The following is a 71,585-nucleotide window of genomic DNA, read 5'->3' on the forward strand; positions in this document are numbered from 1 at the left end:
GCCCGCCCGGGCAGCTCCCCAAGCGCCCCCCGGGAAGGTCCCGGCTCCTCCGAAAACGGCCGCTTGCCAGGAGGAGCCGCCGCGCTCTGGGAGGTTAATAGCGGCTGGCGACCAAGGCCTCGGGGAGACCGACCCCCCCCGCCCCGCACCCCGACCCTGCCTACACGCCCGCACTGCAGCCCGGAGCCGGGCCTCGGGGTGGGGACCTCCTTTCCGCGCTTCTCCTTCCTACCAGGGCCGAGCGAGAGACCTCCTCCGGGCCTCCAGGAAGAGGAGGCGGGTGGGGGGGATGGGGTGGCGGGAGACGGGCGGTCGCAGGCGGGACGCAGCGCTGAGTCCCCTGGCCCCGCGGGCCCCCTTCGCGGGGGAGACCCGGGCGCGCGTGGTGCCGGCGCCCTGAGCTCCAGGGCGCACTTCGTGAGCCGGGCCGCGCGAGCCCCTCGTAGACCCTTCATGTTTTTATTAATAATCTCGTATACTTCATTCTATTTATGATCCCCGCCCAGAGAAAAGAAAAGGCCAGTCTTGAAATCTCCTGGAATGTAATAACATTCATTAAAGTGACTCCTAATTACGAGATTTAATCAAGCGTGGTTGGCCCCGCGCAGGGCCTGGCTGGTGAGACTGACGATGACCGCGTTATTATTATTGCCGTTGTTGTTATTAGTCTCCTGCTCAGCCGCCAGGGTGACTGGCCACCTCCCCAGCTTGGGCCCAATCCCCGCAGAGGGATGTGGGGAGCCCCCCAAGATGGCGGTGGGGGAAACGACCAGAGTCTCGGGAACACGTGTGGCCCGGGCTTGCTGCCCTTCGCGGAGCCCAGCCCCAGGCCCTTGCCAGGCCTGGGCAACACCTCCGGGCGGAGGTGGCGTGTCCCCAAAGCCCTAGGCCCTCCGTGTCCCCGGGGGACGCCAGGACCGGTGTTCCGTGAAGGGAGAATCCTGGGGCCGGAGCCCCGGACTCGCCCCATTGGCTGTCCTGCCCCACCCCTCCTTCCAGGGCTGAGCCCCGCGCTTTGCCCGGAACAAAGAGTGGCCGAGATCTGCCTCCCTGGCCGCCTTTTCACCCCCTCAGCCTGGAAGGCGTCCCAGAGAAGCCCTCCCCCTCCCGCCCCATCACCCCCGCCCCAGTCTCCCCGGAGACCCGGGAGGGAAGAAGAGATGAGGGCCCCAGTGGGCCGCGCGCGCGGCGGGCCTGCGGCGCTTTCTCCTCTGCGGAGGGGCTCGGGATGGGAACGCGGGTGGGAGGGACCCTGACACCGCCCAGGGTCCTCCGTGGGCCGAGGGAGGGGGGGGTCACTGCGTGCGCGGACCGTCTGGAAGGATCGGGGCGGGCCGCCGCTCAGCCCCATCTGTCGAGCTGTGAAACTTGGCCGCGCGGCCCGAGCGCGCTGCCGGCGGAAGGGGCCTCCGACCGCCTTTCAGCCGGCGCGTTCGGGGTTCTCTCCTCCCGCCAAGTCCTTTGTCTGGAAGAGGACTGTCAGGCTCTGCGCCGGGGTTTGCCCTCCTCCTCCCCCAACCTCTACCCCCTCCGCTAACTTCCCTTTCTTCCTCCGCTTTTCTCTCCTCTTTGGATGGGTAATCACAGGCTCCAGCTGCCTAGCGAGCCGCGAGGAGTTGCTGCCGGGTTCCTGTGTCTGCGGCCCCTCCCGGCAGCAGACTGGCCGCTTCCCTCCAACTTCGCCAGGACCCCGGCCCCTGCCCTCTGGCGTCATTGAGTGGCCATGGCATGCGCGTCTGAGTTTTCCCTTCAGGCCACAACTTTCTCCTGAGGATTTTGACTCTCACACTCCCACCAACAAAATATGAATCTGGAAAGCTGGCGTTTCTTTAGATTCAGGCAGTAGGGGACACAGCAGAGTCACCCAGCCTTTGGCAGAATTTACTCCTGCCAAGGCTAATACCATTACTCTGTTACTGCGGGTAAGGTGCCCGGATAAACCATTTCCATTGTAACTCAGAGGCTGTCGTTTCAAGTCTCAGATTATGCCCTCCAGTGCCAAAACATCTGGGTGAAAACTGGACAGATTTCAATCTCGAGAATGAATGATGGACATGCTGGCTTCCAAACATCTATTTGTTTGGGACAAGACTGAAGCCTGCTAAGAAAGCATTGGGCTGAGCTTGCTTTCAGATGCCCCAGGGTTCAGGGTCCCTCACATCAGCTTGCAGACGGCTCAAGTTCCACATTTTTTCATGCAGATATTTATATAACAGCACTTCGCACTGAATGAAGTGCAGGGCAAGGAAAGGGCAGAGTTTTGTGACCAGGCAGCCCTGCATTCGACTGTGTTACTTACCAGCCCCAGAGTCCAATCATTCGTGTTTCAAGCAGAAAGAACACCTACCTAATAGGTTTCCTGTGAGGGGTTTTTGTGAGGAAATGAACAGAAAGCTCCTGGGACAGAACAGGGCTCGCTACTTGGGTGGTGGAACTCTCGCTCTGCACGGGAAAACTGTGCTCAGCTCACGTGGGTCCCGGCCAGCCCAGGGCCTGTTTTTGGTAAAGTGCCTACACATTCCTGGCTACTACCATCCCGTGTAGCATCTATATAGTTGTTAGGGGAAACGGGAAAGGGGGGAAACCGTGAAATAGGAGAGACGATATTCACATGGTTATAAAAAGTGCAACAGTGGTGGGAGCTGAAGGAGAACAGAACACAATCCCACCAGTAGAGACGCAGGACTGCAGTTAGCACTTTCTAGAATCATGAGCCCCCCTCTCTTTCGAAACACTGCTACGCGTGCACTTTGTAAGCACAGGGCTCGAAAACATAGACACCCATATTCATATCAGGATCTTTTCCCCAGGCTTTTCCAAAAAATGAGCAAGATACTGTGCTTTGGGTTTCGGTAGAAGCTCAATAGCTTTACCTGCCACTCCATTGTCCATTCCAATCGATAATTACCGCACTGAGCAGGGAGCCTCACGGCCACGAGACACAGCTGACTCAGAGCCTAGGCGGTGGGCACCCACCTGCACATGGAGGGCTGGGCTCGAGGCTGCGACCTGCAGCGTGTCCCGCCCGCGGCCCCGGCGGCATCACACCCGCCCCACCCACACGGCTCTTCCTCCGAAAGCCAGCCGGCCTCCTCGTGACATGATGAGCTATTTTGTCTAAATACTGAAGGGTCTAAGTACCGCTTTGAAATTAATTGCTGTTCCTATAGCTAAAAGCATAACAGGCTTTGATTACATGCTAACCAGGATGAAACGTAATCCTGAGGTAATTATGTGGAGATAATTTTATAATTATATCATTCAGCTGAAGAAGCAATGTGTTGTTAACCTCCCATTTTAACAAGTCTGATGATTTAAAATAAAAATGGTCCTAAATCTGGACCTTTTAAAAAACGTAGAGTTGCCGCTTTGTTTTCCCCACATCGAGAACGTGAATACCCCACGGAGAAAGGGGGAGACCCGGGGAAATCTCAGACAAAGGGGGCTGTCCGAGAGGAGAGCATTTCCCAGCGCTGACCTGCTCTCAAAGGCTCAGAAAGCCGATCTGCATTTCTATTCTGTCCGGCTTGTATGTGGAAGTAACACCCAACGTCCCTGACGGGCGACCCTTGGAGAGTGCCGGCTCTCTGAGACACTCTAGCAGGGTGTGAATAGAGCCGGGTGGGCTGGGGTGAAGGTCAAAACCCAGGCACGCCTGCAGGTGGTTCGTTTCCTCTCCCAAACACCAGCGTCCTCGGAGGGGCGCCCGCAGGACCTCGGTCCGGCCACGGATCCCCTCCCCCGCCCTCCCCTTCCAAGCCACCCGGGAGGCTCTGGTGGCCCTGGGGTTGAGGTATTAGGAGGTGCCCCACTGGGATACCAAGGCCTATTCTGCCGGCAGCCTGGCTTTCCCAGCAGTTCTGGGGAATTTGCGAAGGGCTGGAGGGCCAGAGTACCGCGTCTGGATGGAGAGTTAGACTGTCTGATTCCTTTGAGGTGATCAAAGGTCAGCCAGACACGTCCCCTTTGGGCATTGAGTGCGCCCTACAGTTTTTTTTTGGCGGTTGCACACTGCCTCAAAGTGGGCGATTCATGGGTGACACATCAGCTCACTCGCCGCCGTGAGGAAGGCGGCTTTTACGCAGCGGCAGGAGTGCGCCTTGTGGATTCCAAGCCCCAAGGAAACAAAACCAACGCGGCAGAGGATGGATGTAATACAAACCCGCCGGAGTCACAAGCCAAACAGCCCCAAACGCAACGCAGGGGCGTGACAATGGCCTTTGTGCCTGGCACCAAATGAGGGCGCTGGGCCCAGCACAGAGCGGGCCAGGACGGATGCACATTTCCATGCAGGTGAGAACGTCCCTGGGGCAACCCGAGGGCTGGGACTCGTTGCCTTTGCACCATGAGATTTGCAGACCCCTCCCTTCCCCCTACAGGGGTATTTCATTCACACCTTTTTTTTTTTTTAAATGCTTCCTAGTCAAACTTGAATATGCAATGAGGCACCAGAGCTTTGTGGCGGAAATATAATTAAACTGGTGAAAGATGTAAAAGATGAAGGATGAGGATGACATCAGGCCGATTTCACACTTGGCAGTCGGATAGCTGGGCCCAAGCCGTGCTCTTGCCACGCAAGGCAGATCAAAGTGCCCTGCCACTGCTAAAAAGGGGAAAGGGGACTTAAGTATGCTAATCCCCAGGACAAATATATTTTAATCTTGTTAGAATACAAGTTAATGCTGCAGCTCAGTGGCTGAACTTGGTCAGACTGTAGAGGTCCATTTTTATTTTAGCTATGAATGAGGTAGACCTCCTGGTTTATTCATAGGTAGTAAAAGTAATTTGCAAAACGAACCCCTCTTTGGGCTGCATCACCCCCATCCTGAGCTTTCTTTGCTGGGAGGGCAGGGAATTCCGGAGGCTCCCGGGATGGGATGATCCCTGACACCATTCAACTCTCCCCATCCCTCCCTCTGTCTGCAGAAGATCCTGATGGCCAAGAAAGGAACTCAGCTCATTTGGCAAAGAAACAGGGAAACTCTGAAATTAATTAAAAGATTCTCCAAAGCAATCTGTTTCCCTTTAGGCCTGAGGTTTGACAACCAAACCAATTCCTTTCTATCAGCCCTCTCACTTTAATTTTTACAATGTCAATTTTCATTACTATTAATTATTTGCCGAGCTCCAACTGTACATCCGGTATTGCCCTGATTAGCAAGAAGCTTGCAGGTTCGTGGCTGCCTAAGTTTCAGTTCCTGTTAGATGTGAATGTGTGAGTTGTGTAGGTACGCATGTGTAAGATGTTAGGTGCAGAGAGAAGAAGGAAGGGCGTCAGCCTGTAGGGCACCCCCCCCAGATAAAACCATTATGATAAAAATTTTAGATGATTGCAGGTATATCTGTATATCTGTGTGTGTGTTTGTGTGTGTGAGAGAGAGAGAGAGAAAGAGAGAGAGAGAGCTGGCGCTGGAGAGCTTACTGTAAGGTTACAGAAGGTTAAACTTCCCTGTAGAACCTGCTGGCCAGATATTGCTGATGGCAGCCATCTAAAAGGCAATTTCTGTCTTTCTGCTCTAGTGTGTGTTAGAATTCCCTCTGCCTCGGGCGTAAAACCTGACTCACACTAAAGCATGCATTGCACCCCTGCATTCCGAAGACCCTCCTCTGCCCTTCTGGATCCCAGCCGGCCCACTGTCCCCCAGGGGAGGCGACTGGCAGGCCGACTGGGGGAGGGGCAGCTGGCAGCAGCCTCCGCCCCCAAAACTGCCTCTGGTTTCCAGGACTTAGGAATGTCCATTTCTGCCACAATTCTCTCAAGTCCCCTTGAAGTTAGGAAGCAAGTTGCATGCATTGCAGTTACTGTAAACCCACAACTGGTACATGATGAGTTTCAGAATTCCAGGGAAGCGAGACTGAAAGAAGCACAGTGGCTGGTAGCCAGAGTGTCCCGAGGAGACCCTTCCTGGGAGACCCCTCCTCCTGTCTCTCTCAGCTCCTTGAGTGCGTGTACTTTGGCTGGTGGTTTCCTTAGAAGACATCCTAGCCCTTCCTTTGGGTTTCTTATTCCAGCAGTCAGGTTTCCCAGATATTTGGTCCATTGTGTCTTTCTGTCTTAAGTAATGACAGTATCTAGCGTTTGTTGAGTTCCCACGAAGGGCCAGGGCACCAGCTTCCTAGGCTGCCCCAAGCAAGCACTACAAACTGGGGGGCTTAAACCAGTAGGGATTTTTGTCTCAGTTCTGGAGACTGGAAGTCAGGAATCAAGGTGTCAGCAGGCTTGCTTCCTTCTGGGGCTCCAGGAGGGGATCTGTCCATCACCTCCTCCAGCTTCAGACCGTCAACCCCTGGTGTTCTTTGGCTTGTAGACGCGTCACTCCAATCTCTGTCTCTGTGCTCACATGGCCTTCTCCATGCATGCATGTCTGTGTCCAAATTCCCCCTTTTATAAGGACACCAGTTATATTGGATTTAGGGCCCACCCAAGTTCAGTATGACCTCATCTTCACTCCCATCTGCAAAGATGCTACTTCCAAATAAGGTCACATTCACAGGTTCATGAATGGACATGACTTTGGGGGGACGTTCTTCAGCCCAGTACAGCCAGTACTCCGCATGTAATGCGGATTCTCTTAAGCCATCTCCCAGTAAAGCCCCCGCAGTGGACTCTGCTATTCCCACCAAGGAAGGGTCGGGAGACTGAGCCGTGGAGCCCCCCTGGTGGCCAGCGTGAGTCACCTGCCCTCAGCTTCCTCTGCTGGTCTGTGGCATCCGTGACACGGCCTTCGACTTTAGCATCCATGCGACCCAGAGAGACACTGTCCCTCCCGTAGAATAATTTGCAGAAAGGCGCTTCGTCCCCCATGGGGGCTGCACAGAGCACGGTTATTCTGTTGCAAGTATTCCTTTCCCCTCGCGGCCTTGGTTTCCTCATCTGAGACCTGGCGAGAAGGAAGGAGAGAAGCCACCCTGCAGACTCTGGGGAGATCCCCACGAGCTGGCACCATGAGGGATACAGAATCACGCCTGGCACAGAGGAGATGCTGGATGCGTCGTCACTGGGGTCCTGATGGAGGCAGCGCTGGTGTCCCTGCAGGAGGCCCTGCAGTGCTGGGGTCCCCCTGGGCGCCCAGCGGGAGCCGAGCCTCTCTGGGTGCTTGGCACCTCTGTTAACGCAGAGCTGTGTTGCGGCTGATGCTTTTACTGTCTTGCTGACCCTGTGGGAGTGAGTCTAGTTCACGTGCAGCGGAGCAGTCGAGTCAGGACTGAGCCTCTCAAACTGGAAACGTGGGTGCGCTTGGTGAGACTGCAAGAGAGCAGCCCAGAAGACGGGAAAGAGGGGAACACAGGGCCGTCCTGCGACAAACTGAGTGCTGTGTGTTCTAGATTCTGTTATAGGTGGAGAAGAACAGAAGCTTGTTTGAGTGAAACACTTGGGGAAAAGTGTTAGATGGAGGCCTCTCGTCCTGCACTCTCTCAGAGGATTGGCCACCCATCAGCCGTGAAGGCAGGTGCGGGGGCCTCCCCGGTCCCGGCCTGCCCGGCTTCCATCCTCTGGCCACTTCAGGCCTGCAGAGCCCTGAGCCCGACCACCCACGGCAGCAGCCGGCAGCTTTCCCGAGCACCAGCCACGATTAGGGCACAGCAGTCCCGAGAGCGGAGTCCTATTACTGGGAAGCCACCAGTGAGGCACGGAGGGCATAGGTGACATCCCAAAGCCACTGCGTTGGCCATGGCAGGCCTGAGATTTACGGTCTAGCAGTAATTGCATTTTAAAGCGGGTCACCGGGCAGGTGGGGGCACAGCTGCCCCCGAGGAGTGACCTCCGGGGATGGACACCTGGCACCGGTGCACAGGACAAGCGCTGGGTAGGAGGGCTGTGGGGTGACACGGCGCTCCCGAAACATTCTGCGTCGCTCACGCATTTCCCAGCCTCCCTGGTAGGCAGGTCGGGGACAGCGGAGTAGCACTTCTTTTTTTTTTTTGCTTCACCGCGAGGCTTGTGGGATCTTAATTCCCCAACCAGGGATCGAACCCAGGGCCTCAGCACCTCAGCACTGAGAGTGCAAAGTCCTAACCACTGGACTGGCAGGGAATTCCCAAGCAGAGTAGCATTGACCAATGGTCTTGGGGCAAAGCGACCCACTTGGACCGCAGGTCCAAGGCTGGTGAGATGTGAGCTCCCCCATTCCTTTCCCACCTCTGCAGCTCTGGATGTCTTGGGTTAGAGAGTGACCTCACGGGGCAGTGAGCCCCCATCTGCCTGGACCCGAGAGTTAGGCTGACAAGACAGTGAGACATGCAGTTAATATTTCAGAGTGGCACAGGCCAGCGACCTAACAGGAACCCTGTGCATGACACCAGTGATGGCGGCCTGCCTCTCCTGACTCTGGTGCAAGCCCGGTCCTGAGAAGAGAGACAGTCTCCCTGCCCTTGAACTTTCACCTCTTGTTCTGCATCCTCATCCTTTCCCGCTTCTCCCTCTAGGAGCCTCGACCCAGAATGAGGAAGAAGATTGAAGTGCAAACACTGTGCCCACACAGCCCCTGGGATGATACAGGATGCATGTCCATTGTTATAACTACTTATGGTTTAATTCTGAAAGGGCAAGAGGGCCCATGTGGGCATTTAGCTGGAGGGCTGAGAAGGCAAAGCTAAGAATGAGGTTAAGGAACTTGTGATGTGTCTCTGGTACAGATGCTTATCTACGTTCAAAGCCAATGAGCCATGCCACACGCCCTACCACCTGAGGTTCTGATGTAGCACAATTTGGATATGCTGATATTAGCACCATTCTTGTAATTTCCTCAGTATAATAAATATTCAAGGCTCATGTGTTCACTATTCTTACACCCATCCCTCTTTTCGGGGTGATGCTTGTCCAACTCAAATAAATTTACATTTTCATCTCTACTAACTTAGTAAGAGAAAACTATATGTTTGAGTGGACTTGTGTGACCCCTCCAGCCCAGAATATAAAGTGTTTACACACTACTGAAGACCGAAAGCAGCGAAGGTCTTTTCCTTCTTGCTTTTCAGAGAGCATCCATTGACCTACATTTGTAATTTCATGTTATTTGCTAGTGCAGAGCTAGAAGAGTGGTGGAGAAAAGGCTGCCATGTACAGTTGAGCAGGTTGCTCACGGCACAAGGACAGCCCGCTGAGGTGGTTGAGTTAAAACCCAGCTTGTATTCTGTTTGCCAAGTTCTCTTTCCTGGCATAGAGCTGCATCCACCTCGAGGAAGGGGTACATTTTTCTAAATTGCAGGAAAGTGCCACCCATTCATCAAGGTTTGTACTCATGAATCTATGACTGCTCAGAGGGGGAGCCTTTCTCTAATTTGCACAAAGACATCAGTGGCAGCCCTGGTAGAAAAGGCTAGGAGACCTCAGAGAAAGAGGAGGTATAGGAGAGGCAATCTCTGCAGTGTCAAGACATGAGTGCCAGCACCTCATGTTTATTTCAACATAAACAAGACATAAACTCAGAAATAAAAGTCATAACAACAGAAAACACTGCCTAGGTCTGTTGATAGTTAGGGCTATTTTTCAGCAAATATTCACTCTTCCTCCCCATCTGCTTTGCATGGAGTTGAGCTGCTTCGATGATGAGCTTTGGACATGAAGTGTTTGCAGAGTGCTGGCTTACTTCAGAGCTTGGGCTCTCCCGGTGGCCTGGGCTCCAGACGAACCCATGTGATGCAGACCTGGACCACAGCACAGCCGCCCAGCTGAGCCCATCCCTGGGCAGCTGAACTGCCGCTGACCCGGGAGTCCAGGAGCAGAAGAATGCACTCTCCCTCCTGTGAGCCGCTGCGTCCTGCAGGGCTCTGTCCTGCAGGGCTCTGCAGCCGACGAAAATGGCCTCTTTCAAATTCCTTCCTTGCCCACATCTGAGATTTGGGGACTGATTTACGGAGGGTATTCGTTGATCACTCTGTCCCAGTGTTTATTTTAAATTCCATGCAAGGCTTATGCCTGATCTCTATTTAAATTCTTGGCCCTCGGTGATGTTGACACTATCATTCAGAACCGCCTGTGCATCTTACCATCTCCGTTGCCCACTACAAAATTCATCCATGCTGTTTAGCATGTTCCCTGCGGGGTGGCTAAAGCAGATGTGATCTCTCAGAACATCTGTCAAGATGTGACTGAGGCCGAACACGGCAGTGACTCCCATGTGCTAAGGCTGAGCCCCGGGGAGAACCCACTCTATAAAGCCCTTTTGTGTTTGGGGCGATGAGACCTTGATTTGACCCTTGTTATCTGTCCCAGCCTCACACTGAGCTTTGCTAATGTTGTTACCTAAGACACGAGCAGAAGATTCCCCAAAGTTGTGCACCTGCGTTAGAGTATCTGCACGTCCCTTCCCCTCTGCAACGTGGGCACCTCCGAAGGGCCAGCCCGGCTCCAGAGCCCCCAGGGAGTCGTCTGGGGCCACCGTTGTGCCTGCATCGCAGCCCAGCTTCTCCCCGACCGCGTGCCACGTCAACCTGGGAGCCGGACCTAGCCCACCCTGCTCAGCGCCACTGCCTGAGGACCCCCACCCGTGACAGCTTTCCAGGACAGTTCGGGTTTTCCGATTCCTAATTCAAGCCTCTCTCCAATACAAGAACACTGTCTCTCGGAAAACTTAAAAATACCCTAGAGAGGTAGAGGAAATACTGGAGTTTTCATGAGAGGACCTGATAGCCGTCTGCCCGCAGTGGGAAATGGGTGGCGGTGGGAGAGGGTGGCCGAAAGCAACCCAAGGGGTAAGCGGAGAAGCGTCAGTTCCTCACGTGCAGACCTCTGCTGGGCGTCTGGCCCATGTATACAGCCCACCTGTGCTCGCGCATAGCTGTGCACACCTGCATGTGTATGTGCGCCAGTCTGTTCTTGTGAGTGTGTGTGCTTGTGTGTGAGATGCACACGCATGTGATGTGTGCGCACGCCCATGTGTGAGTGTGCAGCCTGTGTGTGAGCCTTGTGAGTGTGCACGCTTGTGTGCAGCCCATGTGATTGTGTGTGTGCATGAGAGCCTGTGTGTGCACGCCCACATGTGGACGCAGGTGGCTGAGTGTGCACACTCACAAGTATACATGCATGTGCACACGTGTGTGTTAGGTGAGTCGGGTGCACGTGGGGGGCAGCTTCTGTCACTGTGTTTGATGCCAAATGCTAATTGCTGTGTGGATCTGAAATCAAGCCATGATGGAGTAAACTGGAGGACAGAGTTTTTTCCCACTGGCTTTTTGGGGGCTGATGGGGCATCTGCTCAGAGCGTTTGAGGTTAGATCCCCGCTGTCAGCAGGGTGTGGGGAGCTCCCTGTTTCTAGGACCAAAACCAGGGCTGGATGATCTTCAGCCAGCAGGGCTGTGGCTGGCGGTGTCGGGACGGATAACAGCAGCCAGCCATCCGAGGCAGGATCGTATCTTGGGAACACCCAGGACGCACTTGCGGGGCTGGTGCCCCTCTCGCGGGCTGGGAAGAGGACCCAGGTCCTGCAGTTGGATCAGCTGTCCTGCTCCCAGCTGAGCCCACAGGGCCTCCAACTCTGGGGAAAGAGAGAAGAAATCAAATCAGGACATGATCCTGAAAAATAGAAGAGGATCACTTTTTCCCCCCTTCCTATACAAATTCAAATTGTCTTTCTTGGTCTGGTTGATTCGCACCACCAGCAGGAGGCATTTTTTAAACATCCAAATGTGAGGGACACAACATGATGGCCACTGTCCTTTACTATCTGTTCACTGAGAAAGTCCACAAGGGGAAAACATGATGATGAATTAAGTAATGCCTTTAAATGCACTGATCATAACAGCATCTCAGATATTGTTATAAACATGAGACTTTTCATTTATCCAGTTGTCGGCATTGCTTAACATAAAATGGATTTACAGCTGTGTCAGGATGCTTTCAGTCACAAGGAACAGAAAAAAACAAGTTGACCTGGCTTAGACAAGCCCCAAAATCCAGCAGTAGGATGGTTTCAGGTAAGGCTTGACCAAGGCTCACCAATGTCACTAGGGCTGGTTTCCTCAGTCTCTCCCTTTGCCTTCCAAGGTGTTGGCTTCATCCTAAGACTTCCTCCCTGTATGGATACAAGTTGGCTTCTGGCCCAAATGGGGGTCTCAAGCTTCCTGGTTCAAACCCAGAAGAAAAGGAACTCCCACCCCTGGGTCCCATCCTTGGAGAGAGGGAGGGTCCTTCCTAGAGGCTCCCAGTGGACACTTCTTGATGCCTCACTGGCTCAAATTGGGTCATGTGCTTTTCCTGAGCCAAGGACCAGGTGATGCGGTGACTGACTTGCTCAATCAGGGCCCTCCCCGGACCTGGGGGTGGGTCAACCCCTTCCAGGGGTGGACGCAGGAGGGGCCCTTCAGAGGAGGGGGTCCCAGGCAGGGTCTGTAGACGGCCACAGTCCTAGCCTTTCCAGGTCCCTTTGTCCCCCTCCCCTCTCTCCACCCAACCCTGGCCCAGACCTGCTGGCTTAGTGCTGAATTAGAACTTGTCGGCTATTCTTCTCGGGACATGCTAGTGTCCAGATAATCCCTCCAGGGTTTCTGGTCTCCACTCACCCCACCGTGTCCATCGAGAGCCCCATGCGGGGTCAGGACACCCGTTTTCACCACAAAGCATGATGCGTCCTGCTACGAGACACGCTGAGGTGTGCACTGGGGCACCACTCGCCTCGGCACTGCGCTGGCCCCACAGCGACTTTCAGGGTCTCCTGTGTCCTTTGCTCCAGCCACCGGCTCCTTCTTGAGCTGTGACCCACGGCATCACTTCCCTTGTCGCTGGTTCCCTGGGGCCCCATTTTCATCGCAGGAGAGCAAAGTCTGTTTGCATCTGGGCTCCAGGTCACCATGGCTACCACCTGCATTTGGGCACAGGTGTGATGGAAGCTAGCTGACCTGTGAGGGTCACCTGACCAGAGCTCCTCCCCTGGTGACCCACCGGGCTCTCCTTGGCTTTAGGAAGCCAGCAGTTCCTTAACTGTCCCCTGTGGCCGGCTGTCCCTTTCAAGCAGCACATCTGGTGTTCTTCAGAAATCCCCTCCCACCCTGGCTCTGATGCTTTCCCTGCAGGCTGGTCCAGCCTCTACGGAAGGCCCCTCCCCGCCTCACTGGCTCACAGCCCAAGACCCTACTGGGGTTGTCTGTCTTCTAAGGTCACAATTACTCTGAGAATTTGAGAGACCCTCCAGAACTCTGACTTGATTCGTTGGCCCCCAGGCCTACCAGGGACTCACCTCCCACATCCCCGAGAGGCCTTCCCAGGCCGCTCACTGCTCCGGTGAAGTTGCGGGGAGCCCTAAACAGGGGATCGAGGAGCGGGGTCTTCTGAGGCTATCGGTCACACACCGGGTCCTGTGACCCAAAGACCCTCGCTGCTGGGGTTCCAGGCCTGCAGGAGGGGATGTGCTGCTCTGTGCGCCCCCATCACTGAGGCACGGGGAGGACCGGGAGTTATCGCCACTCGGCAAAGGGTGCTGGGTGACCTCTGCACAATTAATTTCTTGGCTGTCGCTGTGAATTCCCAGGGGGTGTGTTCACACATCAGAGAGAACAGGAGCGCGATTGTCTGAAGTTTGACAGCCTGAGCAGAGGAGGAGCAGGGGACCCGGGGTAACTGGGAGGTTCTGCTGTTAGGTGCCGAGCACTCTGGGGAGGCCAAGGGCAGCCTCTGAGCTTGAATCTCGACTCTGCCACCTCCCAGCCGTGGGAGACTGGGGTTGTCCGTCTCTGCCTCGGTTTCCCCCTCGCTGGGGCTTTCTTCATTCCGTTTTTGGACGGCTGACTGCACGCCCAGGCCAGACAGCTGGACGCCCCTGTTTGCCTCGTCTGCCTGGACCCATCCGCCCTGAAAGCCGGTCTGGGCCTGAGGCTGAGGACCAGTGGCCAGAGCCCAGCTGCGCCCACAGAGCTCCTCACGCCCCCTAGCGGGAACCCACATCCCGCTTCCTCCGCCCCAGCCCTACTCGTCCTTCTTGGCTGGGTCAGCCATTCCCAGCCTTTGCAGGTGAAAGGACCTCTTTTTAATATCCAAAGACTTCAGATAACCCGATGGTAGTTATAGTTTTAGTACTTTCTGAAAAAACAGAGACAAAAAACAACTTTCAGTTCCATTGGGCTTTTTTTAACATCTTTATTGGAGTATAATTGCTTTACAATGGTGTGTTAGCTTCTGCTGTATAACAAAGTGAATCAGCTATACGTATACATATATCCCCATATCTCCTCCCTCTTGTGTCTCCCTCCCGCCCTCCCTATCCCACCCCTCTAGGTGGTCACAAAGCACCGAGCTGATCTCCCTGTGCTATGAAGCTGCTTCCCACTAGCTAGCTATTATACATTTGGTAGTGCATATGTGTCCATGCCACTCTCTCACTTCGTCCCAGCTTACCCTTCCCCTTCCCCGTAAATGACATTTTATCAATCACATCAGCGCCCTCATGTATTTGAGGTATAATTTATATATGTGTACATCTGGATCTGCTCACAAACACGTACGTTATTTATATATATATATATATATATATACACAGCCACAAGTATATCTATATAGAGCTAGAGTGTTACAACGAAGAGGTCCCCAAATACAGTATATTCTGCATGGAACACAGAAGTTAATGCTTCGCTGGTGACACTTCTGCAGGGACAAGGGCTAGGTCACGGGGCAGCTCTGTCCCCAGGGATCATTTGGAAAGCCAGGCTCCTTCCCAGCGCTGCCCAGCAGAGCTTTCCGCGCCATCCAATATGGTAGCCACTCACCCACATGGCTGTTGGACATTTGAAACGTGACCAGTGCCACTGAGGACCTGAGTTTTAATTTTATTTAATTTTAACTAACTTAAGTTCACTGCCCCCAGGACTCTTGGCTACCACGCTGGGCAGCACAGCTGTGCTGCCGCTGGGGCCTCCCCCGCACCTGCCTGGTCCAGGCTCCGAGTTGCCTGCCAGTGTAGACCCGGCGCCGCTGGAGGTGGAGGGACAGCGAGGAGGGGGCAGGCTCACACACCCGCATAGGGGTTCGTCTCGAGGCCACTGCTCGATGCAGAGAGCCCGGGCCAAGGCCTGACCGGGCAGCCACAGCCCGGGGGAGGAGACGGTGCTCCGAGCGGGAGGAGGAATCCTGGGGGACAGCTGCTGGTCTCAGCTGTGCTACAGACACCTGCTCTGTATTCCGTATTTTGTCTGTAGCGCTAACCGGTGAAGTTTGGGTTTGTAGGTCCCTTGCGGTCCGTGCACCCCCCAGGGGTCCATGCCCAGAGGGTGGGATCACCAACCTGGCTCAGCCCGCAGCTCAAGTCCTTCCTCGTCCACACGACGTAGCCAACCCGAGCTCTGTGCCAGGCGGGGGCCCCTGCCTTCCCATCACTGGCTTCTCTCCAACCCCTTCGCCTGGGCTCCCTGCGCCTTGGGGTCCGGCTGCTCCGGGCACTGGCCCCTGAATTCCCAGCCCGGACTCGGAACAGCAGCGAGATGCTCCTGTCTGCTGGGCCTTTCACCGCTGGAGGACTTTGATGATTCCGGTCTCCTTTCATCTCCCCTGAGAGGGACTGAGGGGCGTCCCCCCCCCATGAGGAAACTCAGGAGCAGCGCAGCCTCCGTCCCCACCCTGTCCTGATGCTCAGTGCCCTGGGCGGGGTGGGAAGGGCCGCTGGACAGACGCACGGCTCCTGTGGTCCCCAGCGCAGGTTCCCGAGGACGAGACGCACGGCTCCTGTGGTCCCCAGCGCAGGTTCCCGAGGACGAGACGCACGGCTCCTGTGGTCCCCAGCGCAGGTTCCCGAGGACGAGACGCACGGGCGCGCGTTCCTGTGTGGGACGCTGCCTGGAACCCGGACATCCAGCCCGGCCAGCACTCCCTGGAGCGGCGTCCCCTGTCCCTCTGTCTGGATTTCTGTCCCACTCCTGGCAAGCGCCCCACCGCGGGGATCCCGGGGAGGGAGGCTGCATGAGAACTCGCGCACATGGCAGTGGGAGCACACGTGCCCGGGATGAGGGAGGCAGGCGCGCCCGGGGAAAGCCAGAACTGCCCACCGGACCGAGAGGCCGGCCATAGAAGGTGACGCTGAAGGTGGCAGGGGTCCCCGAGTTGTGGGGACGACATCCAGGAGCTGTGGTGAGAGGCGCGCTCTGGAGGCGTGTCTGGCAGCAGACGAAGGACGGATTGGAGGGGCGTGGCCTCTAAGAGGCCAGGAGAGAAGGGCGAGGCCTGCATGGGGCACTAGGGCATCGGAGGTAGAACCCCAAGGAACAAGCCTGAGAGGCAGGGGAGCAGCGGGCAGAGCGGCGCTGGGTGGTGGGCAGGGCAGCTTTGCTCCCCCGGCTCAGGCCTTCATCTCTCCCTCCTGGGCCCAGACGGTCCTCCTCAGCAGCGGGGAGAGGGGCCCCGTGCAGCAGCCCTCCCCCGCCTCCCACCCGGCACAGGCGGGGGTGACCAAGGCTCGGGGGCGGCACCGCCACAAGCCAAGGACTGCGCTCTGCTGCGAGCGCCGCTGGCTGTTCTCAGCCGGCTCTTCTGTCACAAGCCCGGGCCGGCCACCAGGAAACCGGGAAGGAGGGATCCTTCAGAACAGGAAGCGCTGGCTGGGGAACCCCGCTTCCCAGGGTCCCGGCCCCTGGCCCGGCCCCCCTGCTCCGGGGATTGTCCTGAGCACCACTGACCAGGACTTCATGGCTCAGAAGCCACCAGAAGGCAAAGGGTGAAGGGGCCACGCCCCAGCGGCCGCCCGGCCTGCACGCTCGGCTGCCTGCTCTGTGCACGCAGTCTTTCCAGGTGGGAAGCGCTCAGCCCAGGGAGAAAAGGGTGCGCAGCCCAGGGAGTGATGGGGCAGCTGCTCTCACCAGAGCCACTCTTTCAAATTTCTAATCAGGACCCAGAACCAGGATGCGTCCTGCCCCTGCCCGCAGGGCTCGGTGGGGACCGTGAGGCCACAGAACATCAGGGCAGCCCTGGCGGGAAGTCAGGAAGACTCAGACTTCAGGGGGCTGAGCTTTCCCAGGAAGGAAACCTGTCAGAAAGTGTTAACGTGAAGGACAGAGGGGCCCCTGGGCCGAGCCTGAAACTCTTCCTGGCACTGGGGTTGCTCCACGGCGTTAAGGAGTTATTTTCGTTTGCTTGCAGTTGCCCGCTAATTTTTAGCAGCACTATAGAGCAAAGAGCTGTTTCTCCACCGAAACTCCCCTCCACACGGCAGGCCCCAGAGCCAAGCAGCCCCCGAGGGGGAGCTGCCTAAACACCTGGACTCGGGGCTGGGTATCTAGAACCTTCTTCCTTTATCCCCGGAGTCCTGGGCTGCTGCTTCTAGCCCCTCCTCCAAGAAGGAGGCGAAGCTGAGGCTTGGAAAGGGCTGACCCGAGGCATCACTGCCCGTCCCTTCCGACGGTTGCCATGGTTGGCCTCAGGCATCCATGGCAGGCTGCAGGAAACATGGCTGTGGGCTGCGATACAGCAGGAGAGAATGGGCTGACGTGGAAGACAGAAATTTTTTTAATGTGCAAACAGTTTAGGGAACCGACAGACAAAAGGAAAAAGAGGAGACAATCCAACAAAGGCTGGAAGAGCAAAGGGAGCTGATAGGACGAGAGGAGGCGTGGAGAGGGGAGAGCTGGCCGCCGATTAGCATCTGAGCCAGAGAGCGAGGACCAGGCCGAGAAGGCCGGGGAGGCCTCGGGGGCTCCCAGGGCGTGGGTGTGGGCACTGGGGGGAGGGCAGGCAGCCCGACGTGGGGATGTGGGGACAGAAACATGACTGAAACAGACAGGACAGGGCAGGTTGGGGACCGCAAACAACCACGAGAGCAAATACCTACGTGCATCATCATGGCCAGCGGCATCCGGAATTTCACAGAATCGCAGTCATCAGAGGACCCGAGCAACCATCCAGCCAAGCCCTTCGTGCCCAGGGAGGACGGAAGCTGACCGCTGAGGCCAAGGTCTCCCCGGGTCCCTCTGTTGCAAGCTCTTTCCCCAGCACCACTCACCTGCCTCTTGTTTATTACATAGTTTTATTGAGATGTAATTGGCATGTAACATTATACTCGTCTCAGGTGTACAATGTAATGATTCAGTATTTGTATATGTTGCAAAAGGACGTGATATGCAGCTTGATGACCACAGTTAACAATACCATACTGCCTACAGGAAAGCTGCTAGAGAGCAAATCTAAAAATCCGCATCACAAGAAAAAAGCATGGTAACGGAGTGAGGTGATGGATGCACTAGACTTGCTGTGGAGATCATTTCACAATATTTTCAGCCTGCTTTTCAAATATGCAGTCACACTTGAAAACTGGGATCAAGAAACCTGGAAGGAGCAGGAATAATGTTGAGAGTGGGAAGGGTCAACACTGGAGAGAAAACACATGGGACAGGAAGCAAGAAGGGGCAGAACTCGGGCTGTGAGAGAAGGTTGAGGTGGGCAGAGAGCAAGGAGGATGGGGGGCAGATGCTGGGAGGATGGGGGGAAGATGCAGAGAGGATGGGGGGCAGATGCTGGGAGGATGGGGGAAGATGCAGAGAGGATGGGGGGCAGATGCTGGGAGGATGGGGGGACAGATGCAGAGAGGATGGGGGGCAGATGCTGGGAGGATGGGGGGACAGATGCAGAGAGGATGGGGGGCAGATGCTGGGAGGATGGGGGGACAGATGCAGAGAGGATGGGGGGACAGATGCTGGGAGGATGGGGGGAAGATGCAGAGAGGATGGGGGGACAGATGCTGGGATGATGGGGGGACAGATGCTGGGAGGATGGGGGGACAGGTACAGAGAGGATGGGGGGCAGATGCTGGGAGGATGGGGGGCAGATGCTGGGAGGATGGGGGGCAGATGCTAGGAGGATGGGGGCAGAGAGCAGGGAGGATGGGGGGCAGATGCTGGGAGGATGGGGGCAGAGAGCAGGGAGGATGGGGGGCAGATGCTGGGAGGATGGGGGGCAGATGCTGGGAGGATGGGGTGCAGATGCTGGGAGGATGGGGGGCAGATGCTGGGAGGATGGGGGGACAGATGCAGAGAGGATGGGGGGCAGATGCTGGGAGGATGGGGGCAGATGCAGAGAGGATGGGGGGACAGATGCAGAGAGGATGGGGGGCAGATGCTGGGAGGATGGGGGGACAGATGCCGAGAGGATGGGGGGGCAGATGCTGGGACGATGGGGGGCAGATGCTGGGAGGATGGGGGGACAGATGCAGAGAGGATGGGGGGACAGATGCTGGGAGGATGGGGGGAAGATGCAGAGAGGATGGGGGGACAGATGCTGGGAGGATGGGGGGACAGATGCTGGGAGGATGGGGGGACAGGTACAGAGAGGATGGGGGGCAGATGCTGGGAGGATGGGGGGCAGATGCTGGGAGGATGGGGGGCAGATGCTAGGAGGATGGGGGCAGAGAGCAGGGAGGATGGGGGGCAGATGCTGGGAGGATGGGGGCAGAGAGCAGGGAGGATGGGGGGCAGATGCTGGGAGGATGGGGGGCAGATGCTGGGAGGATGGGGTGCAGATGCTGGGAGGATGGGGGGCAGATGCTGGGAGGATAGGGGGACAGATGCAGAGAGGATGGGGGGCAGATGCTGGGAGGATGGGGGCAGATGCAGAGAGGATGGGGGGACAGATGCAGAGAGGATGGGGGGCAGATGCTGGGAGGATGGGGGGACAGATGCCGAGAGGATGGGGGGGCAGATGCTGGGACGATGGGGGGCAGATGCTGGGAGGATGGGGGGACAGATGCAGAGAGGATGGGGGGCAAATGCTGGGAGGATGGGGGGCAGATGCTGGGAGGATGGGGGGACAGATGCAGAGAGGATGGGGGGCAGATGCTGGGAGGATGGGGGCAGATGCTGGGAGGATGGGGGCAGATGCTGGGAGGATGGGGGGAAGATGCAGAGAGGATGGGGGGCAGATGCTGGGAGGATGGGGGGACAGATGCAGAGAGGATGGGGGGCAGATGCTGGGAGGATGGGGGGCAGATGCTGGGAGGATGGGGGGACAGATGCAGAGAGGATGGGGGGCAGATGCTGGGAGGATGGGGGCAGATGCTGGGAGGATGGGGGCAGATGCTGGGAGGATGGGGGGACAGATGCAGAGAGGATGGGGGGACAGATGCTGGGAGGATGGGGGGAAGATGCAGAGAGGATGGGGGGACAGATGCAGAGAGGATGGGGGGACAGATGCTGGGAGGATGGGGGGAAGATGCAGAGAGGATGGGGGGACAGATGCTGGGAGGATGGGGGGACAGATGCTGGGAGGATGGGGGGACAGGTACAGAGAGGATGGGGGGCAGATGCTGGGAGGATGGGGGGCAGATGCTGGGAGGATGGGGGGCAGATGCTAGGAGGATGGGGGCAGAGAGCAGGGAGGATGGGGGGCAGATGCTGGGAGGATGGGGGCAGAGAGCAGGGAGGATGGGGGGCAGATGCTGGGAGGATGGGGGGCAGATGCTGGGAGGATGGGGGGACAGATGCAGAGAGGATGGGGGGCAGATGCTGGGAGGATGGGGGCAGATGCAGAGAGGATGGGGGGACAGATGCAGAGAGGATGGGGGGCAGATGCTGGGAGGATGGGGGGACAGATGCCGAGAGGATGGGGGGGCAGATGCTGGGACGATGGGGGGCAGATGCTGGGAGGATGGGGGGACAGATGCAGAGAGGATGGGGGGCAAATGCTGGGAGGATGGGGGGCAGATGCTGGGAGGATGGGGGGACAGATGCAGAGAGGATGGGGGGCAGATGCTGGGAGGATGGGGGCAGATGCTGGGAGGATGGGGGCAGATGCTGGGAGGATGGGGGGAAGATGCAGAGAGGATGGGGGGCAGATGCTGGGAGGATGGGGGGACAGATGCAGAGAGGATGGGGGGCAGATGCTGGGAGGATGGGGGGCAGATGCTGGGAGGATGGGGGGACAGATGCAGAGAGGATGGGGGGCAGATGCTGGGAGGATGGGGGCAGATGCTGGGAGGATGGGGGCAGATGCTGGGAGGATGGGGGCAGATGCTGGGAGGATGGGGGCAGATGCAGAGAGGATGGGGGGACAGATGCAGAGAGGATGGGGGGCAGATGCTGGGAGGATGGGGGGACAGATGCAGAGAGGATGGGGGGCAGATGCTGGGAGGATGGGGGGCAGATGCTGGGAGGATGGGGGCAGATGCTGGGAGGATGGGGGGCAGATGCTGGGAGGATGGGGGGCAGATGCTGGGAGGATGGGGGGCAGATGCTGGGAGGGCTGGGGCAGCTGGAGCCAGGCTAGGAGCCATCTTCGTCCATGAAGGCTGGTAGACCCAGAGCAGGAGTTGGGGAGGAGGTGGTAGATTTGGGGTGGGGGCAGTATGGTGAAAGGTGATGCAGCAGAGATGCAAATGCCAGGGGGATGTGGGACAGGAAGACAGCCCCAAGGAAGTGGCAGAGGGAGTGGGTATCAGCTTCCTCAGTGAGAGCTCAGTGGGACGCTCAGAGCATCTTGCGTAAAGGAGGGATGACTGTCCATCAGTCAGTAACCCTGCTGCCCTGGGATGTAGGAAAAAGCGACAGGAAGAGAAAATTCAGGGGAAGATCTACTTTTAATTTATGAAAAGGGAGAAAGAGTCCAACTGCCCCCTTTTCATTTAGATTATTAGTTAGATGAAGAAATAATCATGTGCTGTCCCATTCTTTTGGCTATATATTACTGGAAAAGTATGAAATTAGTCTATTTGGGGGGTATACTTCCCTCAGAGTGCTTAATTTTGTAAGGAATTCTGGCAACGCAGGTCCCGAAGACCCAATGGTCACATCTCCCTTTGCCACCGAAACATAGTAAGTGGAGCTTACAGTGGACTTATTTGTAAATATTTCTTTTAAATCTGAACGTTGGTCTGAAGGATTTCTTCAAGCAGCCTTGTTACTAATTTTACAGCGCTCCCCCCAGAAAAGGGCACCAGTAGTTGGATTTTTAGGGGTTTTTCTCAGTTGAAATGAATCTTCTAATTCCTCCTGGTAGAGCAAGTCTGTTTATGGGGTTTGGATTTGTGTTTTGTATTATCCATAAAGCTTTTTCCATTTCCTAAAGTGCTTTTGAGAACGTTTTGTAGCTTCACTAATAGTAGCAAATGTAGTCGATTGATCTTTTTGGAAGCATTTCAGGATGAAATCATGGATTAGTATTCGTTTTAAGACTGGAGGCTAAGGAGGGGAGAAGCTGAGCCAGACCAACTGGTCAGCACCTCTGACAGGAGTACCAGAGTGGGGCTCTAACTTGCTGTGTGGCCTCGGACCAAACCGTTAGCCTCTCTGTGCCTCATTTGTCCTCTAAACAAGACTGCTTATTTCTATTTGCTTTAGGGCAGGAGTTCTTCACCTGGGTTCTGTGAATTTGGGTGGGAAAAATTCATCCTTGCTCTCCTCATCTCTCTCTAACTGAAATTTACCAGTTCTTTTCATTATGAAATAGACATAATGATGCTACAGCAGGATTGTATTGCCTGTGACATAGTTGCCAATTTAAACCACGATATTTTTGTATCATGTTACAATTGTTGCAGATAATAATATCGTTTCTGCTCTGTGTCTGCTGCTTCAGAATCAGTGATTAGACCTGCTGCTGGACCTTGTTAGTTAACGTATCAGTAAAGAAGCACACATCACAATTAAAATATATTTTATAACTATTTTAATCTAATTGGTTTCCTCGAGGTCTTGTGTATTTCATTTTACGCATTTAAACATCTTTGTCTAAGGAGGGTTCTGGGGGCTGCCATGGCGTTAAAAAAAAGGTCAAGAAGCTCTGCTTAGAGGGGTATTGAGGGGGTTGAACATTTGCTAAAGGACCAGTGGCTCTTTAGGGCAAGTTCAGAGAGCAGTGTTGCTATTGCAATGATGAGCTCAGTGAAATGGCTCTAGGGGGCTAAAGGGCTCTGGGGTGACTTCCTGACCTGTCCGTGTTCAGAGCAGCCAGTTCCTGCAAGATGGCGCCTGGGCCACTCCTCCCGGGGCTGACTGTGCTGGCACACATGGGCACTGCATCAGCCACCAGCGCCCGCCTGTGTCGTTGACCCAAAGTCGATGGCAGTTATCAGAGCAATGGAGCACTCACAGGGCAGATGGGGAGGGATGTGGCGTGGCCCAGCCCGACTCTGGGTGACCAGCCCCCCGGCCCACAGCCCGGGAACCGCTCCAGGCGGGTGTGGGTTGGTCCAGGTTCTGTTGTCCTTGGACTGAAGATAAAGGAATTTGCCAAACAGAGCAGAGCTCTCCTGGATGCCAAATCTCCCCAGGAGGACGGGCGGTGTCCTAGACTCCGAGGGCGTCGTGGGTAATAGGGACCTAGGCTTCCCTGGACCGTGAGGAACTGGCCTCTCGAGGGCCGCGTGGGGACCCAGGGCCATTCACATGCCCTTATGCCAACACTCCCGCTTCTGGAGATTCATCCACAGGGAATTCCCTTGAATTTGCTAAAGACTCAGCCACCGGAATTCTCCTCTGCGTTGTTCACCATAATAAAAATATCGAAAATAATCTAAATGACCTAACATAGGAGATTAAATACATGTGACGTGTGTGATACAGGAGGTAAACACTTGGCAGCCCCCAGAGTTCATGGTGTAGAAGAAGATGGAACGACATGGAAAGGATCTCACAACACGTTGAGTGAAAAGGCCAGTCACAGGGCAGGAGGAAAGACGTCTAATTCACATCCATGTACCCACACACATATGTGCACAGGCATACATACATGAGGTAAACAATCAGCTGGGTGATGAAGTTGAGAAAAGTTTTCTTTTCTTTTTTAAAAAAAATCTATGTTTTCTAAATACGTGTATTTCTTTTTACTTATAAGAAAGAATGTAGGGGGTTTTGTGGTTTTCATTTTGTTTTGTCTGGTTTTAAAGAAGGAAAGGTATGCTAAAGAGGCGGAAATGCCCTTGTCTGCAGTTTTCTTAGTCGGGGCAGACTGAGGTGGCCGCAGTCACCCACCTGTCCTGGTCCATCTGCTCTGGTCTGAATGGCACCTCCTGAACGTTCAGAGGGCCGAGGGTTCCCACGGCGTGGCCCCGGTGGGCCCCAGAAAGAGAGAGCAGGGGGCAGCAGGCACTTAGGTGGTCCTGGATGTGGTCTCCCGAGGAGGATGGGGAGACAGACCAGCAATGTCCACTCAGGGGGCTCGCGACCGCAGAGGTTGAGCCGGCAGGTAAAGCAGCAGAGCAAGGCTGGAGGTCCGCGCGGTGACCCGTAGATAAAAGAAGGTCCGCTGGGCAGGGCCCCTCAGCTCCCCCTGCCAGGCTGCCAGGACACAGGCTGGTCACAGGTGCACCATCAGACACAAACATAAAAGCTCTAAAGGGATCACAGAGCGTCCACCCCCTCTCATGCACCCTCAGCTCTGTAAGAACCTAAAGCACCCAATAAAAAGTCGTGCTTTGGGGACTTCCCCGGCGGTCCAGTGGTTGAGAATCCGCCTTCCAATGCAGGGGATGCAGGTTCGACCCCTGGTTGGGAAACTAAGATCCCACGTGCCGCGGGGCCACTGAGCCCACGTGCCACAACGAAAGATCCTGAGTGCTGCAGCTAAGACCCAATGCAGCCAAATAAATAAATATATTTTTTAAAAAAGAAAAATACTTTAAAAAATTAAGTGCATCCTACTGTACTGAAATTTACCAAAACTAGATGAAATAATTTTCCAATCTGAGCTTGCGTGTAGCTTGACTCTCAAGTAATGCCCATGTCCCAAGCCCCCAGATGATTGCAGTTCTACGAAAGCCCAGATGGTGGGGCCCCTGGGTGCACAGTGGAGGCCCCGGGGGCCAGATGGGGCCCCCTCAGCCCTCCTGCCAGTCCCCCTGCAAAACCAAGAACAGACTGAGATCAGGCCGTTCCCTGCCCCTCGGCTGAGGATACGTCCACCTGCGGAGAGGCTCCTCCACTGACGTGTTTCTGAGGGGCTCGGGGCGAAGACACCTCTGTCCTCGGCACCCGGCACCGGGCAGGCTTCACGATCTCCTCGCCTTATCAGATTCCTCTCTCACTCCCACCAAAGGCCACTGACAGGAGCGTACAGTCTCCAAATCCACATGCTGTCGTCGGCAGGGCCTAGTGTCAGCATTTCCTCACTGTCTCCAGCAGGGCCCTTTCCATCTCTGCAACCACTGCTGATCTCAAAGGGGCTGGTCACCCCGGAAGAGGTGACCCTTGCAGGAGGAAGACAGGAGACCGGCCCTGGTCCACCCAAGGAGGCACCAGCTCTCATGCCAAAGGCCCTGCCGAGGTCGCCCTCCTCACCTCCCCGTTCCCACGGCGGGGTCCCGTTCCACGGGGCATGGAGGGTGCCCTGCTCACGGGCATGGCCACCTTTCCTTGTGTCCCTCTCAGCACCCACCACGGGGCCTTGTCATGTGCAGGGGCCCACTGGGCACAGCCAGGTGTGCAGAGAGCAGGGGCGTCTCAGCTCTGGGGGGCTTGACCGGGGGGAGTCATGATGGGGACAGTTGCTGTGAAATGAGCCCAACACAGGGCAGGTGCCAGGCGTCCGGCAGTGGTGCCGGCCGACGTGGCCACCTGGCTCGCGGGGCGGAGTCAGGTCACGGGCCCGCCTGCCCCAAGTCTGCGGGTGGACGAGGGGCTTCGGGGAGCGGCTGGGTTTGGGTACATTGCTAACTCAAATCTGACTCTGAAGCTCCATTTCTGCTGCCAGACTAAGAGAAGGGCTGCCAGCTGGGCTGCCTCCCGGGGTTCAGATCAATGAAAACAAATGGGAGAAAGTCAGCTCCCGCGCCCCCCTCTGTTCACGAGGCTTTGTGTGAGCCCAACAGGCTGGCCAGCGGAGAGCTCTGCTCCCATGGGACCCAGGACAAGGACAGTCGGGTTCAAGGGCGTGGGGCTGCTCAGATCAGGGATGCAGGACACCACGGATGACCAAGGGGCTGCCCCGCCCCGGGCCCCGCTCCCCTCACCTGCCTGGGGCGCCCCCTCAGTGCCAGTGCTCTGGGGCTCCCCAAGGGCCACGTGACAGCCTCACCAGAGAGGAGCAGGGCCTCTGGTCCCCCTGCTTGGGCCTGAGTCCTGGGGTGGCTGCAGGTCATCAGGGCCGGGTTAGTGCAGGAGACGGAGCTACCACTGCTGGGAATGAGTCACAGCAACGACAGAAACTAAGGCTCTGCTGGATCTGAGCCTCAGACACTCAGAAGAAGGAAAAGGATTTCTAAACAAGAAAAAAGTATTCCTTTCTCAAGGCTGAATGTATCATACCCTTAATCCGAATGGACGATCAGCAGCTTGTCCTCGGCTTTGTTTTAGCACAAACGCGGCTCCAGGTGCTTCTCTTTCTGTGGAAGGACCTTGCATAGCACCAGGAAGAGGATGCAAGAAGGGCTGACGCGAAGGAATCACAGCACACCTGCAGGCACACAGGGCAGCTACCTACGGCTGCGCCAGACCCTTGGGGTTTTCACTCTCAAAACTGGTCCAGGTTTTAGTGCCCACAAAGTGTACAAAACGGAGCTAATTTGCAACATCTGCTGTTCACCATTTGGGGGTATTGCTTAAAAAAACCCACTCAAGTGACCCTTTAATCTTAGGGCATTAATATTTAATCGCGGCTTTGATTGCATATAAAGGCAGTTCGAGGGTATGTTTTCACCTAAAGGTCTAATAATTTAATAACACTTATTGAAGCTGCATTTGTATTAGATTTTGCTCTGTTTTAATACCATGGTGCTTTAAATAGGGTCCATTTTTAATGGGGACCAAATAGTCTATTTTTTGGTTCTCTGCTTTCTTCTACAAACCACAGGGCATGAAGATGCTTAATCGGGGCCCTTTGATGAAGAACAACAAAGCCATAAAGATCATTTCTATCAGACAATGAAGATCACCTGATTGAAATCTTCTCTCTGTGGACAATGGTGTCACCCCCAGGATTATCGTCACCTTTCATGGGCTGATATCAGAGGACATGCAGCAGAGAAATCCCCACTTGTTCAGAAAGCAGCTTTGAGGCAAACCTTTAATATAAAATGTCAGGATACATTCTAACTCTTCAGGTGCCAACCTCTCTATTCAAGAAGTTTGAAATTGGTATTAATATTTTAACTTATCACTTACAGGATCTTTCCGAGTCGTAGCCACACTTAATTAGCTGACATTGGGCTTCCAACGTTCCATTATGTAACTTACATTCCTTAGATGTTGGTTTATTAACAGTCCCGAAAGGAGAAAGAAGTTACTAGAATCTTTGTCTGCTCTAAAGCAAGGCATGTATGCCTCTGACTTGCATCATAGATCAACCAAGTCGGCAGTTCAGGAACTTTGTCCGACACTGTGGTTCAATGGAATACAACTCTATTCTACATATTTAATTGCTTACATCATTGTATTGGGCTATTATGTATTGGGCTACTTTGCGCTATTATGTTTGGTGGGGGGGGATACAATTTTGACCCACAGTTCCTTGAAATCTGAGCCTCCACAATAATAAGCCATATTAGAATAACATTCTAATACATTTCCCATGTAACCTCGGAGCATTTTTTGTTTTCCAGTAACTTCTTAATGAATATGTTTCATAAATATTTTGCTGTTGTGTTTCTATGTGTGTTATGATGTAGGGTATATTTTTTCTTTCTCGAAAATCTTGAAAATCAAGATGGGAATATAGGAATAATTTTTTCCTTTAAGGAATTAAAGAAATTTCTAGACACTTTTTTTCTGGGATCACCCTGGAGCAGTCAAAGCTTTAGTGGACCTGTCTGTGTCCTGACTTTATTCATATCTATGTATGTAGGTTTGTAGGCTGCATCTACGTACCTATGTTTCTATCTACCCATCCATCTCCAGAGTCCCCCGAGAATCGGGAAGGGCACAGAGCTGTATCTGACGTTTTAGACTCCACTTCCACAAACTGTCCTTAGGAAGCAAAGCTTGATGTTTCAGGTGATGGCCCTACAGACAAATGAGCCAATATTATATTAAATTTAATCACCATCTCCTTTGAGCAGGGCAGGTCCTGAAAACGGACAAAAAGAGTGGATCCTGCTTCCTCAGCAAATACATGTTTAGGGCAAGGGGCAGCAAGTGTGACTCCCAGAGAGAACCATGCCATTTCCTGCCTCTTTCCCTAGGTAATATAAGGGCAATGACTTTCGTATTTCAATTTCATTCATTGCATTTGACCTGTTATTTATTTAGTTCCTTGCTCTAAAAGCAAATAACCTGAGGAGTTTAAGAAACTTATAAAGGGAAATTAAATTATAGGTTAAAAATCATAATAAAAACACACATATCTAATGGGTATACATTTTATTGTAACAGTATAATATCGTTGTTAATTGCATTTTGGTATAAAACTATGAAATATGCCATTGAATGGGTTTCAAGATTTAAGATTAGCTCATAGATTTGTATGAGATTTTAAAACAGGCTACACGATCACATCAAAGACTGGCTTTTTCTCATATTCCATTACAATGTGAATTTTAAGATTGATATATAGTTTAAAATATTTATTTAGATAATGCTATTACATATATGAATAAATATCAGCCAAGCAGAGAAATAGGTATAAAAAAATATAACCAGTTATTGACTTTTTTTTTTAGGGCTTGCTTTAGTAAATCAAGTATTGATCTCTCCCATTTGGGACTTCGCTCTATTCCACTCTCCACTCCTCAGTGAAATGGATTCATTGGTCTTGGCTTATTCTTAGCAAATCATAATCCACATAACAAAATATAAGCTGTTCATCTCAGTCAATTTGGTCTTTTCTTTATGAGAAGAGGCTCACAGAAGTCTTCCATGGAGACCCAAAAAAACCATCTCATAAAAGTACGATTTGAAATCATCCACCTGAAACACGTCTTCTCTCCACATTATTTTAATAAGCATTATAAATCTCTCCCTACCTTTTCTCCAAGATTCTCTTCTGACCCAGAATTAGGTGCTTTCCATGGGCTCTAAGAAACTTTTCTGTCACACCCTAGGTGTTGTTTTGTTTCTTTTTCTTCCTTTTTTTTTTTTTTTCTGGCTTTTTGCTTTTGCTTTGTTTTTGGTCAATAAAAGTCATTAAAAGGCAGGAATGTGTTTGGAGGCCCGGCAAAGCCAGCAGTCAGCTACTCTCTCATTATTGTTCATTTAAAAGCAGCACAGCCTCACCACACCCAGAGGGAAACTTAAGTCATCGCAGCCATAAGAAATGCAGTGGCTCACTCAAATGTAGTGTTAATCAGTAACTACAAACATGTACATGCGTTTAACAAGTTCCATCTGGAAAGAAAACAATTATCTAAGTCGTGAGATATTGAAAATCTTGCAAGAGACAAGATTATTTTTACTGGGAAGTAAGAAAAAACGGAAAAGCCCTATTTAGCAAAACCTTAAGATATTCCCCATCAGAGGCAAGATGTTTGGTTCTCTCCAGTCAAAGCAGAAGCCTCAATATCCATGAGAAACAGCCATCAGTGGAGGGAAGGCATACCTCCCCACGGTCCTTTAGGTGGGAAACAAAAGCCCAAAATCTCTTAAATTCTACGATTAGCATTAGTACTGTCTAGATGTGAGAATTTGTCAGATTTACCATTGAGGGTATGGAAGGACCGCAGCCAACACTTCTACAATCACAAATGTTATGGTTTTCGAGGGAACTTTGTGCCAGTGTCTCTACATGTTCCCGTGAAGAAACAGTTTAGTGCATTTACCAAGGAAGCCTAAGTTAGGAAAATGTTTATGACTCATTTTTTGAAATGCTAAATTAAACTTAAATAGCTAAGTTTACTAAAGTTATAGGGACTATGTTTTAAGTCACAATTTTACTACCCTACTGAAAAATGATGCTAATTATTCTTAAATCCTATTTCCATTTTTTGTCAGTTGTATGCAGTGCAGCCTCACTGGGTTACAATATGTAGGATCTATACTACTTAGCCAGCTACAGACGTATCAAAAAATCACAAACCTTCTCAGTTTTCCCAAATAAATGAAGTTCACTTTAAAAATCTAACTTTTAATAAGAGTTGAGGTGGGAAAAGGAGAAGAATGGAAACCTCTTTCTCTTCATTTTGGCAAATTTTTCTAAATGTAAGAATTGTTTCCTCCTGACGAGTCAGCTGAGTGGCTTAAGTAATGTGCTTTCTAGGCCATCAGGTAACATATGGCAAATAGTTTTTGTTTTGGGGACTTTGCTCTATTCCACTCTCCACTCCTCAGTGAAATGGATTCATTGGTCTTGGCTTATTCTTAGCAAATAGTAATCCACATAACAAAGTATAAGCATCCTACCTAGTAAACTCTCAGAGACAACAATGAGAACTTCTTCTTTAAAACAAGTGTAAAATAGGTCCTGACCTTTTAAATGATTAAAGTTATATTCCAATGAATGTAAACTTAACAGAGACAATGAAATCTCCAAGAGTGAGATTATTACTACACTCTGTTATTAACGTGGTCAAAAGGCAATTTTCCATAAGTTCCCACACCTCTCCTTCCATCTCCACACCTACAAAAACATCCATAGAAAGAATGATAGGTTGGTTAGTAGTAAAATCTACACGCTAAATGTTAGGTGAAATTCTTTAATAAACAAAGGAACGACAGGAGAGTTTGCAGCAAAACAAAACATGGCCACTGGTATCATCCTTTAAGACTACATGATAATAAATACATGAATAATAAATCAACTTTCTAAATCATTTGAATTCAGGATGTATGCATCAGAAAGGCCAATATAGTTATTGTTCCTTGTAAAAGTACTCACTGTTTTTTATGCATTTAATTAAATTTTAGAAATTAAAAAGTTTTTAAACTTAAGGTTTCTAGAAATTTAAATTTCATTCCTGATATAAAGTGAGTTCGCTTCTTTCAGTGACAGCCATACAGCCCAGAAAAATTAACCTGGAATTTGCAGCAATATGTTTTCTTAATTTCATGACTAATCAAGTATTTATGAAATCAAATCAAGTTTTTATCAAACAGAACACTATACTTGTATATGTGCATGAAATATACAGTACACGTTATTAAATCCTTATTTCATTTATGAAATGTCTTCACTTTTTTCCTATTACTGAGTTAAATGCTTTCCTGCCAAGCCTGTTTATATCAAAATCTACAAAGGTAATTCGTTTCATGCACCCCTCAGCTTCACCTATAGAAAGAATTGGGGCTCGTCATGATGCCAAACAAGAGATTTTCAATAAAATATCAAACATGAGACAATGCAGTACGAACAAGAGACGTAAAGTTTCTTCTCATGAGGAAACATGAAGACAGAAATGCAGACATTGACCTTGGGGGCTGTGACTTGTCTCTCCTCTAACTCGCAGCACCGTCATTCCTAGAGTTCAGTGTGATTAGTAGAAGTTTCACACAGACCTGGGAAAAAAAAGTTAGATGGCATCACTATCACATTTAACACCAGCCCATAAGTCATAATTTACTTTCTGCAAAAGCACATTCTTGTGGAAGCACATTTTTTTTTAAACTTTCTTATGGACATTTTCAAATACACACAAGAGTAGAAAGAAGAATGTAATCTACCCCCCTGCAGCTCAGTCAGCCACTGCTATTCCTGTCCCATCTCCAGTATTTTTTCCTGGAGTATTCTGAAACAAAGCCCAGGGGTTGTATCATCTTGCCCGTGGTCATGGGAGTATTTAAGGAATACTCGAGACAGGGAATCAGCGCGCTGGGCATTTAATCCAAGCAGCAGAGAGGCAATGACGCCTGGATACACAGTACATTTCCAACTGGCAGCAATTAATGCCAGCTCTCTTTAGACTGGGCTACGGTTTATTTAAGCTACGTAATTTATTTAAAATAGGAAATAGGCCAGCCTTCGTATTATTTTGTATTATTTATTAGCCTTGAAAGTAATTATTTTGAATATTAGAATTTAACACCCCCATTAGTGCTTGGAAATCTATACAAAAAGGTCAAAATGCTTTTACTTTAAATGTAGGCTAAACGTTTCTGGATATCTGAGACCTTATTCCATCTGTGGCATTCAAAATGATCGTGTCACAAATTCTCATTGGTCTGATGTTTTTAAATGTTAAGATTTGATATCAAAGCAGAAGTGATATGTATACAAAACATATTTATGTATTTGTGTTTATACCCTCACCCTACCTAATGAAAACCTCCAAAGACCAGAGTATCCATTTATCCATAATCTAGAGTGACATGTTCTACCTTGAGTGGAGTATAGCTATCTTTTTAATCATGACCTTATATATTATTAAGATTTTAAAATACCATTTTTACTTCAAGACATTAAAACGACAATCTGGAAAAGCCTGAGTCATGTGCCACAAAACATTGAACCAGGAAAATCTAATGAACTCACTTTTATTTCATGCCTGGGAAAGAAAAGGAGATACGTAAGAAATAACCTGCTACCACTATTACTGTCTCATGCCCCCCAAACAGGGTGTATTTGATAACTTTTCTTCTATCCAGCGAATAAAGCTATAGTGGTATCTGCAGACCCATAGCCTTTCACTGAGACGTTTTTCATTCGTTGAAAGGATGACACATGTTTATGAAAATCTCACGAAATTGTTATTTTTAAAGCCAAACAGAGTCATTTTAAGTTTAACATAAGATATGTTTCCTCCATTATTCCCCATTTATTTTGTGTAGGGGGTGAGCCTTAGAATATTAATATTTTAAAGAATCATACATGTGCTAATTAACTAGATGGGGGGAATCCTTTCACAATGTACACACATATCAAATCACCATGATGTACACTTTAAATACCTTACAATTTTCTAGGTCAATTATACCTCTACAGCTGAAATGTTAAAGTCTGTCAATGTGCCCTCATCTGCTCCCATGTAATTGTTAGAAATAAAGTGAAAAGGTCTACATGAAATAGAAAAAAGCAAAATTCACACACACACATATAAGGTGCATATAAAGCATATAAAGGGACTAAACTTCCATTCAAACCTCTAGTCCTAGAAATATCTATCTTTGAAAAGATTATTAATCTCCCTAAAAGCAATGTGGACATTTTACGAGCTCTCAGTACAGTGTCTGCTCATAGTCTATACTAGGTACAGAGTTACTGGTTAATGTAGTTTTCATAGCCTCCAATAAACACACACACACACACACACAGAGTCATATTTTTAAAACATCGTTTAAATCGTGCAGAGGGATCATAGCAAAACTGTGGTACAACAGCACAAAATAAAGCATCGCCTTTACAAAACAGAGGGTGAATGTCATGCTATCGTAGGAAACCTACTGTACTTGTATTAGACTATGTTTAAAAGCTTCTGGACTTTTTCTACAATACGAGAGTCTCACCTTTTACACAAATTTCCGAAAGCATCCCAATATGTTAAAACGTATTACATCTTCGTTGCTGCAGTCATTAATTGGAATTATTCTCATTGCTGTGTCACTTTAGTTTTTCCCTGGCAATAATTTTTAAGTTTGAGAAACTCTTTATCTTGTCATGAGGTTTACTTACTTCAATAATAGTGGGGGTTTAGGAGGGCAGGGATTCTTATCTCTTTTTAGGATTACTGTATTCCTAGTTTTTAATTTATAAGTGGTTTAGAACATCCATAAGTATGTTTCACAGAGAAACAACCTGAAAAAACTCACTCCACTTTACTACGTAGCAGCCACGTGGTGGTTTACTCTTTGGAGTGGTTACCTTGTGTTCTCAATAGTTCTGGGGCACTGATACTTATGTTTACAGTGTAAGCACTTAATCAGTTTTTTTAAAATCGATGCTATTAAGAATTATTTGATCATGTTTTATTTTACACTAGTAATATTGCACATATCCTAAGTTTATGCTTTATGCTTGTATTTTCTTTAGGATAATATTAATTTTTATTTCTAATTATAAATATGCAGAAGGAATGAAAAGAGATAGTTAATATTATCCAAATTAAGCCAAATTGCAGCACTTGGGAACAGAGTCTTTCCTCAGAACCTTATTATCTGAGGCAACTACTGTCATAAAGAGTTGGTGAAACTTTCTCAAGACTTTTGTAATATTTGAGCAGGTGTTCATACAGCAAATGATTTGCATTTACCATAGATGATTATGACAAGCCCAAATCCTTTATGAGAAAAAAATAGGAAAACATATATTCTCAACATCGTTACATTTTTGCTTACATCTTAATGCACACATTCACCTCTGAATAGCTTGAAAACCTTCCAAAATAATTTCTTTGGGAAATTGTGACTATGCACTTATTTATATGAATTTCACAAGTTACAACAGTACATATCAAAATCAATGGAAAAAGCTCTTGAATTCCTGGCTATATCCTGACTACATCATTTCACCGTACTCTTCTTCAGATTCCCAACTAAACTGGATTTTAAACAGAACAACCCCATTATCTACTCAGAGTAAGACAACGTCATCATGTTCATGGAAATTTGTTACTTTCTTGTTCAGTAACTTTGGATGACAAATATTTACCTTCTAATCACAGTAACTGTTATTTTAAGGACTTCAGCACTAAATTTGATCCTATGGTTGCAGGTATATTATACTTTATTATAAACAATTGCCGAATGCTAAACATCTCAAGCTTCCATAATTGCATCAAAGTATTTCCCCCAGCTTTCAATCAGTGTCTCCATATATCACATTCATTTTTTCAAAGATATCTGAAAAGAATGTACGACTTGTACTACATTCTTGTAAATGTATTTTAAAAGGATCAACGTGATACAGACTAAAAGGTGTGTGTTCAACCAAATGGAGGGTCGGGTCAGGGTGGTCCTGTGTTTCAACTCTGTATATAGAAAAGAAACTTCTGGCAGTGTTTTCTAGCTTCTTATTGTACGTATGCATGTGTGTGTTTAAGAATACGAATCAAGTATTATTTTCCACCCTCTACCAGAAAAAAATTTTTAAGAAGTAGGTATGCTGGGAAAGGAACTTGAAAAAAAATCCAGCACCAAATAAACAAACAGAAAAACGTTTGAAATTTCTTCCTAAAGAAAGATCCCACTTTCTGTTGGTGGAGGTAAGTACACAAGTCATAAAGGGATTCTCCTTCCCTGGTCCAGGATGGAGAACCCAGCTCTAAAAGTTTAAAAAGAGAAACGCTTTGGATTCTTGCAATCCCAATTGGAAACCAAGCATTTTAAAATTCATTTAAAATGTCGAGGAGAAGAAGTGCAGCCAGCAAGGCCTCATAGCCCTGAGGTTTGTTTGTTTGCTTTCTCTCACATGGCGTCGTTTCTGATTCAGTGGAGACCCCGTCAGTGGCAGGGAGACAGCGAGGCTTGGTTTGAAAAAAAAAAAAAGATGCTGCAGTGCTGGGCTCGAGAGAGGGGTGGGCCAGGGAGAGGGCGCATGCTACATCAGACACAGTACCTGATTTTTCACTGCACAGCTTGTCAGTGAGCTAGTGTGCCTCCTGGGCGATAAGTGAGAATATTTCATCTTCGTACTCTTCCATTCTAGTTTCACACTGTAGAAACAGAATAACAACATATGTGGATAGATATGCACTCACAGGACATCTTGTTAGGAAGGACTTGTCACAGTTTTATTAGCTAAAAATATAAAATCATGTTACCAAGGTGGTCCATTTTTATTAGCCCTTTTGGTTTAAGACATCACTGCATTGGATTAACCCTCTTCCCAGAATGCTAATTGCATCATTTTCCTGAGACTTGGCTAACTGATTAGTCGTGTTGAAAGACGAGGGTGAGGCAGGAAAATGGTTCTTTGTATTTGTTCCTCTTCCTCACACTGGGATGGAAAGGAACAGGAGGGATGGAGCTCCTATTTATGGAGCTGAAAGTCTTCATTTTTGTTTGTTTGTTTTGAAACTTTAGAGAACACGGCTCCTTGAAATGGTTAAACCAGTTTCCTTTAGATTTAACATAATAATCCATTTTGTGGTTTTAAAACAGGGTCTGAAGTGTGAAAATAATTAAGCTTTCTCAGCAATCAAAACACAAGTGCATCTTCAATTGCACTCAGGATAACGGGGCTTTTCAGTTACTCAGGAAAGTTTCTCTTCATACCACTTAAGAGGTCCATCCATAATTTCACTTTGCTTCCCCCCACCCCAAATCTGACTTTCCAGAGAAGAGGGAGCTCAAATGTACCCACGCACCCCAAAATCTTAAATTCTGACTGGAGCGTGTGTCTGCGTTGGAGAAGCACAAGCTTAGGAACTGTGATTGTAAAGAGTGTTCACTGGAGACCAGTAACTCATTTCCCGAGTTCATTAAGGGAGAAGCTAAAATTTTTTAAATGGCATTTTAAAATATTTAAATTCCACTATTACATGTTTATGGAAGACCTGTGAGATACAAATACACTTCCTCACTGCGATTCCCATTCTACAGTACTTTTAGCCCTGAATTATTGCCTTGACTTTTTAATTAAAATGAAATCTTCAAAAGTCAGCTGCAGCCCTTATACCAGGGGTTCAGCATGTCTGACATTTTGGCCAACGTGTGAACCAAAGATATTTCTCAAACAGGCTTTCCCATCACTTGGTCTGACTCAATAGCATTAAGTAAAGTGAAATCTCTCGCTATATATTTTGCCAGGCACATTCTAGAGAGCCAGAGGCCAGCATTCACGTGAAATAAACATTATGATGGGAGGAAATGCGGCATAAGGCCAACTATCATTCTAAGCCTTTGTTTAACTGAGTTTGTGCTAAAATACTTGAATGAACTCAGGAAAAAAAAATTCTCTCTTTTCTGTGAAGCCTTGGGAAAAAAAAAAGTGACGTGTGTCACTCTCCCTCCATCATGTGGCTGTAAATATTTGAAAACGACATTCATTTTAATTTGGATTTTAACCTCGGAACCACAGTCCCTGATTCCTGACGTGGGAACTTGTAAGAGACCTGCCCGGGCACGGGGACGGACTGAGTCCTCTTCCCAACCGTCCCCAGGAGCAAAGCAACGTGCAAACTGTGCCTCCAAGTCACTGGGATTTGTAACGCACTTTCTGGAAAATATCACTTAACTGTCTCCACGGAGATGAAATAACACAGCCCCTAGGTGTCTCAAAAGGCAAGTCACTAAGTGCGCGGTTAACACTGAGAAAGCAGCAGGACAACAAAGCTAATAGATAACATTTTAATGGGCATGTCTTGAAACTCAACCAAAACCCAAACAAACAGCAAAAAAAAAAAAAAGAAAAAAAAAAAGGTACCAAAACCTGTGCATGGAGTACGGAATTCCTCTGCGAAGAAGATAGCTTACCGCGAATTTCAAATGTCTGTAAGCATCAGAATAAAAATAGAATTTTAAAAATTCTTTGTATATTTTTGTCTCCTTTCCTTGGAGCAAATCTCTTGAAAGTCTTCTCCTTAGTCACGGGGTCTTCTTCGAGCTTGTAGTCATTCATTCGCTCGCACACTTTATCCAAGAGGTCCGTGAGGAATGCCTCCGACTGGGCTAAGGGAACCTGTGGAGAAAAGCCAAAAAAGGGAGGAAACTCGTCTTAACGTTGATATGATTTAAAAGACCTTCCCCAGAATGCACGTGGTAGCACACCCCATCCCCCAAACAGCATTCCTGTCCTGATACAACATGTGCACAGTTCTATTATTTACATAATTTAAGGGGTTAGCCTAAATTCTGGTTTTTAAAAAGTGCCTGTGTTCGAAAGTGGACAGAAGAAAAAACTTCTATTCAAGCTGGAAACTATACTTCTACAGGTGATAATTTTGGAAAGTCATGGAACATGCAGAATAAGGCATTAAGCACAGGTAATGGCTGTTATTATCTATCTACTTGCAAGAGACAGACAGACAGACAGACAGAGCCAGAGAGAGCGCTCGGGTCTCTCCTCCAGCGCATCCCGAGCTGGGCGAAGGCCGGGCCTCGCGCTCCGCAGCCGCTGCCCTGCGCGCCTTGGCCCCTCGGCGGCCGCTCGGGCCCGGGGGCAGGGGCGGTGGCCGCGGGGCAGGGCAAAGCCGGGCTGACCCAATCGCCCCTCTCGCAGGCGCGGCTGCGCTGTCTTTGGAACAGCTGGTGCCCGTCTCCGCGCGCCCCTCTCCCTCCGGAATCCAGCGAGGATTCGGAGGACCCTTTGGCCACCACCTCCGCCCCGCGCGGGGGTCAAAGAGCACCCCTCGGCCTTGGTAACCGGGACAAAAACTCGGGGGCCGTCTAGACAGGTCAAGGTGCAGGATACTGCGTCCCCCCGGCTCCTTCCGGAAGGGGGCGGGGACCCGCCAAGGGCGCCGCGGACGCGCCGCCGCCCCGGCCTCTGCGGGCTTTCTCCCTCTCCACCCTCTGCTGATCAAAGTAGGAAGTTTGCATGACAACCATGGTGAAAGGGGCTGAATCACAAATGAACTCGATTTCGCCGATGTTGATATATCCAGCCTCCATTGTCCCCTTTCAGACGCAGTGTGAACCCTTCCGGTGCCGGCGACCGCGCGGCATTCACATGCGCGCTCCGGGCGCACAAAGGCTCCGCGCGCCCCTCCCTGCCATCTGGCCGCGGGGCTCGGGGCGGGCCGTGCGGCGCGCCTCTGCGCTTAACCCTGCTTCCAGCCAAAACCACTCCAGCATGACTCCCGTCTCCCCCCAGGCTCGGCAAGGAACGAACTCTGTAGAAAAGGAAAGAGCCAAAGAAAAACGGCACTAATGAACTTTCCATTACCACCACCACGTGCGCCGTGATAAAATATCCCTCCTTCTGCCCGCAAAACTCCACTTGAGATTGATTACGAACTGCTTTCAAGGCCCACGCAGTCAACTCTGCAATTAAGTCGTTTATTAAACTGGAGTGTACCGCAGCATTCTTTATTCGCTAAAATATCAAGTTAAAAAACTGAGTGTTTTAATTTTTTTAAATGTCTACGGTCAAAAGACCCTAAAGAAAGTAGCTCAAAGCGCACAGTCAAAACACAAGTTACGTTTTTATTTACACCTTTAATGGGGCCACTTAAGCATCGTAAGCTGTAAATAAAACCAAAAACATAGGTTAACAAACAAATTGAAAATCTGTTTCAGAAACGAAAGATTAAATATGTATTGGGACTTAAAAGCTAGAAAACAGAGGTAAATTCTTAAATTACAATTTACCAAGCAGATCATTAACAGAATGATTATGGCTTTTTTCCTGCCCTGCGTGTGCTTTAGTATATTTCCTTGTCTGGTCCATATGAATAGGCTCGTAGCACTTTCTGCAGGTCCACAAAGCAACATTTTAACCTCAAAGTGAAGAGTTGGCTCTTTCATTAAAAAAAATCTAACTGTAATCAAGAATCCATTCTCTCTCCCCCTCCCTAACCCTCTCCTTCCCCAATCAAAGTGTAAACACCGAGGGGCGAGGCTGTCACTGAATGGAGAGGGTCTGAGCGTTGGGAGGGCGCTTTTGGAACCCTGGATGCCGTCCTTACACACCACAGTATTTCCCGTTGAGATGAGACCACTCTCGAAACTTTTTTTTTTTTTAAACTGACCTGACGTTCTGAGCTGCGTGCAAAAATCCTGAGTGTATAAGATTTGAGCAAATCAGGATGTCAATATGCGAGACCTTCCACAACTTACTTTTGAGAGCTGTAGTATTTATTTCCTGCGTTGACGCTTTTTAAAAAACAGTCGCCACATGATAACTTTCCACCAAACGGGATTGTTTTCCTTATTTTGAAAGTGGAATTTTACATATTTGAATATAGTAGTATTGTGCCTATTTTAACGCAAATATGTTATACCTAGGGATCAACACGTGAATCTTGCTGATTTCATACATCTTTGAAGGCTAACTGGCTTTTTGATGTAATTTATGGCTCTTTTGAGTAAATGTTCTTTAGTAGAAAGAGTAGGAAATGTTACAGGCAGAGAGCTCAGAAAATGCCACGTTACAATCTTCACTGAAAGCAAGAAAGGAAAACACCCAACATGAGACTAGCAGTGTTCGTTTTACAGAAATATTTTTTAAAAACTGACCTAAAGTGCCAATCAAAGCATCCGATTTTGTGAGAAAATTTTAAAGAAAAAGGTGCTTATGCATGGCAGCTATTTATACACTTATTAAAATGCGCATGATTCGGGTTTAAAATGATTCCACTTAGCTGAACTACATTCACTAAACTTAAAGACTGTTCAGGGAATAATTGAGCCTTTTTCTCCCCTCAAAGTGTTTTGATTATAAGAGTGCAATAAGTATTGAGACAAGTGGAATAAAACTAAGTCTTTCTTCCTATACTATGAAGATTCTGAATAGTACTTGTCAATAAAGCAACTCCTATTGTAATCTTAGGGGAGCATTTCCTCCACCCTGGAAGGAGGGTCTCAGAGATACTAACCTCATTAAAATATGAATGAAAAAGGCCGCCATCATTGTATCAGGAGAAAACCGATTCACTGGCACGGTTTTCTTATCAGCCATTACTTTTACACACAGACTCATTTGGTATACGTTATAAATACAAAAACGATCTGTTACAATTTCATTGCTACCTTAGCACACCCTCATCAAAGTAAATCCTAACTTTTGCCATTTTGGAATCTAGCTACAACTCTAAATCATACTTAGTATATATCGTGTTTATTTATTTATTTTTCCTTTAGGCCTCTTCTGACCATGTGCTTATTGTGTGAGCAATGACATGGGAGTGGGAGGAGGTACTCAGATCCCAACTTGAAAACGGAAAAAGGTAGTTGAAAGTTTTGGCTTTGGTTTCTTGAGAAAACTGGAGTTAGGGATCTCTTCCAGAGCACTCTGACAACACTTTAATAACAGTCAATTACAGGGTGCCTCCGATGTTCGTTCATTACTGTGTCTCTGTTCATCTTGTAGCAAATTTCTTGCTTGATAGCTATCACAATTATGTTACAGTGCACAGTCTGATGTGGAAACTGTCCTTGTGGTACACTGTCTTTTTCATAACAGTCTGACAATTTTGGAGTGTCCCTCAGATAGGAAACCAGTATTTAACCTGCTTAGTGACTGATAGTTAGTTTCACATTGTTGCAAAGATTTTCTTTCTAGAGGTTTAGTTAATGTAAAAATTTTAATTGCGTTACAGCAAATATTACATCTAGTTTAATCACTAACTTTTCATCCATAAAAATACTGAAATCACTTCTGATATTAGTTAAAAGTCAATATTTAGAAGTGAAAATTCAAACCTTCTTTGCTCTAGGCTACAGCAGGGAAAGCAAGAATTTAGAAACTCTTCTAAGTTGATGAGATCTATAATTAGCTTTTATGTAAATTGACTGCTATGAGTTTGTTGTGTGACACTTCTTCATATAATATGCAAATAGCATTGACTGTTTAGTTTTATTAAACAATATAATTAGAAACCTAAAGAAGCTCATTTCAATGAGGAATAATAAAGGTTGATACATTTTCCAGTGTTCTGTATATCAGAAAAAATGAATCCCATCTGGACTTCATCAATAAGAGAGGTTTTAAGTAGCCTTTGTTCAGAGAGCCAAACAACAGAATTAATATTAGTTTTTCCATAAATTCGATGTTAAAACAGGTGAATTTGTGCAATCAATAAAACCTTGGGGGCAAAAATACAAAGATTGCAGCACAATTGACCACAAATGACACAGTAAATTTATGAAAGTAACATCAAAATTCTGCCCCCTTTAATCTGAATACTGGAAAAAAGGCATTCTTATTATTTGAAATAAAGTATTTTGCAAGTGTTTCCTATTCTTATTCGTGGAGATATTATGTCTACATAAAGTATACTCTCAGGTTGTGAGAAAAATAGAAATAATAAAATAAGAACAATGTGATTTGGGGGGAAATTTTCCCCAGAATTCAAAACTATTAAAGTTTCAATCACATTTTCTCATTCTGGAGCCTGTTTTCAACTTAACAGTACAGAAAACTTGAAAGTATAGAAAACTTGAAAGTATAGAAAAATCGCATGATGGGTCACCATTAGTGAACTCCAAATGGGGGTCATCTAAGTCAATTTGACTTTTTCCTAAAGTTAAAAAAAATACTTTCTTTTCATTATTAAATACAAAATTGGCACTGCCATTTGATTTCTCATCTTAAAAACTATTCTATTAGTCTTTAAAAAAACTAATTTTCAAACATTTTAGGTGAACTGAATACAGCTATCCACGTGAAAAATGTTACAATTTTTCAACCTTTGTTAAAAATCACTCTAAGCGAGGATTTAGAACGACCTTTTCATGCTGTTTCTGAGCTTTGACCTCTGCTGGCTTACCCCGGAAGGATTTTGCAGATTAAAAAAGAAAGTAATAGAAGAAAGTGACAGTGCTTAAAAGGGCAAAGGCCGTAAGACTGCAACAGTAATAGAGGTGATGTGAATTTGTTCATTCGCTCAACAATATTTATTCAACTCCACCTCCGTGTCAGACAAACATACCTCTCTAATTCGGACTTTTTAAAGGGGACTCTTCCGTGATTCTGAATAAAAATGAAAAGAAATACTCGAAAAAGACTGCCTGGAAGAGAGTCAATAAATCCTAGTTGATGATAATATAAAGATCACATCAATACAATATCTGTGTCCTTATTTGACAATTTCTGTCCCCCCCATCTGCGTGTCTTTCACCATCTTGCTACTGAAAACACAACAGTTATCCCTTTCTAACCACCTCTGCAAAACACTTTCTCAGAATAGAAGAGGCGAAAAGTCACGTTTGGGGAACCTGTTGTGGCATTTCCCAGTTTCATCATCTGTGTACTTGTGGGCAAATGGTGAGATTTCCCTGGAAAACCTTAGAGGTCTCAGAGGAAAAGGACGAAAGAATGGGATAAGTTAAGAAGCTCCGGGTGTTCCATCTCCACAGTTGTGGAAACACGCGTGCACATACCAGTTCCCGCTGGCTGCAAAGAAAGCACTCTCTCTCTTTTTTTTTTTTTGGCCACGCCATGGGCATTCAGGATCTTAGTTCCCTGACCAGGATTGAACCCACGCCCCCTGCAGTGGAAGCCAAGAGTCTTTTAACCACTGCCAGGGAAGTCCCTCTTTCTTTAAAAACATTTTTAAATAGAAAAAGTTACACATTCACTTGATTTTTTTTAATCCAGAAGGAACAAAAGAATAGAATAAAAAGTAAGGCTGATGCTCCCCCAGACCCTAAAGCCCAGCTCTCCTTCCCCCAGAAACATTCTAAGTGCACCTCTATGAGTGTGTAATGAATGTGTGTGTGCATGTATGTGTGTGTCCGTGTTTGCATGTGTGTCTGCACGTGTGCCTGTGTGTGTCCGTGTTTGCATGTGTGTCTGTATGCACGTGTGCCTGTGTGTGTCCGTGTGTATCTATGTGTGCATGTAGGTGTGTATGCATGTGTGTCCGTGTGTGTGTCCATGTGCATATGTGTCCATGTGTGCACTTGTGAGCGTCCCTCCTCCTCTTTTTACGAGATCCGAGCACAGCACACCCCCTGTCTTTCTCACTGGGGGATAAGAGAGTTCAGTCATGTCCGGGAGGCTGAGGACTGTCTCCTGACGGTCACTGGATGAAGGCACACTTACTATGGGGGCATCAGAACTTAAACCCATTTAGATTCAAAGATGCTCTACATCCCAAGGGCAGGTTCAAAAGGGGAGCTCCCGCCCACGTGAGCTATGGCAGAATCTCTCTGGAATATTTGTTAAAAATCTGTTTGGGGATATAGCTTAGCTTATTCTCTCCTGAAACAATGGTTTTGAGAGGGACGGGGCCAGCGTTTTTAACCCCCTTTCCTGGGTGAGGAGCCCCAGGCCCCAGGGACTTCCTTCCCCGACCGACCGTGATGCTTCAAGGTCATTGCTCTCCACGCCCTCCAGGTCCTGCGCCTGAGGACACAACAACGCAGACACAGCGGCTGGGAAAACCTTGGAGATCCCACAGTAAACCCCCCACTTTTCAGGTGGGGAGACTGAGGCTCAGGCAGGAGTGACTTACCTGAGCACCGCCTGGCAGAGCCAGGGCTGGAAGCCAGCTGCTCTAGTCGGTACACGCTGCTGCCCTCCACCAAGCGACCCGGTGCGGCCACTCCCCAAATTCCTAGGTGACGCCCTAACCCCCAGGACCTCAGGATGTGACCTTATTTAGCAATTGGGCCTTTAAAGAGGTGATGAAGGTAAAATGTGGTTGTATGGGTGGGCCCTGATATCATTTGACTGGTCCTTATAAGAAGAGGAGATCAGGACACAGACACACACAGAGGGACGGCCACGTGAGGACACGGGGAGAAGACAGTGTCTACACGCCAAGGAGAGAGGCCTCAGGAGGAACTGGACCTGCCCTCACCTGGATCTGGGACTTCCAGCCTCCAGGGCTGGGAGACAACACGTTTCTGCTGTTTAAGCCGCCCGAGCTCCTAATACAGTCCCAGACCATGGAGCCCCCACCTGAAGTCTTGCTAGTGCAGCCCAAGCCCAAGAGGTGACTGGGGGCTGCTCGAGAGCCTGCCATGACGGGGGGACACGGAGCAACACGAGACGCATGCTGGTCTGCCTCGGTGCACGGGTGCTGTGATCCCGTCTGAGCCGGCGTCAGGACTCGGCACAGGCCCCCAAACGCCTCCATCCTGGTCTGGCACCACCTACAAGCTGCTGAGGGCTGGACCAGACGCTGGCCTCCTTGCTCCCCCAGAGTCCTTGCCGGTAAACCTGGGACGGAAACAACACCTGTTCTAATGTATCTGATCAGGTCAAGCAACTGGTAGGAAAATCTTTCGAGAGTTTGACGCGACAAGTAAACGTAAAGGGTTATGATTACTTTCCCTCTGATGGATGCTGACTGTTTTAGTTTGTAAATGCCTTAAAAGTGATGTCGACTTGAGCATAGACTGATTTTTGCACTCTCCTTACCGGTGGGCTAGTAGGATGGTCCGGTGACTCCGAGGCAGTGCCTTGAAAAGTTAGCCTGAGGACCTCTTGTCATTTTCTCCCCTTCCCATCCTCTCAGAATCCGAGAGCTGTCAGCGTGGGCATCCGGACCCATGGCACTCCAAGTGTGGTCACCACCACCTGCTGCCTCGGACTGCCTGTTCCCGAGACCCTCAGGCAGCTGCGTGCCCAGGACAGAGCAGCGCTGCTTAGAATTTCGCTGCTGGCGGTCAGGGTGGCAATGGCGAGCAGGTGGTGCCTGCGCTGACTTTTCTACTTTCTGCTTCTGTGCTCCGCCCAGAAAGAGCAGAAACTGGAGGAGGACCATTTCGTATAGAGAGGCCAAGTGAAAGGCTTGTCCTTAGAAACACGTGTGGGATGACCTGGAAAGAGGCCTCCGTCCTCAGACCCAACAGCACTCAGGTAGCACCTCTGGGAGGACCTCACGCTCCTGTTACCATGCTGAGCGCTAAACTGGGAGAGACGGCGGATCGCGAGTGAGCAGACGCAGTGCCAGGACAGAGGTCTTTCATCGACACACAGAGAAAACTGAGAGGGGCCGAGCGGACGGTGAGGGACGTCACAGCCGTTCCCAGGCACCCATCTCGAGAGTCAGATCTGTTATGTTACAGGGCTGAACATTTTCCAAAAAATATTTAGCTCATTCTCATGGCATTGTTTTTCTCTCATGCATTTCTGACCTTCCCTCTCTTCTCCAGACCCATGCCAGGCAGGGGTGCTGTCCCAAGTGTGACTTTGCTAGGACGTCCTAGTGCCAGGAGGAGCTCTCTGGGCTGGGTGCCCGTGTAAGGACCCACCCCTTCTGCACTAGGCCCCGCGGGCCACAGCCCTTCTAGTAAGAAGCGGTAAGAAGAGAAGGGATAGTGGTTTCTCTGATGCACCAAACTCAGGTCACCCAAGGCCAGCAGCTTGGAAATGGCTTTAACACCACATTGAAGATCCTGCACATGCACCTGGCTTGGAAGTCCCTTTGTCTCAGGAACACCCAGTTTTGGGACTTCCCTGATGGTCCAGTGCTTAAGACTTCGCCTTCCGATGCAGTGGGTGTGGGTTCGATCCCTGGTCGGGGAGCTGAGATCCCACATGCCTCATGGCCAAAAAACCAAAACATAAAACAAAAGCAATATTGTAACAAATTCAGTAAAGACTTTTAAAAAATATTCCACACCAAAAAAAAAAAAAAAGAAAAGAAAAAAGAGCCAGTCAGTCCTAGGGTGGTGACCAGACATGCCATAGCTTCTGGTGCAAAGGGGGCAGGTCACTGGTAAACTCTTGAAGTATTGGGGGGCTGCCACACCTCAGGGGGCAGGTCACTGGTAAACTCTTGAAGTATTGGGGGGCTGCCACACCTCAGGGGGCAGGTCACTGGTAAACTCTTGAAGTATTGGGGGGCTGCCACACCTCAGGGGGCAGGTCACTGGTAAACTCTTGAAGTATTGGGGGGCTGCCACACCTCAGGCCAGAGGGGAGGGCTGTCGGCGTCTTTGCTGTGCTGCTCATTCTTGGATTCCAGTTCTGTCGCATCTCTTAAAACCTCAAAAGAATGGGCACAACATTTGGCCCTGATTGAGACCCCGCCCAACCTCTCTCCAAGGAAGACAGAGAGACTGTTAACAAGTCAGCTTTGTTCTTATGCAAGAGAACGTTTTTGTTTGTTTGGTTTCATTTTCAGTGTTCAGGGCCGCTAGTGACCGCGACTCTTCCCAAGTCAAGGCGCCGACAAGCTAAGCGTGCAATGAGATGCTGCTTCACGCAGGCAACGGGACACAGACGCGAGGGGGGAGGTCTACCCGCCGTCTCAGCACCCCTACACCCAGGCCCTGGCCCCTCCCAGCCTTCGTCCACGTGGGACCGTGCACACCTGTGCAGCCCCACCGCCCCCGGCCCCGTTGCAGGCCTTTCCGGGGGCACCCGGCCCTGTGATCATCCGGGTGGCAGCGCCTCTGAGAATCTACGGCCAGTCTCAAAGCTCCTTCGCTTTGGGACATGCAGGGGGTTGCCCACATTAAAAACATGATGAATAACTCCTCTCTGAGCACTTCTGTAGATGAAGTGCTTTTTCTTTCTCCTGTTGGATTATTTCCTCAGGCCGTGTTCCTAAACGTGGGGTAACTAAGTCGTGTTTGGTTTTATCTGCTGATACTTCTGGTCGGGGTATGAAACCCAATCCGGCTAATAGAGAGACATCTATGGAAATAAACTATGAACCAAGTCACGGTGAAGTTCCTCAGCGGTTAACGGCTCCCTCGAGGCCCCGTGTGCTGCAGATTCCTCAGAAACCTGCTCCAGGTAGAGAGCGGATCATGGAAGGAGGAACAGTTTGGGTTTATCACGCAGACTGGAGGCATCTCTCAGCGCCGGGCAACGCCCACCCGTCCCTCTTCATTCCTTCACGTGTTACCACTTTGCCCCCTGCTAATGTTTCCAAAAGGAGATGGACCTGAGATCATTTTGTTCCATTTGAGCTGAGTTTTCTTTATCACTATTTAAAAATTAACAATCCCAAGAGGTAACATGAAATCTCTTCCTTCCTGATTCTCTGTGCATTTGGATATTATCTTTCTGCTGGTTAACACCCAGATCTTGGAAAAAGGTTACACTTCTAAATCGGGAGTAAGAAACACTCTCCCTAATGCTCCCAAAGGGAAAGAATCCCTGCCCATTGTTCTGCCAGGTCCCGGGAGCCTGGGCTGTGGGTGGAGTGAGGCTTTCAGGGACTTTGCCTCAGGGCTCCGCGATCGCAGAGGCCATGGGCATCCGCTAAACTCCACTCACCGAGAGCGGTGCTGGGAAGTGAGAATGAGTGGGCTGTTCCGATGGGCAGGGCAAGGTCCCTCCCGGTGTGGGAGCCCCGAGAACGGTGCACAAGGAGACACCCACAGCCAAGAGAGTGTGGCACGAGTCACAGACCTAAGCGGTGAAATCAATCACTTGACCGATGTTTATTGAGCACCTGCTAGGTGCCAGGTGTTGGGTTAGATGTGAGGAGACAGCAGGGAACAAAATTATGGTGGTCCCTGTCCTCCCAGAACCTGTGGTCTGGGCCCCTACCTGAAATCACACAGGGGCCATGTTGGCCTCGGGGTCCCCCAGGCCACCATCTTTTTTGTGTCGTGAGCCATGACTGGTTTTTACATTTACAAATGGCTGACACAATTAAAAGAAGAATATCTTGTGACACAGGAAAATGATATGAAATTCAAATTTCAGTGTCCACAATAAAGTTGTCTAGGTCTTTCCAGAAGACTCTCGCCCAGCCCCACTCTGGCGAGCCAAGCTCCTTTGCCCAGGTGGGCTCCTGGCAGCTGTTCCATCCTCCCTCAGCCCCGCCTGCCGAGTGACGCAGTCCCGTCTCCACGGCTCCCGCCTCCCCAGTGTCTTCCCTTCTCTGGATGCCAGTAGCGCCTCTCTCCTGGAGGACCCAACAGTAGTTCTTCCAGATTTGTCTACATACACACGCATGCACACACGTAGACACACATGCATGCGCAGACACTGAGTGAGCCGCATCGTCCCCAGTGGGGCGTAGAGATGCTTCTACCCAGGCCCTGCCTTTACCTACCTGTACGTGGTGACACCACAGTCACTACAATAGTGAAGCTTCGCACACATGCCTTGGTCCAGGACCCCACCCCCCGATGGGGTGGGAATTGTTATCTCATGCTGCAGGCCAGGAAACTGAAGCCTCGAGAAATTCACATAGTGATTTCAGGGAGGCCTGGGATGGGACAGATGCCCCAGGCCTGCATCTCTTCCTGGCACCACATAGCCAGCCCCACAGTGGACACGGCAAATGTCTGTGGCCTCCGTGGCCTCCTGTCTGTACTCCAAGCCTGCTGCCCGGGGCCTCTCTCAGTGAAGCCCCCTTCTCTCCATCCACGAGGCCTGCTGCAGGGGCCCCGTTCCTGTCCTGTCCATCCCACTTCACCAGATGCAGCCCCCAAGATGCAGGTCTCTTGCTCCAGGTCACAGAACTCGTGTATATGCTAAGCCGGAAGCTAATCGGGTCCATGTGATGCCAAAGCCCTTCTCTGAGTGTGGGGGGCCAGAGGGGGTGACCCTTCCCCTGCCTTCATGGCGTGTGCACTGCCACGCACAGCCCTGGACAGACACCTGTCACCTCTGGCACCGAGGAGGCGCCCCAAAGCTACTGTTTCTAGAACAATCAGTGTCACGGAACTCAGTCTCTCACCTCAGTCATCTTTCTCAAAGACAATCAGTGCGTTGCTTTCCCTCCAAAGTTTCCAAGGAAAGAATCGTTCGAAACCACCAGATGCCAAGCTGCAGTGCGTTCAACCCAGCTCCCTCACCGAGGGCTGCGTGGCGCCCACCGCCAGGCCTGGCTCCTTCTGTGCTGGGGAAACAGTGCAGTCCTCTAAATGCACCCCCTTTATCCCTCCGTTCCTCCCGATTTGTGGATTCAAACAATTCTGATTCTGTGGACTAAGGAGCAATTAACGGGACGAGGGATTTATTAAGGATAAGTCATGCCAGACAGTTTTGACAGCTTGTTTTGAGTGTGACAGAATTACAAAATGCATTATGTATTTAGACTTTTGTGCAGCATCTAATACCAGGCTCGTGAAATTATTCTTGCCAAATGGTCTGAACCAGCCTGGATGAGAGCAGTCTCAGGTACCGGAAACGAAGGCGAAGATCAGAGACAAAGGATACAGGGCACTCAGCTGCACGCCCAGATGGAGGCCAGGCGGGGGGCTGCATTTCATGAGGGCCGTCGAGGTCAATGTTAGGGTTTGTCTCCCTAACATGTTTATTGTTGATCTGGAGGGAGAGGCCGCTGCCGGCCAGCATGCTACGTGGGGCGGGACGTGCCAGCCCCAACCGGGCGGCCCTCAGCCTTAGCAGCCAGCCAACAGGAAGAGGGGCTGCAGACAGCTCCTTACCCACCCTCCAGCACCCCCATCAGCTGAGAACGCCCAGCAGGAGGGCAAGGTGGGAACACAAACCCACTGAGCCTTATGGAATCAGCAAGACAGAACTGGGAGGCCCCGCGGTCGCCAACTCTAAAGCCTGCATGGATCGAATCGTGTCCCCCTAAAAGATAAGCTCACGTCCACACACCGGGTACCTGTGAACGCAGTAGGGTCTTTGCAGATGTAGGTAGATAAGATGAGGTCATATTCAGTGAGGATGGGTTCTAATCCAATGTGACTGATGTCCTCATAGGAATGGAAGGAGAGGCACGGACACCCAGAGAGGGGAGGGCCACGTGCTGACGGATGCAGAGACTGTGGAGGTCACATCTCCAAGCCAAGGAGCGCCAAGGAGTGCCAGCCCCCACCAGAAGCTAAGAGAGGCGGGGAACCCATTTTCCCTGGGTCCCCAAGAAAGAACCAACTGCCAACACCTTGGTTTTGGACTTCTGGCTCCTGAACTGTGAGACAATCCATCTCTGTTCAAGCACCTGGCTTGTGATACTTTGTGGCACAAGTCTGGGTTTAGAAATGAAGAACTAACAAATGAGTCCAGTGGCCCAGACACCCGGGGGCAGGAGGTGGAGCTGTAGACGGAGAAGCTGGGGAAACCACACTCCCACGCTGGGGAGTAGATTCATTTCCCTCCGGGATCTGAGTGGGAAAGGGGGCGTTTCCATCCTCTTCAGGGTCCCTGGGAGGATTCAGTTCAGGGAGGGAGCAGCCAGCAGGCCGCTAGCTGGCACCATCAGCTCCTGGTGCATTCTATCGTGGCTTTTGTTTGTATTGATCCATTGAAACGCATGCATGGCCAGGGTTTGGTTAATTAACCTTAATTCTGTGCTAAGCCACTGTAATCTTTAATTCTCTCCCATCACTTTATGCCCTCTGATAATTATTATTTTTATCGGTTCAGGGGTATTGAATCATCTGTTTTATTTCCTCTCCCTGAGGATAGCATGGCACTTAATCTTTCTACATGCCCAAATGCTAACGTCAATGTTTTCTTGCTTAGCCAGAACATTTGCTTAGTCAGGCCACGTTGCCTCTGTCCGTGACTTGTATACTGTCCACTAGCACCAGTAACATCAGAGTGTGTGGGAACCGAGGAGGAAGGTGCTAGAGACCCAGGGCGGGCGCTGGCTGTGTGCGAGCCTGCTCTGGGTGAACAGGGCTGAGGACACAGGGCCGCCCTGCCAAGTCTAGAAACTCCAACTCTGGTATCATAGGCTCCTTTTATGTCATCCTGGGCTTGATCAGCACAAGCCTGATACCATAGACACTTATAACATCATCTAATTAAATACCCAGGAGGTTACAGGTGATGAATCCTCTTTTTTCCTTGACATTCTATCATTTTCCCAGGGGCTTCACAAAATAGTGGAAATAGTCCCCAGACACCTCACAGAACCAAAGGAGAAGAAGTGACACACCTATCAAGCAAACATCTATTCTCTTATTTCACAGAAATTGAGAACACATTATGAGCAAAGTATTGTGTTATGTGGTGTAGGGAGTGGGGAGATACAAGATAAAATGTGTTCTTCAGGGTAGAGATGTAGGACAGCACACAAATAACTAGGATAAAATGCAGAATTTAACAAATGCTCTAAAAGAGCTACAAAAATACTTGAATGTCCAGAACGTGTGAGGGAACGTCTGTATTTCAGTTTCTGACAAATTTATCCTTGAGAAAAGCTAACGAAGTGTCCTTCTAATGCAACAGGGAGGGGAGTACGGTTCGTTTAATCCACGGTGCTAACATATATGACTTGCTTTCAGCTGGAAGAAAAGAAACCTGGATCATACCTCATACCACATCCAAAAACTGCGTTCTGTACAGACTCAATGTTGAAACATAAAAGCACAAACTATTGGAAGAAAATTCAGAAAACTATTAGTATGACAAATCGGGTGGTAGGTGTTCTTGAACAAGATGAGACACCCAAAGGCGTCATGAAAAGAGACTGTCTGTGGGGCAAAGGGTGCAAAGCCACAGACAAATCCCAACCAAGAACACGCGTGGGCAGCATGGAGCTGCCTGTCCTTACATGGTGACTTGGGAAACAACGTAAAAGACAAACAACCCAACAGAAAATGGGTAAAGGATACAAATAAGCAACTCGAAACACAGGAAACCTGCTTAACAACCTAGGAGCCACTGAAAGGGAAATTAAGACGAAAATGAAATGCCATCTTTCATGTCTTAGATTACCAGAAATTAAACAATTATATTATCTGGTGCAAAAATGCAAGAAAGGTCTCATGCATGGCCAGTAGGGACATAAAATGTGGCAACCTTTGGGGAAAGTAACCTGGCGACATGGATTCCAGTGAAGATGTACCTACTCTTTGACCCCTGCCCTCTGGAGAGTCTGTCCTGCAGAAATCACACGCACCAGACACGGGGACGTGTAATCAAGGAGGCTTGTTGCCTATGCTGCTGAAGTAGCAACAAACCGGAAACAACCTGCGTGTCCACCTACAGGAGAACCGTCTCATTGTCCAGGCTAGATCTCCATCCACTGACCTGGAGGGGGTCCATGACGTATTTTCATTAAGTGAGCGTCTTAGCTTGGGCCACCATAACAAAACACCACAAATTTGGTGGATTGACCAGTAGAAAATTTTTACCACAGTTCGGGAGGCTGGACGTCCAAGATCAAGGTCCCGGCTGATTTGGTGTCTGGTGAGGACCCGCTCCCTGGTTTGCCCGTGGCCACCTTCCCTCTGTGACCTCACATGGCAGGGAGAGAGAGCTTTGGCGTCTCTTTCTCTTCTTATAAGGACACCAGTCCCGTCAGATTGAGACCCCACCCTATGACCTCATTTAACCCGAATCGCCTCCTCAAAGACCCCATCTCCATCCAACACGGTCATGTGGTGTGGGAGCGGGTTAGGGCTTCAGCATGTGAATCGGGAGAGCAACAATCCAGTCTATAGTGTAAGGAGAGCATTCAAGCCTAACATTCAAATTCATTGAGGACTTCCCTGGTGGTCTAGTGGTTAAGGCTCTGCGTTTCCACTGCAGGGGATGTGGGTTCGATCCCTGGTTGGGGAACCAAGATCCCACATGCTGCACGGAGCAGCCAAAAAAAAAAAAAATTATAAAAAAAATTCATTGAACATTTCCACAGTCTTCAGAGGAATATATGTAGCATGATTTTACCATTTTATTTTATTTTTTGGCCGTGCCACACGGCATGTTGGATCTTACTTGCCTGACCAGGGATCGAACCCGGGCTCCCTGCATTGGGAGCACAGAGTCTTAACCACTAGACGACCAGGGAAGTCCCACTATTATTTTTAAATGACTAAAAGACAAAAACTAAAACATATCAAATGGGCGTGTTTGTGCAGGTCTGAGTGGGTGTGAAGGACGCTAGGAAGGAAGGGCTCTCACCCTGGATTATCTGAACGGGTGGGAAGCCACTGGGGGGTGGGGGGAAGGGTCTGTCACAAACTTTTTTTTCTGTGTATCTCTAGTTAAAATTACCGTGTTACTTCTGCAATGTAAGTTTTTTAATGAAGAAAAATTTGAAAACCCAAAGTAGAGTCACCAGACAGGCATGTCCTCTAGTTCGATTTAGGTACCACCTGAAAACTGCTCAAAAACCCATCAGGGGCTCCCAGCCCACTGCTCCCCGCTGTCTAGGGACCCCCAGAAGCCCCCTGGAAACCGAACCTCTGGGCGGCATGGCCTGACCCTCCCCCAAGAACTCGGCTCCTTCCCTGAAACACCGGGACAGCCGCCCACAGAGCTGTCTGGCTAAACAGGTGATCTTATTAGCGGACCCGGCAGCCTCTGAAATATTAAAGGCTACTCTACATCCCACATTTTTACATAGAGCTCTCCAGACAGACCAAACTCAGACCATTCAAGTGGCTGGAGAGGCCTCCTTCTCGCTGATGTTTCCAGAAAGTTCAGGAGGAAGGGCATGAGAACAGCCCAAAGAGCCTAATTATTTTTTCACTTGACTTAAATGGTGGGCAGGGGAATAAGACCTCTCTTAATATAAATGTTAAAGCCTCTCAGTTGAACCTTTGTCCACTCCAACACTTCTGTTCATCCTCTCAATTCATCTTATCGCGAGCAGGGCCCCCGACTTTTCCTTCTCTGTCCCACATGAAGCTCGGCAGGGGGACTCGGGGGCTGACCCCATCGTGGAGTTCACTTGGAGCCAGAGAGAAGGGACACTCAAGTCCAGCCCTTGAAAACCACGCGTCGGAGCCCCCCGGGCAGACCGTGTAGGCTGAGGCAGCTTCCCCATCCAGAGCCGAGCCCTGCGGGAGAGCAGGTGGTCTTCACGCCCCTGCAGAGCAACACGCGGCCCCCTCCCTCCGCGCACTGTCATCTCTGTCTTTTAAGGGTCTCTCCTTTGTTAGAGACCTGGTTACAGACAAAGACTCTGCACCTGCCAGGGAAACGGCTGCCCCCCAGCAGTGAACACTGGGCTGTGGAGCCTGGGAGACCACAGGAGGGAGAACCTGCCAGGGGGCTGCAGTCTGCGGCTGGCTCGGCAGGCCGTGCTCTCCCAGCCTCGCTCCAACCTCGGGTGCCCTTGGCCGCCCTGGGTGTCCTGCCTGCATCTCCCTCTGAGCACCTCCGTGTCTGCTGGCCTCCCTGCAAGGACTCCAGTCACTGGATCAGGGCCCATCTTTATCCAAGATGGCCTCATCTTAACTACAAACATATGCAAAGGTCCTATTTTCAAATAAGGTCACAATCTGAGGCTTTGGGTGGACGTGCACTGCCGGGGGCGGGCGGCCAGGTAGAGCGCTACTCCATCCAGCGTACCGCCTCACCAGAGTTGCGTGTGATATTTTTTCATGCCCCTTCCCTCCTTTATGTCCTGCTGGTGTGTCACTCTCTCCGAGCTGGATCTGACCACAGCCGAGGTCCAACACCAGCAGCCAAGGGTTTCAATCATAGGATGGCAACGCAACTCCAGGAGGGGCTGTTCTTTATAAAGTTATAGCCACAACTGTCTCCAAACACCAGAATTCCGGCTCTAAGGAAAGAAAATTCCCGATTTCCGCAGAACAGGGCTTCTCGAATTCGGTGCTGTTGACATTTAAGACCAGATAATCCTTTGTCATGGAGGCTGTCCTGGGCTTACAGGGCCCCTGGCCTCCACCCGCAGATGCCAGTAGCGCCCCCTCCCCCCGGTTGTGAAAACCAAGCACCCCAGACGTTGCCCAGTGTCACCCCCAGCGGAGAACCACTGCTGCCCAACCCGTTTCCCAGGTGTAAACCTCTGCTGAAGCATTCTGGTGGGAAAAAGGGCTCTGCCGCCCACCTGGCTGTCTGGCCGCCCCGGTCGTCCTCGTAGCTGTGTCGGGGGCTGACCCCTGTGCAGCACATCATAGCATCCTGGGCCGAACAAGTCCAGCCCGACCCCCCTTGCCTCGCCCCGCAGGTGAGCACGCCGGCCTCCAGGCCTCTGAGAGCGGGTGCTGCAAAATGGGTGACCGTGTACACTTTATTTGGGAATAGGCTTCTCCTCGTACATAGACCCTTAAAAAGAAAAAAAACTGGGTCATACTAGGCCAAAATTCTTGACAATCAATCTTCTCTGCCTTCTACATTCACTTTTTTTTTTTTTAATTGAAATTTAAGGAATAGTGTCCATATTTGGCACTGGCCTCTGTCGCTTAACGCTAAGCTAAATTAAAGATTTTCTCTCCCTCAGAATTGTGTGAACTTGCGTGTAGGTCATTAGAGTAGTCGTGACATTTGAACTTGGGAGGTTTAGATAACATTTAGAAGGTTAAAAACGTGTTTGGACAGGAGGAGAGGTCCTCAAGCCTCAGTACCGAGGACTTGCTGAGTGCACGGCCGGATGTTGGTGTGCTGTCCGCCTTCGGATGGCTGACCCTGATTTCATCAGGCTGCTCTATCCCGCCTTTCTCCTGCTCTCCCTCTGCGGGTCGGGATACGAGCTCTTCCTTGTCAGGGGCGGTGTGTTGGTGATGCACAGCTGCGTTCGGACATGGGATCGCTCCTGATTTGTCTGTTTCCTAAGAGCTCCTTGGCTGAGACTTCAGGAACTCTGGCTGCTTTCAGCACCTCACAATCCAGCGGGCAGACGGCAATCGGACATCCAGGCAAAATGTGGGCACGAGTGGGTGATGGCTAAAGGGACAGAGATCCAGGGAAATGCCTCGTCCGTGGGGGAAAGGGGGACGTTGCCTCCTCGGTTCCCTGGAGGGCTGAGCCTTGAGCCACTGGTGTCCTAGGATGCATCAGACAGACCTGGGAGAACGAGTCCCCCTCACAGCAAATCACCCAAATTTTTGGTGAAAGTGTGAGAGCCAAGTCAGCTTGGATCTCAGATAACAGCTTGAGCAGGTAAAACAGAATGTGTGTCAACATCTGTTCAAAATCGTAAATAGGAGTTTACTTAGATCAGCGTCTGGTAGGACACTCCATAAGCGAAAATGAGACTGAAATTTAGAGAGGGAAAAAAATTGGTTCTGAAAGTTCAGCCTGATTTTCTTTAATGGCTGATTTATAACAAAGACAGTTCCGTCTTCTCTGCTTGCCAATCCATGCGCAGCCCTGAGGGCTGTTTCTTTCATTGGGTCATTGTCTTTTTAAACGATTCTTTGACCATTTGGGGACCAGGATACCTTTTTATGCCATGGCTTTATTTTACGTTACCAGCCATCTCCTCCTCAGTCTATAGTCAGAAAACAAAATACACTAATTTCTCCTTTATCATTCAATAAAACCAAAAAATCTTCAATGGCTATCCATTCACTCTTGCTGACATACAGATCAAAGATAGTGAGACATCTCTGGGGGATCGCCTATGCCTTAGAGGAGCTAAGAATAAACCCTACAGAGATAATGCATGTGTGGTGACTTGGGAATCAGCATAACCACGCACAGACAACTGCAGAACCGCGTTTCCAAGGGCTTTGCCCCACCACAATCATCCCCAAACGCGCTAAACCCGGGACAGCAGGTGTCTCTGCCTCTCTTCCTCAGCCTCCCGCCCCGTCCACAGCAGGGAAGGCAGGAGAAAGGAATAAGCCAGAGCTGGGCAGTTCAGAACCTTGACATGTTTTCAGTTGGCAAACAAATGGAACTGCTCTAGACCCACAGACATAGAAAACAGACTGTGGTTGCCAAGGGGGAGGGGAGTGGGGGAGGGATGGATTGGGAGTTTGGGATTAGCAGATGTGAACTATTATATATAGGATGGATAGACAACAAGATCCTACTGTAGAGCACAGGGAACTGTATTCAATATCCTGTGACAAACCGTAATGGAAAAGAATATGAAAAAAATGTATATGTATGTATGACTGAATCACTTTGCTGTATAGCATAAATTAACACAACATTGTAAATCAACTCTACATCAATAAAATTTTAAAAAAAGGAACTGCTCTATATTCAATCCTGGAACATGCCCATTAGTCAGAGAGAGAGGGAAAACAGGAAAGTTTGTGCCATTTCCAAAAAGATTCTCAAAGCAAAGTTAAAGTTTGTTCCTTTTATTTTTAAGTACGTGCCCAAGTTGGGGGGTGGCAGAGGCTGCAGATCACCCAGGTAATAGGGTAGAGAGGGTCCCCGGAATGAGACCCCAGAGAAGACCCGGCTGACCCACACCGTGTCAGGATGTTCTTTAGGACGCACGGGAGGCTCGCTTTCCACAATTCCCCTCATCTGACTTGAAACCCCTCGAGAGGCAGAAGTTGACATCAAGTCTGAATTCCTCTCGCCCACAACGTCAAGCACAGTGAAAGTCTGAGCACCTTTGACCGGAGAAACAATCTCTATGGGATTAAAGCGATTTTCTTATTTAGAAGAGGAAAATATGCAGTTTGTAATTACCTGCTCCTGGTGGCAAAGTCTGTCCTTGGTGCCTCAATCTAATGGGACCAACTTTTAGCGGCTTTGCTCTCCCTTCATTGTTTCAACACCCACCAAGAGGATTAAAAATAATCTTCTCTTTCCCTTTTAATTTTACGTCACCCCTCCGCCCCACATGCCCTGGGGACAGCGTGAATTTTTAATCCCCGTGGTTTGGGGGGAGGGCTGGTTAACCCTTGTTGAGGCGCCAGCCAGGACAGGAAGCCCTGGGGAAAAGGTCCCTCTGCTGGCCTCGCCGGGAAGAGCACCGAGCGCCCACACCGAATGAAGGCCACCAGATGGCCGGGCCGCGGTAATGTGCCTCTCCCCGCCCCCGGGGCCACCAGCAGTCCCCCATCTCGGTGGGTCCCGACCACGCCTGCCCAGGCTGGCAGCTCCCTCCTTCCCTATACCACCCTCGGCTGACCAAGTCTCCACTCTCTGCTCTGTGATGGGCGACTGCAAGCGAATGGGTTTGTGCCGTGTGCACAGGCACGCTCACACCCACACCCACACGCGGTGCTCACACAGGCATGCGCACACACACGCACTGTCCCACGTGTGCATGTGCACACACGTGTGCTCGCACACACACGCACACTCTTGCTCCCGTCCTCCGGGTTTGCATTTCCACCCTGGCCTCTCTGGAGGCGGCTCAGGCTGAGAAGAGGATTTGGGGGCTGCGGGCAGTTCCAGCCTGGGGCAATGGCCAGTGGCACCGCCGCCCTGGGCAGGTCCTGGGCAGTTCAGAGAGCTCGCCCCCCCCTCCAGCAGCAGCAAGGGGCTGGCATGGAGTCTGGAAAGTAGATGGGACTCCAGCCTCAGGTGAAGAAGAGATCAACAGTCCTGCAGGTCCCAGACGCCCCATCCCTCTGGTGGGGAGCGGCAGGCTGGCCGGGCGCTGAGTGGGCAAGTGCGGGGCAGCCCCTTGCGCTCGCACATGGGGCTAAGGAGTCCAACCTTCGGCCCTGTCCACGTGTCCAGCGGGCTGGGGAAGCAGGGGCATGTCGCCTCTTCCTGGGGGATGGAGTTGAGAGGCCGAGGCGGCTGATACCCTCTGGGTCAGGAACGTTCTCTGGGAAGGGAGGCAAAGGCAGCTGGGGACCCGGTTCCTGAGGGAGAGGTCTGGGCTGTGTGGACGCAGGAGAGGCGGTGGATGTGCGGTCCCCGCGGAGGGCAGGAGAGGGCTCCTGCCGCTCAGAGACGAGCCCGCAAGCAGGCTCAGAGCCCCGTCCCGATTCCCTCACCACCTTCCACCACCACGTGTTCCTGCTATTGTGCTCCGAGCACCTGCAGACGCTTCTGGGACAGACCCCGCGTCCGGGACACGACATGGTAGTTGATACTAACGCGTGTTTTCTTCCCTGTGGTTACGGCTCCGTGGCCCCCTGGGGGTCTCAGGCCCTTCGCCCCTGCATCGGGGGAGGTTTTCAGGCAGACCCTTCTCTCTGCCAGAGTTTGAGCCCATCGGGAGGGGAGACCAGGAGCACCTGACCTCGGAGGGACAGTTTCCCAGAGGTGGGGAGAAGCCAACACCTTTAGGTCACACTCAGTTACAAATGACAAAAACACACCAGGTGTAAGAAGAAAGGGGAGAAAGTTACGGCACCCACAGGAATAAGAAGGAAGACCCGTCAGAGGGACGTAAAAGGCTTGAACCCACAGAGCCCAGGCCGCGGCCCCCAGGGTCTCCTCTTCATCGTCACGAGCGGCCCCCAGGCTCCTGGACGACGGGGGTGTGCAGGTGGGCGCTCGGCTCCCCGCCCCGCCTGCCGCCGCGGACTGCAGAGGCCAGCCAGCGAACCCCCAATTCCAGGATCGCTTACAACCGGGGTTCTTTATGGGACGTAGGTCTGGCTGATCCGCTGTGTTCATCTGTGACCCAGAGGGTGGCGTGAGGGGAGCCCACCTTTGTGCTGCTTCTGCTGGCCTGGGGGTTCTGGAGCAGCTCCCCACACCCCATCGCGGGTCCCGCGAAGGACGAGGGTGTCTGTGGTTCGAAAAGGCAGCGGCGGAGGCGGGGGCGGGAGGCCACTGTCTCCTTTCTGTGGCACAAAAGCAGCAGGAGTGTCCCGGCTCCGAGGCCAGAGTGGCCACAGGTGCCCTTGCTGAGCCCGAATCTTCCTGAACCCCGTGGCCGCCTGGCCATGGCCTCCTGACGGCAGTAGAGGAAGCAGCTCCCAGGTGGCTTTGTGGGAGCATCTAAACCCTGCATTCAATCTCTTCCTGTTTACAATCGCTGCAGGGATTCTCGCACTCAGCAGAGCCCTCCCTGAGATGCGGTCTGGTACAAGAATCATCTGCAGGCCACGAGCCCTTGGGGTCGGGGATCTGCGGCCACTGTCCTTACCCGGGTAGATGCACTGAGATCGGGTTCCATTTAAAGCGGGACCCCGCTAATCTCAGGCCTGCAGTGGCAAAATAGCGACGTGAGCGGCTGTCTGTGACCCCCTGGGACGAAGCGTCTGTGGAACAAGGCCAGGCTTCGACGAGCCCGAGGTGGGCTGTTGGCTGCGCTACATCGGGAGATTAACAGGCTTTGGGCTGCTCTGCGCTGGGGCTCCAAGTCATAGGTTTGAGGCAACGTCACTCGGGTGGCACAGTAGATGCCTGGTAACTTGAGGTGCCCACACTGTGCACCCCAGAGCCCCCGGGTCGTAGCTTCTCCCCAGCGGCCGCAGGGCAGGAACTGCTGAATGGTCACCGTCCCGTTTCTTTTTTTTAATTAAAAAAAAATTATTTATTCTTGGCTGCATTGGGTCTTTGTTGCTGCACGCGGGCTTTCTCTAGTTGCAGCGAGCAGGGGCTACTCTTTGTTGCAGTGCACGGGCTTCTCATTGCGGTGGCTTCAGTAGTTGTGGCTCGCGGGCTCTAGAGCGCAGGCTCAGTAGTTGTGGCACACGGGCTTAGTTGCTCCACGGCATGTGGGATCTTCCCGGACCAGGGCTCGAACCCGCGTCCCCTGCATTGGCAGGAGGATTCCTAACCACTGCGCCACAAGGGAAGTCCCACCATCCCATTTCTTTCTCCTCCTGGACACAGCTCTCTTGCAACCAGGTGAGCACGAGTGACAGAGTCCCAGCCGTTGCATGTGGGCAGAAGTGAGACACCCCACTTCTAGGTCTGCCCATGAAACCTTCCCGAGGAACCCTCTGCCCCGTCTGCCCCATCCTCCCAGGAATGCAGAGAACACTGAGGACTGGATACGAGGAGCCTGGGTCCCTGAGTGACCAAGTGGAGTGGCCTCCCCTTCCAACCCGCACTGGACCCAGCGTGGGCAGGAGGCCAGCTCTCATCGTGCGAGGCCTCTCCTCTCTTCATGAGCGGTAAAGATGCACGCAGCATCATAAATCAACGCTAGAGCAGGAGTATTTCTCTTTTTAAAAAATGAAAGAAAGAAAAGAAGTAAAAGAGAAGATGATACACAATAAAAGCCACCAAAAAAAAATTAATGATAAAGGTGCAAAGAACCCAAGTATATTGTCTTGAGGACTAGAAAAGTCACTCATTCTTCTTTAAGAGGAAAGGAAAATGGAGAGTGGAAGGAAAGCAGTCAGGCTGTCGATTACTGAACACACTAATTCTGCTCGTTTCCTTGTAGACGGCTGAGAAACATGAGATCAAGTTATCTCAGACCCTGGGTCCTGGGCCCCCTCTGGTCACGGGAAGAAGAGTCAACCAGAGACAAAGTGACAACCACCCTTCACGAGCCCCACCTTCCCGGGACTGTCCAAACCTCAAAGGACAGAACAGAACCAGGACCACCAGGAACCAGGAATGGAGGCTGCACAAACCTGGGGGCGGCCGTCTCGCCGCTTCCTGCTAAGTGTTTTGTATGAGGGTATCACGTATCTGTGTGTGGTTTCCATCTCACTAAGAACAAGGCTACTTTTGAGAACTGGAACTCCTGAAATGACATGGAATTCTTTTGATTTCTCAAAAAAATAACTCAAACTATTTTTTAATGTCCCAGTAATAATCTGTTCATTATGGAAAAACATTTGAAAGATGAGCAAAAAGGAAAGCAGCTCAGGTAAGGCCAGAGATGACCCCGTCACCACCGCGGTGTGTATTCTGTGCCCCTTCACCCCAAGAAGAGATACTCACACACGAGGGTCGTCTGTATACACTGATTAGTTACCTCTTTTTTGGGCTTACAAACTGGAAAACACCTTTCTGATTTTCTTTACACGCTGCCTCGCAGGTTCCTGTGAACGTAATTTTATTCACAATTGTTCTCCAAGTAATATATTTATTAAGGTGTTAACCATGGGCTGACAATGTCCATAAAACAACATAGGGGTGGTCCCCCAATTCCTGTTTGCTAGGTGTAGCTTCCAGCCCTGCAACCCACGCGCACACCAGCTCTTTCTTTTGCTTACGGGAAAATGCAAGAAAGAACTCAGGACAGTCCCCCGACCCCATTTCAGACCCATCACCACACTGGGGTCTCCAGCCACTGGTCCTGCTGTCTCCTGGGCCCTCACGCTCACAGCACGTGGCTGAAGTGTGGGCGGCCTGGCGGCCACCTGCCGCAAACCCACCCCCCTACCCTCAGGCTGACAGACCCTCTTATGTCGCCCCTCCTCTGCTCAGGCAGGTGCCCCTCAGCCCTGGGGTTGGGCCTCAACTGATGGGGACCCTCAAGGTGGGTGCATTCCCTTGCCCAGTGATCTCCTGACCGTGAGATACAAGCAGGAGGCTCATGGGGAGGGGATGTCGGGGGTTTTTTGGACAAATTCCCCACTTGTTAAAAAAGAACAGAATGCAAAACTTTTCCCTCTTCTGCTCTGAACGTTGTCTACATGTGACACCTGGAGATGGGCAGCCGTTTGGGGGCCATGAAGAGAACCAGCCTATGAGGCCGAGCTCTCTCTTATTGCCAAGAGCGGCAGGAAAGAAAGACAGAAAGGAATGAGGTCACTCGTGGTGTCCTTGGGCCACTGAACTCACCTCCGCCACCCCAAAACCACCTGTACTCAGACTTTTTATTGTGTAGGGTAGGAAATGCTCTTATGGCCAAACTGCTTTTAGCTGGTTTGTCTGTTCTTTGAAACTGAGAGCTTCCCACGGCAACATTTTTGAAACGAGTAGTGGTCACGTTATAAAGCTCTAGTGCCGGGAACTGGGACAAAGACCAAATCCATTCCTCATTGTTGCCGCACGCGGGGCTCACAGTGGTTCCTTCTGAGACCTCTGGGTCAGAGAGCTACTTCCTTCGGGGTGCGAATTCCTTCTCCACACCATACTCAGCGTGGGCTGAACGCATATGTGGTGTGTTGACTCAGGGCAGTCAAGGTGCCAGAGCACGACTTCTGAGCTTCAGCAGCCGGGAGCCGGTAGCCAGGCCGCTGGGGCCACCCCTGGGCTGGGAAGACATCAGTGGTGCTCGTGGCGCCCTGGTTCCCTGGTCTACAGACTGTATAGACCACCAAACCCAATGCTATTTCTGCCGTAATACCTGGTCTCAGAGGAGAAGTTCTGATTGTTTCCGCATGGGGAATCAGGCATTACTGTGGCATCGTTTGGGTATGAATAATCTTCCCAAATGAAGTGTCTTTAGGCTACTATCCCATGCTGAGACCAGCCATCTGCTATGGTGGCTTTCAATTTTTTGGACATGACCCACTTTTTACATTGCAACTCATTACATAAAGCGTCATGAGATGATAGTTTCCTTTTCTATAAGATGCACTCTGATATTTTATGTATATTTTTCTATGCCAGTTTCACCCCACTATACTGATTTATGGCCCACTAGTGGGTGGCAGCCTGCAGTCTGAAGGTTGCTGATGGACTGAATTCCCCTCTGCCTCTTAGCTGTCCTGTTACAATAGCCCACCTCTCTCATCTTGTTAGCAAACAGGGTCCCATGTACAGTTGTGCAGGTTGTGTACTGCACGGCCCCAGGACACCACAGCAACCTGATGTTGTCCAGTATGCAACAGGATGGGGCAGCTCTATCAAGAGCTAAATTGACTTATCAGCAGATTAAGTTGATACCAATTTGTCAAAATTGAGTTGCTGAAACTCCCTGAGCCTCATCTTCTGTATTTGTAACACGAAACTAATTAAAGTGGCCTCATTTACCTCCCAAAGTTGTTGAAAGAATTTAACAAAAACAGCATTAGAGTCTAGTGTAAGGAGATGTTGGTCTCATCGTCACTATTATTGACGATACTTTCTCTATTTGAACTTGACGTTCATAGCAGACCTCCACGATGCCTCGAGGATGGGGTCAATTCAAGCAAACAAGACTTACTTTCTCACACCCCCGCACCGCATGTCCCTCCCTCTAGCCCACCCAGGTCAGCAGCCCGAGCCTGGCTTTGAGGCCCTAAGCCCTGCCGTCCACTGAGGTTGTGGAGCACCTGTCGTAGGCCTTGCTGGGTGACAACTCCAAGAAAACAGCGCTTCTCCCTAAGGGTCTCCCTGCCCACTGCTGCCAGGTGGGGAGCTGGTGGTGGTTCCCGTGTCCCTCCAGGGGAGGAGGGGTGCCAGACGGGCAGTTTGCGTGGGGGGGCTTTACAGCGACTATCTCGGCTGGGATTTCCTTGGGAAGTTCTCCAAACATGGGAGGGGAGGGGGCGGTGCTGGCGGAAGAGGGGCAGACAGTAAAGTGTATCCCCGGGGGGTGGCAGGGGCCCCATTCCACTGGGGACGTTCCAGAGCCAAGTAGAGGACACTTTAGAGGTCCCCCCACCGAGGAGTATCAGACCCCTTTCCCTGCGCTGCTCCAACCCCAATCCACCCGCTTCCTGCTCACCGGAGAAACCTGTCAGATGGAGAACACGTCTCCCAGAGTCAGTGGGAGAAACGGAGCCGCTGCATCTGCCACAGCTCCCCCGACCCCAACCCTGACCCTGATCCTGACCCCGATCCTGACCTCAAACCTGACCCCACCTAACCCTGACCCCACCCCATCCAACCTCGACCCCACCCCTCACCCAACACTGACCCCAGCCTTGACCCCAACCCTGACCCCAGTCCTGACCTCAAACCTGACCCCACCTAACCCTGACCCCACCCCATCCAACCTCGACCCCACCCCTCACCCAACCCTGACCCCAACCCTGACCCCACCCCATCCAACCTCGACCCCACCCCTCACCCAACCCTGACCCCAACCCTGACCCCACCCCGCCCAAGTCCCACCCCGTCCTCCGAGGGCCAGCATCCCGCAGGTGGCCATGTCGGGGGCCACGTCTGGGAGTCTGTGGTCCCGCAAGTGGCCTCAGGGGCAGGCAGCCCTGCTCATGTGTGTACGGAGCCGAGGGAGGGAAGAGGGGAATAGGGCTCAAGGCAAGGCTGGCTCAGGACCCAGGGGGACACGCGACCACGTGGCCGAGCCAGAGCAAAGTGGGGCACGCAGGTGGGCAGGGGCCAGGGGGCCTCACTGACCGTGGCCTGGGCCTGACTCCCGCCATCTGAGCACGGCCCGAGGCCAGCGCTTCCCAGGGTCCCCGAGCACCCCGGCCGGGCCACCCTGGCTTCTGGACCAGCGGCTGGGACTTCACAGCTGGGATGCACGTGGAAGGAGTCCTGGGACAGAAGAGGGCGGGCTGATTTCTGTGCAGGCCACAGGGCAGCAATGCAGAGTGGAGGCTGGAGAAAAGGCCGGACAGAGAACGTCGCCAGGCCAGGCAGCAAGAGCGCGGCGGGCGCTCCTGGGCGGGTGGCGGCGGTGCGAGGGCCCCAGGTCCTCGGGGCTGCTTCAGCAACGGGGCAGCAGAACCTGCTGTTTGGAGGACACGTGGCCCCTTGGGCGCCTGCCCCGCCCTCACTGTGTCCTCCGCGCCCACGTCCACGGGGACAGAGCGCGACGGGGCAGTGGCGGTCCGCAGCGGTCACACGGGCCAGCTCCCTCCCCGGCTGTCGTCCGGGGGCAGAATGTGCCACAGTAGCCACCTGGCACCTCTCGCCCAGCGCGACCCGCCCCAGAGCAGCTGTGCACGGCCCTCCCCCACGCTGCCCTCCCCAGGGCCGCCCCAGCACCAGGCCGCGCACGAGCGACCAGCCGGCATCGACACCAGACGGTCTGTGCGTTCGCTGTCCACACTGCACTTGAAAGGCCAGCTCGGGCCCCTCGGGGGGCCCTCGGGGTGCTCCCCGCCTCCCTCTGAGGAGGGCCGGGCTCTCCCGGACCCTCAGCTTGGAGGACGCGGCCCAAGGGTCAGCGTTTTCCTCCATCCTTGGAGAAACAGGACGAAAAAGGAAAAGAAAAGACAGGACGGGGCAGGAGATGGGTCGCGTCGCCCTCGGCTGGCATGTCAGGGACCCAGGAAGCGCCCTGAATCTGAGACCTCTCCCAGCCAGGGCGCCGGCCTGATCCTGCCAGGCGCTTCTTTTGTGCTTTTTGTGTGTTTCTTGAACGCTAAGCTGAGCACACACAGGCTGCACGCCCCCAGCAGCAGGACAGAGATGCCTCCACATCAGCACCCCGGCAAGAACAGCCGGCCTGCATTCCCGGCGGCGGGCGAGGCCCCGACTTCACGCCGAGAGGCCGCTGCATTTCAAGTGTGGCCAAGCAGCCCGCTGGCCGAGGAGACAACCGCGGGGCTTTGAAGCAGAGGAGAGTTTTCGGAGAGGGAGGGAGGACTGCTGGGTTCTGTAAAGCAGAACTGCTGTGATCACTAGCTTCACGTTGACCGCAGGCAGGAAACCTGACCTCCACCCCTCAATCCCAAAGCCACCCGGCTCCGAAACACGGGGCCTTAGAGACCAGCCTCTCCGGGCACCGCGTACCCTCCACGTGTCTGCCAGCAGAGTCCGGCTCCAATGCCGACGGCTGGGGAGAAGCTCCCGGGGGCTGCTCGCCCCACGACCGCCAGGCAGCAGTTCCGAGCAGGACGTGGTCCAGGACAGCCCTGCTCACCGTCGCCGGGACTTTGAGGTCACTCTGTTCTGACTGATGAACGCGGCGGAATGTTGGCTTTCAAATGGCTCAGCAGATGGAGTGTTTGTAGCAACACTGAAAACGTGATTTCGACTCGATTGTCTCAAAGCAGAAGACAACAGGGAAGGGAGAGCAGGCCTGTTTCCGGTAAAAGTGAGTCCATGTCAGGGGGGGCTCAGGGCCCCTCAGCACGGACCCCGGGAAAGATCCCCAAGGACACAGCAGGAGAGCTCGGAGGATGGAGGGCCCATGTGTGCAATGCCAGTCACCGAGGGGCCCCGGGACACCGCTAACCTGCTCTGCGTGTTCTCAACAGAAAACATACCTATTTTGCAGGTTGCTGTCAGGACTAGGAATCACTTAAAGGCTGTCATGGCAGGTCCTCGATAAAGAACCGCCAGCTTCCCCAGGCCTCCCTCACGGACCCCGCGTCCCTACCCTTGCCCCCGCTCCTTCCCTGACCCTCCAGGGTCTCCCTCTTTTGCCCTTTTACCTTTTAGAGAAAGACTCCTTCCTCTCTCCTGGTCCAGGTGCACCAACAGTGGGTCAGGTAACCCACATTTTAACCTCTTACAATAGTGACCCTCCATTTATTTTCGAAGCTGCCATGCCCCCGGGCACACACGCCTTTCCTGGCGCTGCCTGACCGTGAGAATCCTCTGCAGCCGGTGTCAGGGACCAGGGCTGCTCCTTCCCTGCAGGTCGCTGGGACCAGTGGGGCCACCTGGTCGCAGGGAACGAGGCCTGTGGATGAGCAGTGATGCGAGGTATCACGTTCCTTCCCGGGAAAGCACCTGAGTTATCAGAATTATCTGGCAATTCTGGTGAATTACCTGGTGAAATTATGGGAGACGGGCTTTTGTGGGGAAGATTGTCCTGCCCTTCTTAGAGGGGGCCTCCTAGCTCAACACACACTTAGGCCTCCCTTAAAGACGCGTTCAATACCCTACAGAGTCCCCTGGTGGGTCTTGTCCCACCCTACTCCCAGGCTCTTGGATGGGCACACAATTCCAGAAAGAGGTGGAAAAAGCAGACGGCCCACCTCAGTCATTTGCTCTAAAACAGGGTGCCGTGTCCTCGGCCAAACCAACAGGAAATCCAAAACCAACTTCTGTTCAGCTCCGAGTGAGTCGGATGAAGTTATGGAACACCTTTTCCTGTTATGGTTCGCTTAGGATGACAATGAAATTGGCTTATTGTTCTGAGTGCTGGGTTGGGGGAGGTCACGGGAGCCTGAGTTCGCTGTGGCCCCGTCCCTCCTGACTTCTCAGACCCCTGCCATCAGATGCCGAGGGCTGGGCCCCCTCTCCGCATGGTCTCCGTGGTGGAAGAACATCCATCTTTCCGCTCAGACAGGTGCCTGAGTCTGTCCCGGAGATGGGTCTTGCATCCTTACCCACACTAGAAACTTCTGCGGATCTCGGAGGCGGGAGTGGGGAGCCTGGGGGAGGGTGCCCAGCCTTTGAGGTCTCTGGGCAGCCCCTGCAGCTGTTCTGGGTCCCCTGCTGGCCTTGCCCAAGAACCATGGAAGCGCTATTTTTATCCTGATGAGCAATAGTGCAGAAATGTCTTCCGACTTGACAAGACACAAAATTTAGGTGCTGGGAGAGAGACTTCAATTTCAAGCTTAAAGATTACTTTGGGTCCCCCAGGACTCAGAAGCAATTTAGAGCTGATACCCTGAACAAGAGAAAGGTTAGAAGATTAAGACCAACTGCTGTTTGGATAAATGGCTGGTAATTGCCCATATCCGCAATTATACACTGGCACATAATTTCTTTTCTGCTACCTTTCTCCTCTCCTGCGACCCGTCAGGATTTATTCAGAAGGCGTCCACCTTGGTCTTCTTCTGCCGAGCCTTGGTGATGTCGTACTCTACCTCGTCCATCAGGGCCCTGCACGCTAAACAAGCACAAAGCATGTGTTACCTCTGGAAGGGGAGTGAGGCTCCTGCGAGCTGTTCTCCAGCTGGAGAGTCAGCAAACCCACGGTCCCTGGGGGCTGGGACGGGCTCTTGTCCTTTGGCTACTTCTTCGAAGGCAGGAATGTGCAGAGTTTTCAAAGACAGCCAAACTGAGACTAGTTTTCTTTGCATGCCCTTTTGTACTCGTGTTTTTATAAACCACATACATTTTACTTTTTCCATTTAAAACATGCTTTTTTAAAGATTAAGGAGACCCATGCTCTGAGACCATCAGAGACCTCAAGCCCCACTGGGTCGCATTAATTACACCCAAGGAACCTTTGCAAATGGAAAAGGTTTGTCCAAAACTGGGCCCTGCTCCCAAAGACACATTTTGGCTGGATTTAAAACCTCAGGGAGCCTCTGCAACTTACCTCTAATGGGCTACACAGCTGATTCTGCCCCTTCTTCTCAGGCAGGAATGCCCAGCTGAGAATTCTCACCAAGAAAAAGTAAATGAAGTGGTGCCTCTAACGTCAGCCTCATTTGCTCAACAGAAAACTGGTTTTGAACATGCTGTCTTTGCCCCAACGGTGACCGAGGATGCTGGAGGAGCCTGGCAAAGCCTCGGTCGGTCATGACCACTCGCCTGGCGTTCAACGAGGCGTGAAGACGTTATCTGTCCTAGTCGAGCACTGCATTTCGGGGTGTCTTTGGGAGAACAGCATAACCTTTAAATCTGAATGCTGGCACGGCCGACCCGACCCCGTTTTTTGTGCCGTTTCCTGGTTGTCCATCAGAATGGGATGGCCGAGGGCTCAGCCTGCAGCCGTGGCAGCAAAGACCAACCACAGTCACGACGATGCCATCGCTACGGACGCTCCCCGCCTTCCACGCGTCGCTCTCCACGTGCCACGCACTCGACGCTTGTCACAGCCTGTGAGAGCGACCCGCGGACTACTGTATCCCCATTTCACGGCGAGGCTTAGAGAGATTGGGGAACTTTCCCCGGTTCCACTTCCCGGGTCACCCGGCGCCCGTCTGTGAGTGTGTCCGGGCAGGTCAGCTGATTGAGAGCCAGGCCGTGCGATCGCACAAGCCCGGCTGCCATCCTGACCCCGCCCCTTACTGGCCAGGTGACCCTCGGGCAGTGTGAGCTGTCCTTGATCATTAGGGTTGTCAATTATGGAACTACAAGCCCACTGAGTGGTACCCAGTCCTTCTCCTTCCCCAGGTCCCCAGGAACAGCCTGTCTGTCCAAGGTGACAGCAAGGGCTGGAAGGTCTGTGGGCCCAACACCAGAGGCCGGGAGGACCCAGCACTTCCTGCAGTGTGTTCCTTCTTCCCAGGAAAGGACACCTGTAGCCACAGGTGTCCTTTCCAGCTCCTGTGGCCATGTGACTTGCCTCCAGAACCATGCATTCCAGAACCTTCCTGAAGGCCCTTGGCCCGGTGTTGCCCTCCTGTCCCACTGGAGCCTGGACGGAGCTCGGGTCGTCAGGACCAGGGCCCTGCGCACTGCAGGACAGGTCTCCCGCCCACCTGGATGGCGATTCTCCATCCCCTGTGAGATGCCTCAGCCACTGCTATTTCGAGTTCACTACTCTCCCTCCAGGGCAGGGGTCTCCAGCGGGGACCCTGACCAGCCATGGGAACGCACTCGTGGGAGCAGGGGCTGACTGGGAGGGCACAGGGCCACATCTCCCAGGACTCCCAGGTGACAGATGGCCTGGCAGGCTCTGCCGGGAGGCCTCTTGGGAAGAAAGCGAGGGCGACCGTTGCAGGCTGAGGCCCGTTAGGATCCCTGCAGACAGACAAGAGTGGAGAAGAAGGGATTTCCTAGAGGTTCCTGACCTCCTTTACTCCTTGTTCCCAGGAGAGGGAAGACAGCGGGAGCCAGTCTCTTGGCGGCAGGGAAGGAAACGGTCAGTGTGAAGGAGCGGTGCCTGGCCTGGCCACTGGGCCACGCGGCGGCTTCTTGTGGGAGCAGCACCGCTGTCTGAGAGGGATACGGCAGGCTGGTGCGAAGGGTCCCGCAGAGCAGGGCGAGCGGAGCAGGGCCCCGGGGGTCCAGGCGGCTCCGTGCTCTGGCAGGGCCCCCCGCCCTTCCTGATACAGGTGCCCATCCGGAGGGCGGCAGGGGCCCTGTCAACAGCACCTGACTTCAGATCCTGCCCACCTGTGCCTGCTTCACTCAGCCTGCTTCACTTTTAGTTCTCTCTTCATCGGAGGATGGGGACTAGTCTATAAGGCACGTAGCACATGCATCTGCTCAGCCAGGGCTGGCCCCCTCCCCACCCCTCTGGAAGAGTCCAGATTCTTGGAACCCCCCAGCTGGACCTGGTTACCCTCCTGGGATCCCGGATCCCACTCTGTGTCTGCAGACCGGGGTTTCAGACCCTGGCAGATCCGGGATGTTCTTGGCTCTCTGGAGCCCACTGGGCTGGACCTGGCAGACGTGCCCACCCCCAGGGCTATTGGTCATGTTAATACCCTGTTCCTTTCACCTCGGGCCCCAAGTTGGGGGAGCACCAAGACAGCCCAGGTAAAGGAAAGCTCCTACAAGAGGTCCCCCTGCAGTGACTGAGTTGATGGCAGTGTCACTGATGGTCCCCAAGCCCACGGCGCTGCCTTTCTCTTCTCTGGCACCAGCTGCCTGGATCCCAGCCTCCAGGGGCCAGGAGGGTCCACACTCACTGGTCAAGCAGGGCGACTCAGGGGGCAAAGGTGAGCCCCACCCACACAGAAGGCCGGGCTTCCAGGACAGCCCGGGAGGGGCGGAGGCCCTCCAGGTCCACATCCTGACCTCCCCACGGAGGGAAGGGGCGGCTCCATCAGAAAAGATCATTTTAAATTTTCGCCCCAGGTCACAGAACAAGTTAACACAGTCACACCAGCGACCTGGGCCTCCAGATTTCTAGTCCGGCGTTAATTTAAATGTTAATCTGAAATCTTCGCTTAAGTCACTGGAGTTTCGAGTTTATTAGAGCAGGCGGGGCCATGGGGCCTCCTGGGGGGTCACGTTGCCTGCCAGAGGGCGAGCCCTCCTCCCAGCTGGGCCCGCCAGCCTCCTCCCCCTGCCGGCTTCCTCCCCTCTCCCACCCTTTCTCTCTTTCTGGGAGTGAGTTTGGGGAGGAGGTGGCAGTGGGTGTCAGGGCAGCTGGGCTGGTCCCTGGGGGCAGGGCGCGGGAGCGCCTGGGAGGGCTGCAAGGGCAGGTTGCGGGCAGGGACAGCACACAGGAAGCCTGACACCTGCCGGCCCTGTCGTGGCGAAAGCACCTCCACG

General features: G+C 51.4%; 1 protein-coding gene across 1 annotated transcript; it reads right to left on the bottom strand.

The window, feature by feature from the left end:
• Positions 1–28,878: 28,878 nt before the first annotated feature.
• CNPY1 (canopy FGF signaling regulator 1) lies at positions 28,879–38,286 on the bottom strand. The gene is given in 6 exon segments (XM_082399016.1): positions 28,879–31,258; positions 35,250–35,280; positions 35,284–35,346; positions 37,109–37,174; positions 37,176–37,313; positions 38,180–38,286. Coding segments are annotated over 6 exon segments (402 nt in total). The 5' UTR covers positions 38,246–38,286; the 3' UTR covers positions 28,879–31,220.
• Positions 38,287–71,585: the final 33,299 nt, after the last annotated feature.

Source organism: Balaenoptera borealis, assembly GCF_965194805.1.
Source record: "Balaenoptera borealis genome assembly, chromosome: 7".
NCBI classification, from domain to species: Eukaryota; Metazoa; Chordata; class Mammalia; order Artiodactyla; family Balaenopteridae; genus Balaenoptera; species Balaenoptera borealis.